A 71631-nucleotide genomic window follows, 5' to 3' on the forward strand; every position below is an offset into this window, starting at 1 on the left:
AAAGAAATCAGAGCTGAAAGCAGCCAGGACTCTTGGTGTGACTGTAGCTGTGTTTCTCATTTGTTATTGTCCACCTTATTTGTTGTGTCTCTCTGGCTTTGAAATTCTGATTGGTTCTTCAAACATATTCATAATTTTTCTACTTTTTTCAAACTCCTGTCTAAACCCTTTGATTTATGCATTTTTCTACCCCTGGTTTAGAAAATCTGTTAAACTCATTGTTACACTTAAGATACTGCAGCCTCAGTCCTGTCAGGCCAATGTACTGTAGAGACTAATTGTGTGGTGGCTGAAACGAGACACACGACCATTTCTGTAAAGGGACAAATAGTATATCATAATAATGCAACAATCAAAATAAAACAGCTGCTGAGTTTTGGAAATGAAGTTGACTGAACCAGTTATTCTCCTCTTTTAATGCTGAGCACATATACTGTATGTAGTGTTTGTCCACTGACTGTAAGTTTTCAAAGTGTCTCCCAGTCAAACACCTGTGGTGTGTATGGTTCGGCCATTGATGCTTTTTGAACGTGCACAGTTTAAACAGATATTCTTCTAGTCGTCTCTGTTGGGATGTGAACACCATAATGAAAGGAAACTCTGCCTTTATTGTATTTATTCAAATTACTTTTATAATATTTCAGTGTTATTAAAGTCTAGTCTAGTCAGATTTCATTCTAAATTCTACTGTAATATTTCTCTGATATTCTTTTGTTTAGCTTTTATTGGCGGGGGAAATGATGAGAATACAAAAATATTAAAATCAGAATCAGAACACTGTTTATTGCCAGGAACAGCCAACAACACTTAACAGTATGAGGAATTAGTCTTAGTGTCAGGTGCAAATACATCTATAATATAAAGTTAAAAACCAAAGGTGTGGCACACAACAGATATCAAGTATGCACACATGTGCTGTGAGGTCCTGGTCTTAATGGACTGGAGCCTCTTCCCAGAGGGAAGGGAAATGAAAAGGGTCGGGTGCAATCCTGGCTGCCCTTTTTCGGGTCCTGGAGACGTACAAGCCCCTGGAGTGATGAGAGGCTGCAGCCAATCACCTTCTCAGCAGAGTGGATAATGCCGTCAGCCATAATTGTCATGGCCAGGGACAAGGCCATCTTCATCTGGAGGATGACGTGAAGGGATATTGTTTACAGCGTTTTGTAGGCAAACTACAGGGGATCGAGAAGGGAGTTTGTAATGTCCTTGAGGTGGGACAAGATGAGCCACTCAAAAGACTTCATGACCACAGCAGTTAGGGCCTGGGTCTGTAATCATTAAGCCCCATGATCCTGTCATTTTTAGTGGCTGGTACGATGGCCGAGGTCTTAAAGCAGGCTGGTACATATTTAGGTCCCCAGTGAGGTGACACCAGAGACAACTGATTGGCACAGTGCTTCAGGGTGACGGGGGAGACAGAGTTCCAGGGGTTCAGCCGTTTAAACCGCTCTATTCACATCTCACAGAACACTGTAAAATCTATCATCCGAAAATGGAAAGAGTGCGGCAAACCTGCCAAGACTTGGCCGCCCATGGTAACTCTGGAGGAGCTGCAGAGATCCACAGCTCAGGTGGGAGAATCTGTCCACAGGACAACTATTAGTCATTCACTCCACAAATCTGGCCTTTATGGAAGAGTGGTAAGAAGAAAGGCATTGCTGAAAGAAAGTCATGAGAAGACACAGCAAACATGTGGAAGAAGATGATCTGGTCAGATGAGACTAAAATTGAACTTTTTGGCCTAAATGCAAAACCCTACATTTGGCAGAAACTTAACACTGCACATAACCCTGAACACACCATCCAAACCGTGAAACATGGTGGTGGCAGCATCATGTTGTGGGGATGCTTTTCTTGAGCACAGACAGAGAAGCTGGTCAGAGTTGATGGGAAGATGGATGGAGCCAAATCCAGAGCAATGATAGAAAAAAAACATTAGTCTGCAAAAGACTTGAGACTGGGGAGGAGGTTCACCTTCCAGCAGGACAACGACCCTAAACATACAGCCAGAGCTACAATGGAATGGCTTAGATCAAAGCATATTCATGTGTTAAAATGGTCCAGTCAAAGTCCAGACCTGAATCCCGCCAAAAATTGCTGTTTACAGATGCTGTCCATCCAATCTGACTGAGCTTGAGCTATTTTGCAGAAGAAGAATGGGTACAAGTTTCATTCTCTAGGTGTGAAAAGCTGGTAGAAACATAACTCAAAAGACTTGCAAGGAATTGCTGTAATTGCAGCAAAACAGGGTTCTACAAAGCATTGACTCAGGGGGGCTGAATACAAATGCACAAATTAAAATCCCAATAAAACTCATTTGCATTTGTGGTTCTAACGTGACAAAATGAGGAAATTTACGATATGAAAACACAAAACAGTCAGGATCCATCTTTCCTTCATAGAACACCACCATTAAACATACATATGGTGATGGATTAGGGGTGAATGGAAAATGTCTGTCCCTCAGTGTTAACAATGATGCTTATTGACCATAATTGACCATCATGTGGCTATGACTCTGTGTTGTTGTACCAAAATCACTCAAAAGAGGGTTCAGACCTGTGCAGAGCTGAAAGCAGCCAGGGAACTTGCTATGATTATACCTGTGTCTCTCGTGTTAAAATAAATGCTGCTATGCTGAAGTTCTGTTTGCTAATTTAAACATTTACGCAGTAAGGTTGACTTTACAGAAGTATTTGAAAAGGTTTGTCTGTCATACTGTATTGACCAATAAAGCAATTGACCCAAACCGATGAAGCATAATATTAGGTTTTGGCCACCTGATGGATTTTAAATGGGGTGGGCAGTTGGCTCAGTTGTGAGAGAGAGTATTGATTTTGTGGGTCTTTTCACACAACTTAAAAAAATAGCAAAAGTTGAATATTACCAGTGTTATCCTTTAAAATGTCACGGATCCAACAAGTAACAAATGTTCATGTTCATGTTCTTGCTAAACAGCAAACTTGTGCCTCCAGGTAAAGGAGTTTGCTGTAGCTCAACTTGTCACAGTTGAAAACTTGTAAGTCTGATCTTCCTAATTGTGCTGTTTATTTAGAGCACAGGTGCACAGGGACTTCATAGCTCATTTGTGCCTGTCTACTGTGCATATGTGTTAGTTTGACTTTGGAAGATTTTTGTTTTATCGGTACATTATTGCCTAATCTTACCAGCGTGTTGGAGCAATAAACACTTCTGCAAAACACACATGCACACACACACCTTCTGGCCACTCCTCAGGCTTGCATCAAACTTGCCTCCGTGTCACCTGATGACGTCTTGGGCTCCAAGGATTCACTGCAATTAGAGGTGTTAAAACAACAAGCGCAGCATGATGCAGCCTCTTCACATGAACACATGATGCAATCTTTGCAAAGAGACGCACAGTTCACCAAAGTGCTGTTTCAGAGTTGAAGTCACTTCTACTTCCTGTTAACTGCATTCATCATTATACAGCCACACAATGGATTTAAGATTAAATGGCATTTCGCCTTCCGTCATCAACTAAGTTTTCATTGTAAAACATGTGATTCCCAGTCCCAGCACCTAACTTTGAATAGGTTTCAACACCTTCATAAAGAGGTTATCATCTTTGACATTAGGATTTATGAAGCACCTTCTTCCGATCTGTTGAGGTTAAACGGATAATAAAGTTCCGAAATTTCAGTCATTTTTCTTTTTTGTCGGCCTTTATGTGTAGGTTTATATTCGGGCAACTAATAAGCTACACGTGCAGCACTGGTGTAAAGATATGTTTACACGGTGTCTTATGGACACGGTCACTACTTACAATTAACTCTCCGGCTGGAAAGTAGATGGGATTTCAATGCGACACACATCCTTGTACCAATGCTAAAAGTTAAACTTGGAATAAATTTGACTGCTAGAAGAATCCCAGATAGCTTCTTACTTTAACTACAACAGGGAAACAGCAAGGTAGAAACCACAACCCAAACCAGTTCAGCATCCTGAATTAGCTTTTTTTTAAATTGGCTTTTGTACTGCATCAAAGGATTGAGGATTTTAGGGAGATGGAACAAAAGGGGAGTAAAGAAGCTGTGTGAGAGACTTACCTTAACTTGTAGAAAGGTAAGTAAGGCAAGACCAGGAAGCCATCAGCTCCTTTCCAACCAAGCAGGGTAGAAAAGAATTGTTCAGCCAGATCATTGTAGGAATCAGGACACTTCCAGCTCAAGGTTTGTCCAAGTAATTCGGCTGGTTCATAAACAAGGGTCACTCTTTAACCTTATGGTTTTCTAAACTTTCTTTTTTCTTAAGGATTAAGGCTTTTTTTCAAATCATGTCCTCTTTCAGTCACTCGCACTCCTCATTTGTGCTGCTGAACGTAATGGTGTCCCCTCCCCTTGCTAACAGAGGTGCCTTGCCTTCACATTCTTTACTGTCAAGACTCACTGTGATTACTGCTTCTCCTCAGTGTCCACGTGGTAAATAGTTGTTGGATTCTGTAAATATCATTGGAATTCTAACAATTTGTCCTTTGGCCCTACAACTATGAAACCCACCTCCTCCCATTTTCTAGTTCTAAAGCTGGCTGCTGGGTTGGGGTAAACCCACTAAAAACTTCACCCACGCTGATGCAGAATGAACATGTACTGAAGTATATTTTATACCAACTGCGCTGGGACAAAAACAGATACAACCCTCTGCAACTCTTTCTTCAGGCTCTGACGGGCTCATCATAAGTAAAATAAAGAAATCAGAATCCGCTTTATTGTCAGCTGTAACGAGTGATGTCAGGAGGAAAGAAACTGGTGGCTTTGGCAGAAAGAGCTCCGTACGCTGTGACAGAGGGGAGAAGCTGGAAGGGGTTGTGTCCAGGGTGAGAGGGGTCAGTGGCAATTTTCTTTACCCTGTTCCGAGCTCTCAATGTGTCAAATCCTGGACAGTAGTCAGGGGAACACCAGTGATTCTTTCTGCCTGCTGCCGCCTGTTCATGTCGTGTTTGGTGGATGCTTCAAGCCAAACTGTGAGCACAGGACAGTCTTAATGACAGCAGTATAGGACTGAATCAGCTTCTTCTGTTACAGGTTGAACTTCCTCAGCTGTTGTAGGAAGTACATCCTATACTGAGCCTTTCTGAGGATAGAATCAGTTTGGTTCTTCCACTTCAAGTCTTGGGAGAAACTGGACCCCAATAATTTGAAGGATTTCACAGTTCACACAGGCCTGCAGGATATAATGAAAGGAGGCTGTGTGAAATCCAGTGTTTTCTCCATATTCTTGCGGCTGACTGCACCACAGCACCAGCGAACTTCCCCACCTGCATCTCTTCCATGATGCAGTTGCGGATCCATAGAAAGCTGCTGCTCCCCCTAACGAAGATTTCGAAATAAATTTCTGGATGTATGAAGATTTTGGTGAAAGATTATGTGGAGTTTATGGTCTGATATTAGGAAGGTCATCTTTGGAATATGTTTTTTGGGTCTGAGTTGCCGCCTTCTTTTCTGTCATGAGCTGGCCCTGCGTTCCACCTCCTGTTTTAGACTTTTATTTTGTACCCTTTTTCCCTACTTCCTGTTCCCAATTCACTCCTGCAGCTTTGCCACTCATCATCATCATCTGATTGTTTTCACCTGTTCCTTGGTTCATTTATACCCTGCTCTCCCCACAGTCGCCTGCCAGATTCTCGTTGTTTCTCCTTGTGCTTCTGCCCATTTCCTGTTGGCCCCAAGTACTTAAAGTCCTTAAAGTACTTTTGCTCCCTGTAGCCTCACTGTTCCACCTGGGTCCCTCTCATTCACACACATATATTCTGTCTTATTGCGGAAAAGCTTCATTCCTCTGTTTTCCAGAGCAGACCTCCACCTCTCTAGATTTTCCTCCACCTGCTCCCTGCTCTCACTAAAAATCACAATGTCATATGCAAACATCATAGTCCATGGAGATTCCTGTCTAACCTCATCTGTCAGTCTGTCCATCACCCGAGCAAACAAGAAGGGGCTCAGAGCTGATCATTGATGCAGACCCACCTCCACCTTGAACTCCTCTGTCACACCTACAGCACCTCACCACGGTCTTACAGCTCTCATACATGTCCTGCACCACTCTAACATACTTCTCTGCCGCTCCAGACGTCCTCATACAATACTACAGCTCCTCTCTCTGCACCCTGTCATACGCTTTCTCTAAATCTACGAATACACAATGCAACTCCCTATGACCCTCTCTGTACTTCTCCATCAGCATCCTAGAAGCAAATACTGCATCTGTTGGACTCTTTCTAGGCATGAAACCATATTGCTGCTCACAAAAGTTTCCACTACTCTTTCCCACAACTTCATTGTTTGGTTTATCAGCTTTATTCCTCTGTAGTTCGCACAGCTCTGTTCATCTCCCTTGTTCTTAAAAATTGGTACCAGTACACTTCTCCTCCAGTCCTCAGCATCCTCTCACTCTCCAAGATCTTGGTAAAAAAACTATTCAGAAACTCTACTGCCACCTCTCCTAGACACTTCCATACCTCCACAGGTTTGTCATCAGGACCAACTGCCTTTCCACTCTTCATCCTCTTCAATGTCCTCCTCACTTCACTCTTACTAATCTTTGCTACTTCCTGCTCCACACCAGTCACCTCTTCTTCTCTTTGTTCCCTTTCATTTTCCTCATTCATCAACTCTTCAAAGTTCTCCTTCCATCTTCCCATCACACTCCTGGCACCTGTCAATAGAGTTCCATCCTTATCTTTAATCAGCCTAACCTGCTGCACATCCTCCCATCTCTGTCTCTCTGCTTCACCAACCTGTACAAATCTATCTCTCCAACCTAACAAACAAGTAACAAATAACTTCTAGTAAACTACTGTATCCTCATTCTGTTTAATATTGTAAGAATTGTTCGAAAGAACTGTGAATCCCACTGTCAGACATGTTGAATTTTACTCATTGTAATGTGAAGGCCATATGGGGTGGGGGGGTGGGGGGGGGGGTGACAGGAAAGATTATTAAGCTGTTTGACAACGAACTTTGTTTAGAAACCTGTAAGTGTTCAGCAGTTTCTCCTCTGTGCTCCATGTGGATGGAGACCCCAGAGGAAGCTGAACTCTGCTTCCCACAACTCCTCAACGCCTCTTGCAAGAAGCACATGCGTCCTCACTCAAAAGCAATGTTCTTTTACATTGTGCTTTCCTCTGTATCTGTGCTCACTGTGGCTCTCAACATGCTGGTCATCACCTCTATTTCCCACTTCAGGCACAGATAAATGTCTTAGTGATAATAATAGTTTGTTGTAGTGTGGTATGTTATTTGCTCACCACTGGTTTTGTAAGTCAACTATTTTTAATAGTAAGGATGTTGGTGTTGGTGCTTATAGTCTTCACATTGATGATTTTTCTATCCCTCCAGGCAGCTCCACTCTCCCACTAACCTTCTCCTCCTCTCTCTGGCTGTCTCAGACTTCCTTGTGGGCCTGTTTGTGATGCCGTTTCAGATCCTCTTAACAGAACCCTGCTGGTTCCTGGGTGACCTGCTGTGTGCGTGGTTTTATTTTGTACCTTTCGTCACTGTCTCTGCCTCAGTAGGACACATGGTGCTGATATCAGTTGACCGTTATGTTGCTATCTGTGACCCTCTGCATTATTCCACCAAAATCACTCAAAGGAGAGCTGAAGTCTGTGTTCTGCTGTGTTGGATTTCTTGTGTTTTTTATAGTTTTCTGATTTTATATGATAACCTGATACAACCAGGCAGCTATAACTCCTGCTATGGAGAATGCGTGATTATTATAATTGGAGCTGTCGACCTTGTGATAAACTTTATTATTCCCATTTCTGCCATCATCATTCTGTATGTGAGAGTGTTTGTGGTGGCTGTGTCTCAGGCTCGTGCCATGCGCTCCCACATTACAGCTGTCAAACTGCAGAGATCAGTGACTGTAACTGTGAAGAAATCAGAGCTGAAAGCAGCCAGGACTCTTGGAGTTGTTGTTGCTGTGTTTCTCATGTGTTACTGTCCATGTTACTGTGTGTCTCTTTCTGGCTACGACATCACAATCGATTCTTCAGCCAGTTTTTTTATGATCTTTCTTTTATTACTGAACTCCTGTCTAAACCCCGTGATCTATGCCCTTTTTTACCCGTGGTTTAGAGATTGTGTTAAACTCATTGTTACACTTCAGATACTTCAGCCTAACTCCTGTGAGGCCAAAATACTGTAGAGAGAAACTGTGGAGTGACTGAAAAGAAACAAGTTACTAGTTTTTGTGAAGAAGCAAATATGTCTATGTGCTGTTCATGAGTCACAGTAAGTGAAACATAGTCTGAAATCTTTTATATATATGTTTTTAGGCATATATGTAGTAATACATCAGTAATGATGGTTGTAGCTTTAATTATCACATGAGGTATTTCAAGGACCTGCATTACTCCAGTTATACTATGTGATATTTGCCTTAGTGTCTCTGTTTTAACCGAGAGGCTTTTTTTATGCTCACAGTATAATATGTGATTTTTTTCATGTCTGTCATATGCGTCTTAATAAAAGTTCATATGATCATAAAAACACAATTATAATATCTAAGTAATAGATCATTTCTCGTAACAGTATGTATGTAGCAGTTTGAGTTAATCAAATCAATCAAAATAGTATTTGTACTGTACCTTAAGTACAGATTAATGCATTTATAAGGGCTTTACAGACGACTGAAAGTTAAAGAAAGCTGTGAAAACACAAAATTTGATAATAATGTCCCTAAAACCAGAATATAGAAGTTGACAGAAAGCTATAAGACTATGAGAGTGAGACTAATGCACAAAAATAAAATAATTAATACACATAAGAGCTAAAACCAATGAATAAAATATGAAAAAAAACACAAAAGGAGAATAAAAGAAAATAGTAGATAAAATAATTAAAATGTAAAAGGTAGGTTTTAACTTTACTTTTAAAAACATCAAGCCTTTCTGTTGTGCTGAGAGCCGCAGGCAGACTGTTCCAGTGTCCCATAAATACTAAAAACCAGAAGATCTGAGAGCACTGACTAGTTCAAACCCTGGACGCATGTCAGACAGGAAGACTGGTGCAACACCGTAAGGTGCTTTAAAATGTGTGAAAGAATTTTACAATCAGTATGAAAACTGACAGAAAACCAGTGCACGGACTTAAAATAGGTGCAAAACGTTCTTATTTTGATTCTTGTCAGAACTCGGGCAGCTGAGTTCTCAATCAATTGTAACTGGTCTATGAGGTATTTGCGCCGACCAGAGAGGAGGACATTACCATAGTCCAGTCTGCTGGACATAAAAACCTGCATTAGTCTCTGAGAGAGAGAATTAGCCATAACTTAGCAATGTTTTTGAGGTGTCAATGATAGTTAAGACCCAAAATTGGGGCGGAGACAGAGCTGATGCTTTGGTGGGTATTTCTTCCAAAAGTTCAAAGGCATGAGCGGAAAAACAACTCAGGATGGGACTCGATAGCAGTTCTCTGTCAGAAATGATGTTAATGGGAAGTTCACTGATGTGGAAGAACTGCTGTCACAAGCTCTGCATGTTCTTTAAATAAGGCGAGCTTGGACAGGGGAAACACATTTCAGAAAAATCTGTCTATAATGCTTAAAATGGCCGCGTTAACTTCCAAGGGTCATAAGCCAGTATTGAAATCCAGCCACAGTTTATGAATGTTTGTGATTCCTGTCATACAGGTAGGAGGTGTAGGCCTGACCTAATACCCCAGGCTGCACTGAGGGCTACTTGTGTTGCCTGTCTGTTTGCCACATGCTCAGTAAAAATAAATTCTTCGCATTTTGTTTAAACTCCTTTCCTGCAACCTGCACTTGAGTTAAGCTAAAAACCTTAAATGTGACATCCTCGTTTATAAAACACCTGTCAGTGTAGTATCACATGATGTTAGTGGCAAATTAATATTTCATTGACTGTCGTCCTCTGGACTATTAAAAATCTTTATTATTAAATCCCTTGGACATGTAATTCTTCAGCTCTACAGGTATTAAGGGAGTTAGCTGAATCTGACATGTAGCACTCTTTTGATTAGGAAACATAAGAATATGAAGCCTTTGTTGCACAAGGCCCATTGACTTTTTTTCCTTAAGGTCATGAGTGACGCTGCTGTTTGTTTAGCAGCCAAAGCAAAACAAACTCAACCTGTTACACCAGGGATTCAATAGTTTCAGAGAGTGACAGAGAGCATCATGCTCTCTTTACACATGAGGGATGGCTAAGAGAAAGGAAGGAGGAGGGGGCTGGAGGGGGCTTGTATAACACATAGGTTTGCTCAGAAAGCTGCAAATGTTCAGCAGCTTCATCTTCCTCTTTCTCTCTGATGATGGAGACACTGCATGAAGCTGAACTCTGCTTTCCACAAATCAACACTTCCTGCAAGAAACACACTCGTCCTCACTCTGAATCAATGCTCATTTACATTCTGCTGTCCTTCATCTCTCTGCTCACTGTGGTTCTTAACCTGCTGGTCATCATCTCCATCTCACATTTCAGGCACAGATACATGTCTTAGCTTTGATGTTACTGTATGTTGATGTAGTAAAATTAATAGTAATAAGTGACTTCTAAACATCACATCCTGGTGGTTTGGTAAGATGGTTACTTGTAAACAGTCTTTAAAAACACTGTCATTTCTAATGTCATTGCTGTTCAGAAAACAATTTCTTATGTTAAAGATATTACTGACTGTAATATCACAGGAATAAATTTCTGTCCCTCCAGGCAGCTCCACACTCCCACCAACCTCCTCCTCCTCTCTCTGGCTGTCTCAGACTTCCTTGTGGGCCTCTTCGTGATGCCGTTTCAAATTCTCCTAATGGAACCCTGCTGGTTCCTGGGTGACCTGGTTTGTGTTCTGTTTTATTTTTTACCTTTTATCACTGTCTCTGCCTCAGTAGTAAACATGGTGCTGATATCAGTCGACCGTTATGTTGCTATCTGTTACCCTCTGCATTATTCCACCAGAATCACTCAGAAGAGAGTTCAGATCTGTGTTCTGCTGTGTTGGACTTATTCTATTTTCTACAGCTTTATGTTATTTGACAACCTTAAACCACCAGGCAGGTATAACTCCTGCTATGGAGAATGTGTGATTAATGTCATAGTAGCTCTTGACCTTGCATTAGGTTTTATTATCCCTGTTTCCACCCTCATCATTCTGTATGTGAGAGTGTTTGTGGTGGCTGTGTCTCAGGCTCGTGCCATGCGCTCCCACATTACAGCTGTCAAACTGCAGAGATCAGTGACTGTAACTGTGAAGAAATCAGAGCTGAAAGCAGCCAGGACTCTTGGAGTTGTTGTTGCTGTGTTTCTCACGTGTTACTGTCCATATTATAGTGTGTGTGTCTCTGGCTATGACATCATTTGGGGTTCCTCAAATAACCTCTTTATTGTTTTTCTTGTATTTTTTAACTCCAGTTTAAACCCTGTGATCTATGGTCTTTTCTACCCCTGGTTCAGAAAATCAGTGAAAGTCATTGTTACACTTGAGATACTGCGTCCCAGCTCCTATCAGGCCAACATACTTTAATGAAATTTCCAGGAGTGACTGATATGAGACATAAACTTAATTCGTTTTTGTTTGTTTTAGAATCTGTTTTTTAAAGTGTGCTGATCAATAAAAAAAATGTTATTATAGTTCCATATTTTAATATTATTTGTAGTGATGCCATTAAGTATTTTATCATTATAAACCAATCAGGCATAACACTATGACCACCTTTGCAAATTAATGCATCCAACACAGCAGCTCTGCCTCGAATTCTACTTTTACACTGGTATAATTTCTCAGTTTTTATGTTGAAACTGTCAGAAAGGTGATAATTCTGCTATGTGTTTATTATTGAGGTCAAAGTGGGAAGTGAGGTCGCACTGGAGATTATTGTAAGTAGAGATGGTTCTAATGTTTTATCCACCTCGTACATTTTAAATATGGCATTTTCAGCTCAGTGACCATTGAGTTACCAAACTCTAAATACTTAGCAGCCTCACTTCCAATATAATAAAAAACCGTGCTGAAAAAAGAACTCTTCTGAAGCTTTGTACTAAAATCTAAAAACCCAAAATCCTCTCTGTTCTTTCCTGCACTTCTTCTCATAGCACTTTGCTTTAATGATTTTTTTTTGTTCGCCTTTTACTTCACTTATAAGGTGGATGAACGCATCGCCCGAATGATTAAATTTAAATGTAAGTAGAGGTGCACTTTTTTTTTTCAGACACTGCAGAGAATGGGCACAGTATTTACAACAGTGTTGGTTTTTGAACAAACACTTTACCCACTGGAGCTGTGTGTCTGGCAACAATGGAGGCGTACGACTCCAACAAATAAATGAATCCAGGCTGCAGGCTGACAACTGACCAATTGTAAATACAGAAGATTCCAAACTCATCAGCCACTTGGGTTTCAGAGAGACTTTACGCCATAGCTCCAAGAATCCACATAGGGCTCAGTGACCTCAACCTTTTAGAAAAGTGAGCTCTCTCAAAAACACTTCGAAGCAAATATCTCTCCACTCTGCTGAAATGTTTAGTGAATCTGGGTTACAGGAGTCTTACCAGGCGTACACACATACAGCTACAATATATTTGGCTTCAGCTGGTCTGCGGTGATGATGTCATAGTAGAAAGAGTTCTTGTGGTATGTTGTGCTATCTGAACCAACAGTGGTGCTGAATGGTTTTTAAAAGTTATTCTTGTTTTTGTCTTTCCTGCAAACCAGCCTTTTCTCTTTTTACTTTATAAATACCCCCCTATATAATAAACTGCCTCTGTGTCAATGTCTGCTGGAGTCAAAATGCTACTGTTTGACTCTAGTTGAGCTGCATCACAGAATATTTGCATAAAGTTCTGCTTTCATCAACTTCCACAACTGAGATGCTGTTGTATCCGAAGCACAGGTACAGATACTTACAGTGCATCCTGAAAGTATTCCCAGCACTTAACTTTTAAGACTTAAGACTTCTATAGTTACCCTAACCCTTATACAAGTATGTATAGGCAACCCTTAATCCTCCCTTGAGCAAGCCCTAGGCAACAGTGGAGAGAAAAAACTTCCTTAATTGCAAGAAACCTCCAGCAGAACCAGGCTCAGGGTGGACGACCATCTGCCTTGATCAGTTGGGGTGAGTGGAAAGTGAAGAGAGAAAAGAAAAAGAGCAACAAAAGCAACAACAAAACATCGGGCAGCTTGGTAGAACCAGTAGCTACACAGTGGAAAACACACAGCTTCAAAGTCAGGGACACCTGGAAAGAAAAGGACAGGTAGAAGGAGACAGAAAAGGTGAAAGACAACTACGGGACACAACTACGCAAGAAAACACGGAGTTAATATTATATAGTGGTGACAAATAAATGTGGGGTGAGAGCAGAGAGGGACAAGAGGACAAAAGGGGCTGAGTGCATTGGGGGGGGGTCCCCTAGCAGTCTAAGCCTATAGCAGCATAACTATAACTTACTATAAGCTTTATCAAAGAAGGAAGGTTTTGAGCCTAGACTTAAAAGTAGAGAGGGTGTCTTCTTCCTGAATCTGAACTGGAAGCTGGTTCCACAAGAGAGGAGCTTGATAGCTAAAGGCTCTGCCTCCCATTCTACCTTTAAAAATTCTGGAAACCACAAGTAGGCCTACCTCCGCTCATATGTCAGCCAATGTTCCTGCCTCTTCTGGAAGAAGTTGCCTTATAAACATGAAACATACAAAAAAAGACAAAGTTCTTGAGAACATTGGACCAAGGTGATCGATCATGGCGTCATGTTCTTTTCCAGAGAGTAGCTCCTGTCGTCTTGTGCCACTTGCAGGTACAGTCATATGGTGTCTGTTACATGAACTCTCAGGTAGGATCTTTCGATTGTTGTATTCAAAATAAAAAATGATAATTTTTCTGACTTATTTTCCTGTCCTACAGAAATTACATTTCTGTAGGACATATAGGAAACATAAACACCTATATTAATCAACAAGTTATGCACATCTTAAAACGTGTTAGCACATGACTGAAAACAAGCAAAATAATACAGCATAACATGGTTTTAACATCCAGTTACACACGACTCAGTAGTTAGACACGGTTTTTCTAAACCTTTTGGTAATTTTCTTTACATGATCCCAACCATGAATAATCCAAAGTTTTTATGTATTTTTAAATTTTAACAAACACTTGACTTCTATTTCTTTACATACATCATATGTGTCAAACATAACTTCTAGTAGACTACTGTACCCTCATTCTGTTTAATATTGAAACAATTGTTCTAAAGAACTGTGAATCCCACTGTCAGACATTGAATTTTACTGTTTGTAATGTGAAGGCCATATGGGGTGGGGGGTGGAGGGGGTGGGTTGGTGGTGACAGGAGAGATTATTAAGCTGTTTGACAAAGAACTTTGTTTAGAAACCTGTAAGTGTTCAGCAGTTTCTCCTCTGTGCTCCATGTGGATGGAGACCCCAGAGGAAGCTGAACTCTGCTTCCCACAACTCCTCAACGCCTCTTGCAAGAAGCACATGCGTCCTCACTCAAAAGCAATGTTCTTTTACATTGTGCTTTCCTCTGTATCTGTGCTCACTGTGGCTCTCAACATGCTGGTCATCACCTCAATTTCCCACTTCAGGCACAGATAAATGTCTTAGTGATAATAATAGTTCGTTGTAGTGTGGTATGTTATTTGCTCATCACTGGTTTTGTTAGTCAACTATTACTAGGATTTTCTCTCCCTCCAGGCAGCTCCACACTCCCACCAACCTCCTCCTCCTCTCTCTGGCTGTCTCAGACTTCCTTGTGGGCCTGTTTGTGATGCCGTTTCAGATCCTCTTAACAGAACCCTGCTGGTTCCTGGGTGACCTGCTGTGTGCTTGGTTTTATTTTGTACCTTTCGTCACTGTCTCTGCCTCAGTAGTAAACATGGTGCTGATATCAGTCGACCGTTATGCTGCTATCTGTGACCCTCTGCATTATTCCACCAAAATCACTCAAAGGAGAGCTGAAGTCTGTGTTCTGCTGTGTTGGATTTCTTGTGTTTTTTATAGTTTTCTGATTTTATATGATAACCTGATACAACCAGGCAGGTATAACACCTGCTATGGAGAATGTGTGAATAAAATATTTGGAGTCGCTGACCTTACCTTGGGTTTTATTATCCCCATTTCCACCATCATCATTCTGTATGTGAGAGTGTTTGTGGTGGCTGTGTCTCAGGCTCGTGCCATGCGCTCCCACATTACAGCTGTCAAACTGCAGAGATCAGTGACTGTAACTGTGAAGAAATCAGAGCTGAAAGCAGCCAGGACTCTTGGAGTTGTTGTTGCTGTGTTTCTCATGTGTTATTGTCCACCTTACTGTGTGTCTCTTTCTGGCTACGACATCACAATCGATTCTTCAGCCAATTTGTTTATGATCTTTCTGATATTGCTGAACTCCTGTCTAAACCCTGTGATCTATGCCCTTTTTTACCCGTGGTTTAGAGATTGTGTTAAACTCATTGTTACACTTCAGATACTTCAGCCTAACTCCTGCGAGGCCAAAATACTGTAGAGAGAAACTGTGGAGTGACTGAAAACAGACAAACAGAATGTTGAGTATATGCTGTTGATGAGTCACAGAAGTGAAAGATAGTCTGAAATCTATTATATATCTATGTTTTTATGCATATATGTAGTAATACATCAGTAATGGTCACATGTGGTATTTTAAGGACCTGCATTACTCCAGTTATACAATGTAGTATTTGCTTCACTGTCTCTATTTTAACCGAACAGCTGTTTTTATGCTCACAGTATAATATGTGATTTCACATCTGTCAATAAAATAATAAAAGTTCATATAATCACAAAAACTCAATTGTAATATCTAAGTAATAGATCTTTTCTTGTTACAGTATGTATGTAGCAGTTGATTTGATCAATCAAATCGATCAAAATGGTATTTTTATTGTACCTTAAGTACAGATTAATGCATTTATAAGGGCTTTACAGACGACTGAAAGTTAAAGAAAGCTGTAAAAAGACAATAAAAGATAAAAAAAATTTTATAATAATGTCTCTAAAACCATAATATAGAAGTTGACAGAAAGCTATAAGACTATGAGAGTGAGACTAATGCACACAAATAAAATAATAAATACACATAAGAGCTAAAGCCAATGAATAAAATATGAAAAAAAAACACAAAAGGAGAATAAAAGAAAGTAGTAGATAAAATAATTAAAATGTAATGTACGTTTTGTATAAGGACAGACCCAAGTGAAGAGACGGCGAGAGGGAGTTAACTGATAAACAGGTTTATTAAGGGCAAACCTCTCAGGATTCAAGGAGGACATGGAAAAAAGCACGACAGGTAGTAAAACATTAAACACGAAGATATGAGGCTGAGATAACAAAAACAGAACAAAACCAAACCTTGGACACAGAACAATTCAAAAACGAGAATCAGGAATCCAAAAACACATGTCAGGTAAATCAGGGAGCAAGGTGCACTGTCCGGGAGTTAGACAGAGGATCTGGCAGGGGACTGTGGGGAGAGCTGGGTATAAATGAACCGGGGAACAGGTGAAAACAATCAGTGATGAACTAACACGAGGCAGGTAGCAGGTAAAGGGGGCTACAAAATAAAAGTCCTGGGCAGGAAGTGGAGCTGGCGGGCCGTTACAACTTCCTTGTATTTCGGCTGGTGAACTGCACTTGCTTGACATCTAAGGTCGAATTACAGACACTGCGAAGAATGGGCACATTATTAACAACAGTGTTGGTTTTTGAACAAACACTTTACCCACTGGAGCTGTGTGTCTGGCAACAATGGAGGCGTACGACTCCAACAAATAAATGAATCCAGGCTGCAGGCTGACAACTGACCAATTGTAAATACAGAAGATTCCAAACTCATCAGCCACTTGGGTTTCAGAAAGACTTTACGCCATAGCTCCAAGAATCCACATAGGGCTCAGTGACCTCAACCTTTTAGAAAAGTGAGCTCTCTCAAAAACACTTCGAAGCAAATATCTCTCCACTCTGCTGAAATGTTTAGTGAATCTGGGTTACAGGAGTCTTACCAGGCGTACACACATACAGCTACAATATATTTGGCTTCAGCTGGTCTGCGGTGATGATGTCATAGTAGAAAGAGTTCTTGTGGTATGTTGTGCTATCTGAACCAACAGTGGTGCTGAATGGTTTTTAAAAGTTATTCTTGTTTTTGTCTTTCCTGCAAACCAGCTTTTTCTCTTTTTACTTTAGAAACACCCCACTATATAAGAAACTCCCTCTTTGTAAATGTCTGCTGGAGTCAAAATGCTACTGTTTGACTCTAGTTGAGCTGCATCACAGAATTCTGCTTTCATCAACTTCCACAACTGAGATCCTGTTGTATCCGAAGCACAGATACAGATACTTACAGTGCATCCTGAAAGTATTCCCAGCACTTAACTTTTAAGACTTAAGACTTCTATAGTTACCCTAACCCTTATACAAGTATGTATAGGCAACCCTTAATCCTCCCTTGAGCAAGCCCTAGGCAACAGTGGAGAGAAAAAACTTCCTTAATTGCAAGAAACCTCCAGCAGAACCAGGCTCAGGTTGGACGACCATCTGCCTTGACCAGTTGGGGTGAGTGGAAAGTGAAGAGAGAAAAGAAAAAGAGCAACAAAAGCAACAACAAAACATCGGGCAGCTTGGTAGAACCAGTAGCTGCACAGTGGAAAACACACAGCTTCAAAGCCAGAAACACCTGGAAAGAAAAGGACAGAGAGAGGGAGACAGAAAAGGAGAAAGACAACTACGGGAGACAACTACGCATGAAAACACGGAGTTAATGTTATATAGTGGTGACAAATAAATGTGGGGGGAGAGCAGAGAGGGACAAGAGGACAAAAGGGGCTGCTTGCATTGGGGGGGGTCCCACCTTATAGCAGCATAACTATAACAGACTATAAAGAGGAAGGTTTTAAGCCTAGACTCAAAAGTAGAGAGGGTGTCTGCTTCCTGAATCTGAACTGGTAGCTGGTTCCACAGGAGAGGAGCTTGATAGCTAAAGGCTCTACCTCCATTCTACCTTTGGAAATTCTGGAAACCACAAGTAGGCCTGCATTCTGGGATTGAAGTGGTCTAATCGGGTGATACAGTACTATGAGATCTTCTATATATTATGGAGCCTGATCATTCAAAGTTTTATATGTAAAAAGCAGGGTTTTAAATTCTATTCTAGATTTAATGGGAAGCCAATGGAGAGAAGCTAGTGAAGATGAAATATGATCTCTCTTGCTAATTCCAGTCAGCACTATTGCTGCAGCATTTTGGATTAATTGCAGGCTCTTTAGGGAGTTACTGGGGCATCCTGAAAGTAGGGAATTACAGTAGTCCAACCTAGAAGTAACAAATGCAACCAGTTTTTCCATTGTATCAACACTAGAAAGGCAGCACGTTTCCCACATGCTACATCATAAAGAGGAATGACAGAGAGAGAGAGAGACAGAAGATGAGGGGTGCATTTATTTACCTCGACAGAACAACTATGAATTTAAATACACTGAACAAAATGTAGATAAATGTAGAGAAAAGCATATGACAATTTAAATGTGAATCCCTTCTGACAAACTGATGGCACATCCAGTGATCACTTAAATCACAAGTACAAGCACAACACCAACCTGGGAACAGGTGAAAGTAAAGATACTTTGTGCCATATGCTGCCAGTATTTACTGATACTTTAATGCAGATGAATGTGTTTATTATGTGACATCATTTCCTTGTTTTCATTGGCAAAAGATAAAAGTGCTGTACTGTGAAATGTGCACAGCAAAATGATGGCAACATGCAACACAACTTTACTGTGAACTGCAGAAGGGAAGAATGTCTAGATTGAAGAAAAAAGTTGGTTTACTTACTGATAAAAGACAGTTAATTGGAAAAAAGCCCAGGGACGACCAAGAGCCCACGTACACAGCTTAGCATAAGTGAAGATTCCTTTTCTCTAAACAGTTAGAGCCCAACTATATTGTAACATCCCAAAAAGCAGTGCTGCTTGTTACGTAAAATTTCCTAAATTGACCAGAAACTATGTCCACCAAGCACAGACAGTAGTTCTATCCATTTGTGTTGTGCCTGGCGGGTTTTTGGCCTCTACCTTCACCTTACGCTGTATCTCCCTGTAGTCCTGTCTACTCTCTTCAGTCCTCTCAGTGTCCCACTTCTTCTTACCTAACTTCTTTCTCTGTATACAATCCTGAACTTCCTCATTCAGCCACCAATTCTCCTTGTCCACTTTCCACTTTCCAGATCACACACCGAGTCACGTTAGCTGTAGGGGTCCATTCATCTGGAAGCACCTTCTGACCTCCCAGAGTCTGTCTCAACTCAACATTCTTCCCACTTTCCACTTCGTCCTCTGCTCTGCTTTAGTCCTCTTCATCTTCCTCACCACCAGAGTCATTTTACACACCACCATCCTGTGTTGTCTGGCTACAATCTCCCCTACCAATACTTTGAAGTCACTTCTCTCTTTTAGATTACAACATCTACACCAGATGTAGTCCACCCGAGTGCTTCTACCTCCGCTCATATGTCAGCCAATGTTCCTGCCTCTTCTGGAAGAAGTTGCCTTATAAACATGAAACATACAAAAAAAGACAAAGTTCTTGAGAACATTGGACCAAGGTGATCGATCATGGCGTCATGTTCTTTTCCAGAGAGTAGCTCCTGTCGTCTTGTGCCACTTGCAGGTACAGTCATATGGTGTCTGTTACATGAACTCTCAGGTAGGATCTTTCGATTGTTGTATTCAAAATAAAAAATGATAATTTTTCTGACTTATTTTCCTGTCCTACAGAAATTACATTTCTGTAGGACATATAGGAAACATAAACACCTATATTAATCAACAAGTTATGCACATCTTAAAACGTGTTAGCACATGACTGAAAACAAGCAAAATAATACAGCATAACATGGTTTTAACATCCAGTTACACACGACTCAGTAGTTAGACACGGTTTTTCTAAACCTTTTGGTAATTTTCTTTACATGATCCCAACCATGAATAATCCAAAGTTTTTATGTATTTTTAAATTTTAACAAACACTTGACTTCTATTTCTTTACATACATCATATGTGTCAAACATAACTTCTAGTAGACTACTGTACCCTCATTCTGTTTAATATTGAAACAATTGTTCTAAAGAACTGTGAATCCCACTGTCAGACATTGAATTTTACTGTTTGTAATGTGAAGGCCATATGGGGTGGGGGGTGGAGGGGGTGGGTTGGTGGTGACAGGAGAGATTATTAAGCTGTTTGACAAAGAACTTTGTTTAGAAACCTGTAAGTGTTCAGCAGTTTCTCCTCTGTGCTCCATGTGGATGGAGACCCCAGAGGAAGCTGAACTCTGCTTCCCACAACTCCTCAACGCCTCTTGCAAGAAGCACATGCGTCCTCACTCAAAAGCAATGTTCTTTTACATTGTGCTTTCCTCTGTATCTGTGCTCACTGTGGCTCTCAACATGCTGGTCATCACCTCAATTTCCCACTTCAGGCACAGATAAATGTCTTAGTGATAATAATAGTTCGTTGTAGTGTGGTATGTTATTTGCTCATCACTGGTTTTGTTAGTCAACTATTACTAGGATTTTCTCTCCCTCCAGGCAGCTCCACACTCCCACCAACCTCCTCCTCCTCTCTCTGGCTGTCTCAGACTTCCTTGTGGGCCTGTTTGTGATGCCGTTTCAGATCCTCTTAACAGAACCCTGCTGGTTCCTGGGTGACCTGCTGTGTGCTTGGTTTTATTTTGTACCTTTCGTCACTATCTCTTCCTCAGTAGTAAACATGGTGCTGATATCAGTCGACCGTTATGTTGCTATCTGTGACCCTCTGCATTATTCCACCAAAATCACTCAAAGGAGAGCTGAAGTCTGTGTTCTGCTGTGTTGGATTTCTTGTGTTTTTTATAGTTTTCTGATTTTATATGATAACCTGATACAACCAGGCAGGTATAACACCTGCTATGGAGAATGTGTGAACAAAATATTATTCTTATTGTTTTTTGCTGACCTTATCTTGGGTTTTATCATCCCCATTACAGCAATCATCATTCTGTATGTGAGAGTGTTTGTGGTGGCTGTGTCTCAGGCTCGTGCCATGCGCTCCCACATTACAGCTGTCAAACTGCAGAGATCAGTGACTGTAACTGTGAATAAATCAGAGCTGAAAGCAGCCAGGACTCTTGGAGTTGTTGTTGCTGTGTTTCTCATGTGTTATTGTCCACCTTACTGTGTGTCTCTTTCTGGGTACGACATCACAATCGATTCTTCAGCCAATTTGTTTATGATCTTTCTGATATTACTGAACTCCTGTCTAAACCCTGTGATCTATGCCCTTTTTTACCCGTGGTTTAGAGATTGTGTTAAACTCATTGTTACACTTCAGATACTTCAGCCTAACTCCTGCGAGGCCAAAATACTGTAGAGAGAAACTGTGGAGTGACTGAAAACAGACAAACAGAATGTTGAGTATATGCTGTTGATGAGTCACAGAAGTGAAAGATAGTCTGAAATCTATTATATATCTATGTTTTTATGCATATATGTAGTAATACATCAGTAATGATCACATGTGGTATTTTAAGGACCTGCATTACTCCAGTTATACAATGTAGTATTTGCTTCACTGTCTCTTTTTTAACCGAACAGCTGTTTTTATGCTCACAGTATAATATGTGATTTCACATCTGTCAATAAAATAATAAAAGTTCATATAATCATAAAAACTCAATTGTAATATCTAAGTAATAGATCTTTTCTTGTTACAGTATGTATGTAGCAGTTTGATTTGATCAATCAAATCGATCAAAATGGTATTTTTATTGTACCTTAAGTACAGATTAATGCATTTATAAGGGCTTTACAGACGACTGAGAGTTAAAGAAAGCTATAAAAAGACAATAAAAGATAAAAACTAAATTTTGATAATAATGTCCCTAAAATCAGAATATAGAAGTTGACAGAAAGCTATAAGACTATGAGAGTGAGACTAATGCACACAAATAAAATAATAAATACACATAAGAGCTAAAGCCAATGAATAAAATATGAAAAAAAAACACAAAGGGAGAATATAAGAAAGTAGTAGATAAAATAATTAAAATGTAAAAGGTAGGTTTTAACTTTACTTTTAAAAACATCAAGCCTTTCTGTTGTGCTGAGAGCCTCAGGCAGACTGTTCCAGTGTCCCATAAATACTAAAAACCAGAAGATCTGAGAGCACTGACTGGTTCAAACCCTGGACGCATGTCACACAGGCAGACTGGTGCAACACTGTAACGTGCTTTGAAAATGTGTCAAAGAATTTTACAATGAGTACAAAAACTGACAGAAAACCAGTGCACGGACTTAAAATAGGTGTAAAATGTTCTTATTCTGGTTCTTGTCAGAACTCGGGCACAGAGTTCTCAATCAATTGGACAAGCACATAGCTAGGACAGGAGATATACTCAACTAGTAAGTACTGTTTGAAAATTGTTTGTTGGTTTCAGAGGTAGCTGAGTTTCTGTCATTTTTCTTGAGTCTGCTGATTTAGTCTGGTTGTTTGTAATAGTTAAGAACTGTAGGTAGAAAGTTTTGCTCTTCTGGTGAAGTGGATATTTGGTCTGTTGTTGGTGGTAGTTTCAGCTTAGTAATCACCAAGCGTTCACACCTTTGACCTAACAAAGGCACAAGAGGTAGGTTGGTTTCAACGAGGGGGCGGTATTTTAAGTGGAGTGACCATTTAAAAACTTAGGTTTTTACTGGGTAAGCTAGGACAAGCACCAAGCCAGGACAGGAGATATACTCAACTAGTAAGTACTGTTTGAAATTTGTTTGTTGGTTTCAGAGGTAGCTGAGTTTATGTCATTTTTCTTGATTCTGCTGATTTAGTCTGGTTGTTTGTAATAGTTAAGAACTGTAGGTAGAAAGTTTTGCTCTTCTGGTGAAGTGGATATTTGGTCTGTTGTTGGTGGTAGTTTCAGCCTAGTAATCACCAAGCGTTCACACCTTTGACCTAACAAAGGCACAAGAGGTAGGTTGGTTTCAACGAGGGGGCGGTTTCGGCTGTAGCCAATTAAGACCATATTTAAGGCACCTGTTGGGCTGCCCTTGTTCAGCCCTCCTTGTGTGAAGACCGACGGTGTAAAGACAAGCGAGTCTACCTGCGCGAGTCCACCGAACGAGGACACTAGGTAGTTTATTTCAAACTTCTACTTCTATTTCTCTACTTTGCTCTACATTAACCCTTTCTACTCCGAAAAGCCTTTTCTTTGTTTTACTATGTGTTTTCAGCAGATCCCTGTTCTCCTTCGCAGACGTAGGACATGGCGCCCTACTAGGGGACGACATGTTTCTCACCGGCGCACTCTCACCTAGACCACTCTGCCACCAGCCTCTTTTTCTCTTGCCCTGTGGAACTGCCAGTCTGCAGTGAACAAGGCCGACTTCATTCCAGCTTTTGCTACACACTCAGCTGTTCACCTGCTTGCACTTACAGAAACCTGGATCATGCCACAGAACACAGCCACCCCAGCTGCACTCTCCACCAATTTTTCATTCTCTCACACTCCTCGCTCATCAGGCCGGGGGGGTGGGACTGGACTCCTCATCAATGACACCTGGAAGTTTTCCTCAACAGCACCACTCAGCAATCTGTCTTCTCTGGAATATCATGCCGTTAGGATTACAGCACCGATTGCAGTCATGGTGATTGTGATATATCGACCACCGGGCCAGCTGGGGAACTTCTGCGATGACATGGACATGTTGCTGTCCCACTTCCCAGAAGATGGCACTCCTCTCATCGTCATGGGAGACCTGAACATTCACCCAGAGAAACCACAGGCGGCTGATGTGTTTGCTCTTGTAAACACATTTGACCTGAATCTGGTCTCCACTCCTCCGACCCACAAAGCTGGCAACAACCTCGACCTCATCCTCACCCGGAACTGCACCACAGACAACATCTTGGTCACTCCTCTGCATGTATCGGATCATTTCTTCATTCAACTCACAGTCCTTATCCCGAGACCTTCGCAATCTCCTCCCACACTTGTAACATTCCGGCGCAACCTCAGGTCTCTCAACCCGGATCGATTCTCCTCGCTGGTCTCCGCAACTCTGCCCCCAACACAGGACCTCTCCATCTGCGATGCAGATGCAGCCACAGACAGTCTTTGCAATACACTTTCATCATGTCTGGATTGTCTCTGTCCTATGTCTTCGAGACCCGCCCGTCTCTCACCTTCTAATCCGTGGCTCACTGATGGGATCCGTGAACAACGCACCACGCTCAGGAGTGCTGAGAGGAAGTGGCGCAAATCCAAGACTCCATCTGCCCTTCCTGAGTATCAGAATCTCCTTGGACCTTTTTCTCACAGTGTCACCAGGGCAAAGATCAACTACTACCAGGAGAAGCTCAGCAACACCACGGACACCAGAAAGCTGTTCTCCACTTTTAAATCACTCATCTACTCACCTTCACCACCGCCATCTACCTCTCTCACTGCTGACAACTTTGCCAACTTTTTTACCAACAAGGTGGCAGCTATCAGCTCACAGTTCTCTCCTCCAGATGATGACATCCATCTAACCTCTTCCAACACTGCAATGCTCTCATCATTTGCAATTCTGACTGAGGATGACGTATCCACCCTCCTCCTCTCTAATCATCCGACCACCTGCACTCTGGATCCAATCCCTTCCGCTCTTCTTCAAGCAGTTGCACCTGCACTCATGCCAGCTATTACACAAGTCATCAACACATCTCTCAAAACAGGGACTTTTCCAACCTCTTTCAAGCAGGCCTTGATTACCCCACTGCTCAAGAAGCCTTCTCTTGATCCCTCTGTAGTGGAGAACTACAGACCTGTCTCCCTCCTTCCTTTTCTGGCCAAGACAATGGAACGAGCAGTCTTCAACCAACTCTCAGACTTCCTTTCCAAGAATAACCTCCTCGATGTCAACCAGTCTGGCTTCAAGAGGGGTCATTCCACGGAAACGGCACTCCTGACTGTTGTGGAATATCTTCGAGCTGCAAAAGCCACAGGTCAATCATCTGTCTTAATTCTTCTTGATCTATCATCAGCCTTTGACACTGTGAACCATCAGATACTCTTGTCCACACTCTCTGACTTGGGCATCTCTGGATCAGCTCTAGACTGGCTTTGTTCTTACCTATCAGGACGAAGCTTCAAGGTATCCTGGAGGGGGCATCTTTCTAACTCTCATAGCCTCTCTACCGGTGTGCCGCAGGGCTCAGTTCTTGGTCCTCTCCTCTTTTCTATCTATACTTCATCCCTAGGTGCCATCATTCACTCACATGGTCTTTCCTATCACTGCTACGCTGATGACACACAGCTCTTCCTGTCCTTTCCACCGGACGACTCCACTGTCTCATCGCGTATTTCTGCCTGTCTCTCAGACATCTCAGCCTGGATGAGTGAGAGACACCTTCAACTCAACCTCTCTAAGACCGAAGTCCTTGTCTTCCCAGCCAGACCTTTGATGCAACACAACATCAGCATCAACATTGGATCTACAGTGATTGTCCCCACTAACTTGGCCAAAAATCTGGGGGTCATCATCGACGACCAACTGAGCTTTAAGGACCACATCTCCTCAGTCTCTAGGGCTCGCAGATTTGCTCTTTACAACATCAGGAAGATCAGACCCTACATCACGGAATATACAACCCAACTCATTGTACAGGCGCTGGTCACATCTCGTCTTGATTACTGCAACGCTTTGTTGATGGGGTTACCAATATCCACAATCAAACCCTTGCAGATGATCCAAAATGCGGCAGCTCGCCTAATTTTTAATCAGCCAAAAAAGACCCATGTCACACCACTTTTCAGATCTCTACACTGGCTTCCTGTTGCTGCTCGCATCAGGTTCAAAGGTCTGTCTCTTGCTTACAGGGTTGTTAACTCGACAGCTCCCGCTTACCTCAACTCACTCATTCAAGTCTACAATCCTTCTCGCCCGCTGCGGTCTGCCAACGAACGACGTCTGGTGGTCTCAGCACCGCATAGAAGACACCAAGCAAAACTGTTCAGCGCAATGATCCCACGATGGTGGAACGAGCTACCAAACGCGGCACGCTCAACTGATTCTCTCCCAATATTCAAAAAACTACTGAAAACTGAACTCTTCCGAATCTTCCTATGCACTTAAATCTTTAATATATATATATAAAAAAAAAACGCTTTCTGCTCTCTTGCACTTGTATCTCGTGAACTGTGAACACTTTTCTGATAGGACTTTGCTTTGATGTTTTCTCCTTGACTTAGATTTTTGCTTGCCTTGTACCTCACTTGTAAGTCGCTTTGGATATAAGCGTCTGCTAAATGACTAAATGTAAATGGAACTGTTCTATGAGGTATTTGGGCGACCAGAGAGGAGGACATTACCATAGTCCAGTCTGCTGGAGTCTGTCAGAGAGAGAGAATTAAACAACTTAGCAATTTTTTTGAGGTGATGAGAAGCAGATTTGACAGACACAGTGTGACAATGAGAGTTAAGACCCAAAATTGAGGCGGAGACAGATTTGACGCTTCGGTCGCTATTTATTCCAAAAGTTCAAAGGCATGAGCGGAAAAACAACTCAGGATGGGACTCGATAGCAGTTCTCTGTCAGAAATGATGTTAATGGGAAGTTCACTGATGTGGAAGAACTGCTGTCACAAGCTCTGCATGTTCTTTAAATAAGGCGAGCTTGGACAGGGGAAACACATTTCAGAAAAATCTGTCTATAATGCTTAAAATGGCCGCGTTAACTTCCAAGGGTCATAAGCCAGTATTGAAATCCAGCCACAGTTTATGAATGTTTGTGATTCCTGTCATACAGGTAGGAGGTGTAGGCCTGACCTAATACCCCAGGCTGCACTGAGGGCTACTTGTGTTGCCTGTCTGTTTGCCACATGCTCAGTAAAAATTCTGCCCATTTTGTTTAAACTCCTTTCCTGCAACCTGCACTTGATTTAAGCTAAAAACCTTGAATGTGACATCCTTGTTTAAAAAAGACCTGTCAGTGTAGTATCACCTGCTGTAAGCAGAAAATTAATATCTCATTGACCGTCGTCCTCTGGACCACATTGAAATTCTTCTTTTTACTCTTAAATGATCATTTTGTGAATGGAACTTGATATCAATCAAAGCAGAATAGGCAGCCTCAGGTGTCAATAGTAGGACTATTGAAAATTTTAATTATTAAATCCCTTGGACATGTAATTCTTCAGCTCTACAGGTATTAAGGGAGTTAGCTGAATCTGACATGTAGCACTCTTTTGATTAGGAAACATAAGAATATGAAGCCTTTGTAGCACTAGGCCCATTGACTTTTTTTCCAAAGACCAGGGATTCAAGGGTCTCAGATAGTCACAGAGTGCATTATGCACTCTTTACACATGAGGGATGGCTAAGAGAAAGGAAGGAGGAGGGGGCTGAAGAAAAAGAGAGAGAGAAAATACTTGGTTGTATGATACATAACTTTGCTCAGAAAGCTGCAAGTGTTCAGCAGCTTCATCTTCCTCTTTCTCTCTGATGATGGAGACACTGCATGAAGCTGAACTCTGCTTTCCACAAATCAACACTTCCTGCAAGAAACACACTCGTCCTCACTCTGAATCAATGCTCATTTACATTCTGCTGTCCTTCATCTCTCTGCTCACTGTGGTTCTTAACCTGCTGGTCATCATCTCCATCTCACATTTCAGGCACAGATACATGTCTTATCTTGGATGTTACTGTATGTTGATGTAGTAAATTTAATAGTAATAAGTGACTTCTGAGCATCACATCCTAGTGGTTTGGTAAGATGGTTACTTGTAAACAGTCTTTATAAACACTGTCATTTCTAATGTCATGGCTGTTCATAAAACAATTTCTTATGTTAAAGATATTACTGACTGTAATATCACAGCAATGACTCTCTCTCCCTTCAGGCAGCTCCACACTCCCACCAACCTCCTCCTCCTATCTCTGGCTGTCTCAGACTTCCTTGTGGGACTCTTTGTGATGCCGTTTCAAATTCTCCTAATGGAACCCTGCTGGTTCCTGGGTGACCTGGTTTGTGTTCTGTTTTATTTTTTACCTTTTATCACTGTCTCTGCCTCAGTAGTAAACATGGTGCTGATATCAGTCGACCGTTATGTTGCTATCTGTTACCCTCTGCATTATTCCACCAGAATCACTCAGAAGAGAGTTCAGATCTGTGTTCTGCTGTGTTGGACTTATTCTATTTTCTACAGCTTTATGTTATTTGACAACCTTAAACCACCAGGCAGGTATAACTCCTGCTATGGAGAATGTGTGATTAATGTCATAGTAGCTCTTGACCTTGCATTAGGTTTTATTATCCCTGTTTCCACCATCATCATTCTGTATGTGAGAGTGTTTGTGGTGGCTGTGTCTCAGGCTCGTGCCATGCGCTCCCACATTACAGCTGTCAAACTGCAGAGATCAGTGACTGTAACTGTGAAGAAATCAGAGCTGAAAGCAGCCAGGACTCTTGGAGTTGTTGTTGCTGTGTATATTATGTGTTACTGTCCATATTATTGTGTGTGTGTCTCTGGCTATGACATCATTTTGGGTTCCTCAAATAACCTCTTTATTGTTTTTCTTGTATTTTTTAACTCCAGTTTAAACCCTGTGATCTATGGTCTTTTCTACCCCTGGTTCAGAAAATCAGTAAAACTCATTGTTACACTTGAGATACTGCGTCCCAGCTCCTATCAGGCCAACATACTTTAATGAAATTACCAGAAATGACTGAAATGAGACATAAACTTAAATAGTTTTTGGTTAGCTTTTTAGGTGTTGTTTTTGAAGTGTGATGATCAATATTTTTCTTTTATTATAGTTCCATATTTTAATGTTATTTGTAACTATGTCATTCAGTATTTTATCATTACAAACCAATCAGGCATAACATTATGACCACCTTTGCAAATTAATGCATCCAACACAGCAGCTCTGCTATGAATTCTACTTTTACAACGTTATAATTTCTCAGTTTTTTGGTTGAAACAGTCAGAAAGGTGATAATTCTGCTATGTGTTTATTATTGAGGTCAAAGTGGGAAGTGAGGTCGCACTGGAGATTATTGTAAGTAGAGATGGTTCTAATGTTTTCATTTTAAATATGGCATTTTCAGCTCAGTGACCACTGAGTTACCAAACTCTAAATACTTAGCAGCCTCACTTCCAATACAATGAAAGAAAACTGCTGAAAACAGAACTCTTCTGAAGCTTTGTACTAAAATCTTAAAGCCCAAAATCCTCTCTGTTCTTTCCTGCACTTGATTCTCATAAAATGAAAACACTTCTTCTCGTAGCACTTTGCTTTAATGATTTTTTTTTTGCTTGCCTTTTACTTCACTTATAAGGTGGATGAACGCATCGCCCGAATGATTAAATATAAATGTAAGTAGAGGTGCACTTTTTAATGAATTCCCACCTCAGGCACCAATCACACTTCAAGTGAGAACATCTGTACTATATCCAGCCCTGCACACCTCTACCATAGACTGTCTATGGCTTATCTATGCAAATTAGAAATACAACAGCATCAACAGATTTATTAATTCCAAAACTGCTGACATTTATATTTTTGAACAAACATCAACGTCCAATTTGGCACTTCTGTCACGTTTTGCATAAGGACAGACCCAAGTGAAGAGACGGCGAGAGGGAGTTAACTGATAAACAGGTTTATTAAGGGCAAACATCTCAGGAGTCAAGGAGGACATGAAAAAAAGCACGACAGGTAGCAAAACATTAAACACGAGGATATGAGGCTGAGATAAGAAAAACAGAACAAAGGGAAACACATTTCAGAAAAATCTGTCTACAATGGTTAAAATGGCCCCGTTAACTTCCAAGGGTGATAAGTTAGTAATGAAGTCCAGGCACAGGTGCAACCAGGGAGGGAGCAGAGTAGGCCAATAGGAGCTTGGAGGGAGTCCTTGTTTAGCGTGTAGACATGGCAGTTTTAAAAACTGTAATATTAAACCTGTATATCAGCAGCAAATACATTAGATTACAATCTACATTCAGAAACTGCAGGTCCATTTTCTCATGGATCTGTTTTTATATGAATGTTTGTGATGCCTGTCATACAGGTACGAAGTGTAGGCCTGACCTAATACCCCAGGCTGCACTGAGGGCTACTTGTGTTGCCTGTCTGTTTGCCACATGCTGAGTAAAAATAAATTCTTCCCATTTTGTTTAAACTCCCTTCCTGCAACCTGCTATTGAGTTAAGCTAAAAACCTTAAATGTGACATCCTCGTTTATAAAACACCTGTCAGTGTAGTATCACATGATGTTAGTGGCAAATTAATATTTCATTGACTGTCGTCCTCTGGACTATTAAAAATCTTTATTATTAAATCCCTTGGACATGTAGTTCTTCAGCTCTACAGGTATTAAGGGAGTTAGCTGAATCTGACATGTAGCACTCTTTTGATTAGGAAACATAAGAATATGAAGCCTCTGTTGCACAAGGCCCATTGAGTTTTCCCTAAAGGTAATGAGTGAGGCTGCTGTTTGTGTAGCAGCCAAAGCTGAACAAACTCAACCTGTTACACCAGGGATTCAATAGTTTCAGAGAGTGACAGAGAGCATCATGCTCTCTTTACACATGAGGGATGGCTAAGAGAAAGGAAGGAGGACGGGGCTGGAGGGGGCTTGTATAACACATAGGTTTGCTCAGAAAGCTGCAAGTGTTCAGCAGCTTCATCTTTGTGTTTCTCTGATGATGGAGACACTGGATGAAGCTAAACTCTGTTTTCCACAGCTCCTCAACACTTCCTGCAAGAAACACACACGTCCTCAATCTGAGTCGATGCTCATTTACATTCTGCTGTCCTTCATCTCTGTGCTCACTGTGGTTCTTAACCTGCTGGTCATCATCTCCATCTCCCACTTCAGGCACAGATACATGTCTTAGCTGTGATGATATGTTGTTGTAGTAAAATTAATAGTAATAAGTGACTTCTGAGCATCACATCCTAATGGTTTGGTAAGATGGTTACTTGTAAACAGTCTTTATAAACACTGTCATTTCTAATGTCATTGCTGTTCATAAAACAATTTCTTATGTTAAAGATATTACTGACTGTAATATCACAGCAATAACTTTCTGTCCCTCCAGGCAGCTCCTCACTCCCACCAACCTCCTCCTCCTCTCTCTGGCTATCTCAGACTTCCTTGTAGGACTCTTTGTGATGCCGTATCAAATTCTCTTAACAGAACCCTGCTGGTTCCTGGGTGACCTGATATGTGTTCTGTACTATTTATTAATGTTTATCACTGTCTATGCCTCAGTAGCAAACATGATGCTGATATCAGTCGACCGTTATGTTGCTATCTGTGACCCTCTGCATTATTCCACCAAAGTCACTCTAAAGAGAGTTAAAATCTGTGTTCTGCTGTGTCGGATTTACTCCTTTTCCTACAGTTTTCTGTTTTTAAATCATAATTTGAGACAACCTGGCAGGTATAACTCCTGCTATGGAGAATGTGTGATTAATATCTCTGGAGTTGTTCACCTGGTTTTTGCCTTTATCCTTCCCATTTCCACCATCATCATTCTGTATGTGAGAGTGTTTGTGGTGGCTGTGTCTCAGGCTCGTGCCATGCGCTCCCACATTACAGCTGTCAAACTGCAGAGATCAGTGACTGTAACTGTGAAGAAATCAGAGCTGAAAGCAGCCAGGACTCTTGGAGTTGTTGTTGCTGTGTTTCTCATGTGTTACTGTCCATGTTGTTGTGTCTCAGTCTCTGGCTATGACATCATTTTGGGTTCCTCAAATAACCTCTTTATTGTTTTTCTTGTATTTTTTAACTCCAGTTTAAACCCTGTGATCTATGGTCTTTTCTACCCCTGGTTTAGAAAATCAGTAAAACTCATTGTTACACTTGAGATACTGCGTCCCAGCTCCTATCAGGCCAACATGCTTTAATGAAATTACCAGAATTGACTGAAATGAGACATAAACGCAATGTTATAACTTCTCAGTTTTTAGTTTGAAACTGTCAGAAAGGTGATAGTACTACCATGTGTTTATTATTGAGGTCAAAGTGGGAAGTGGGGTCGTACTGGAGAGTACTGTAAGTGGAGGTGGTTCTAATGTTTTGGCCACCACATTCATTTTAATTATGGCATTTTCAGCTCTGTAACCATCAAGTTACCCAACTTAGCAGCCTCATGTCCAATATATAAAAAAAAAAAAACAGAACTCTTCCGAAGCTTTGTACTGAAATCTTAAAACTAAAACTTTCTATCTGTTCTTTTTTTTGCGCTTGAATCTCATAAAATGGAATTGTTTTTAAAAGTTATTCTTGTTTTTGTCTTTCTTGCTAATCAGCTTTTTCTCTTTTACAATATAAATACTCCACTTATATAGTAAACTGCCTTTTTGTCAATGTCTAATGAAACAAGGAAAACCAGCTGATGAAAATGAAGAGGAGATATGATTACGGGAGAGAAAAAAGCATGAAAGTGGTAAGTGGAGCAGATAACAAATTTAAATATAATGCTAGATAGTAATAACTATATGCTGCTAGTGTGGACTTAATTGTGGTGAAAAGACGGTTGGGTACCATTACTTTGATATTTGAAGTTTTGTTTACTTTGATATTTAACATGAGCTAACTTAGCGAACTACGTTAGCAGAGCAGCCTGATGTGTCCAGCTTTGCTGGAGTCAGAGTCAGGACACCAGAAGGCAACTTGTTAGCTTAGCTACTAGGCTGCAAATAATCAGCCAATTAGGACAATACTTTAGTAAACTGAAACAAAGCTGTGTACTACTAAGCTAACTGTCAAGCTAAGAATGCTAAATTATGAAATTTAGATGCAAAGAAATTTGGAAAGGCGTGCTATAAATCAATCATAAAGTTATTGTGTGGTGTGTATTTTATTTTCAATATCTTAAGCAGAGCATTTTTATGACGCATACATTTTTACCTAGAGCCCCAACAAACTGTTCAGGTCCCTAAATTGTCCTTTTGAAAACTGTTGTTCCTTGTCTGAGGAAAAACAAGTTCCCCTAAACCAGTCATTCAGATTCTGAATATCATTGTAGCCCAGTGATAAATTTAAATATTTTAAATATTTTATTAACTGATTTAAATAAATAAACAAGGTTTGTTAGATAAATAAATATGTTAAAATGCACAGATAAATAGGTAAAACTGGGTCAAATTATATATATATATATTTTTGTTGTAAAATGTTTCTGATTTAAAATGTTGAATTCATGGGTTAAAATGTTTCAAATGTTTTGTATGTGGTATCTTTTTGAGGCGATAACGTGGGATTTTATTTTGTTAACGGAAGTGGATGCTGAACTTGCACTGAGAGTGTTGATCGGGAGAGAGCGAGAGGACGTTAACGAGCTAACGAGTTAAGTGTGAAGGAAAAAGTTAGAAGCTGTGTACTAGTAACCTGTAGTCACAGAGTTAGATTGTCAGCTCGATAATCTGTAAGTGTACAGTTTTTTCTGATGGACTTAAGTATTTCAGCTAGAAATACGAAGCGTTTATCAGGAGAGGACCTGCTCGTCAATCCGATGAGGAGTAGTAACAGCGTCAACCGAGGGAGGCAGCTAGCTAACCAAGCTAACCAAGCTAACCCAGCTACACGCGCCGTGTTGAACTGTTGCTGATCTGGAGATCATAGAAACCTTTGGACAGGCTCTACAGACGTCTAACTCGGAAACGGAGACGGAGACAGAGGGAGTAGCAGGATTGGTTGGGCATATTGCTGACACCTGTCAGAAAAGGTCAGAAAAGGTATCACATTTTATTTATTTTATTTTGTTTGTTGCTCTTGTTGGAGTGAAAACGGCCACTGAGTTTTTGGTCACAACGTCCCCGAGCATCGAATCAGGTCTGCAACTATTTTTTTGGTTGATAAAAGGACAGTTAAAGCATTTGTGACTCAGGTTAAACAGTCCTGAAGGGTAAATGTATCTTTTGTTCTGATACTCTGCCATGTATTTGAGAATATATTTTATTTGGGAATAAGGAATGTAAACATTTTAAGACTTTTCAATTAAATAGGGATTTAAGTTTAAACTATAACTGTTTTGTGATGTTATTGTTTTAATAATTTCAGATAAATATCCCAGTTCTAAAAAGAAGTGTTAAAGGGTGGGTAAACTAATTATTAGTAATAATCTGCTTTTACAGGTGTAATAAAATACCCAGCGAAACCCATATAAAAACAAAAATATTCAAGTAATTAAAAATGTGTTTAGAGCTAAGTAAAAGAACTCAGGGCCCCTCATACACCTAAAGGAGAGTAGACGGGCTGCATAAATGGAGGCACCGCTGGGATTAGTCTTGGGTATTCAGTAAGAATAAATACATATTTGAATAATATTCCAAAACCATGACAGATACCCCTGACTTAGTTTTTGAGCTGAAAAGATGGTGCAGAAGTGACGGTTTGGATAAGGCTCATGGACTATTAGTAATTGTCCCAAAAGAGGTGGAAATAGCATGTATTGAAGAGACTCTTGAGACCATCAAGTGCCTCAGTAGAGTGAGTGTAAGGGGAAGAATCTTTAATGAAGAACTTAACAGCCTTATGGTTCTGTGTGAATGTAAAGAAGCCCTAACTGTAGCAAGTGTTCCACCTGATGTGCACCTTCCTGAAGGTGGAGAAGCATGGACATTAGTAACTATAGATAACGCCCCAGCTGTGGAAGAGAACTTTCATAGCAACTTAAAATTGCTGTTGCAGGCTGAAGAGAAAACAATGGAGGACATTATAGCTCTACTCCCAGGTGGACAGATGTCAACAAGTACAGCTGATTTAGTGCTACAGGCTTTTGGTGATATTTTGGTAAAAACTAATAAACCTCTGTCTGAAGGTGGATATCGCAGACTGCGCATCTTCTCAGGAACACATCCTGTTACAGCAGGTGAAGAGCAGCTTGATCATTGACTGGAGCAAGCATGGCTCATGGTAGAGGAGAGTGAATGTACAGACAGAGAGAAAAAACGCAGGTGATGGAAAGTTTAAAGGGTCCAGCACTATAAATAGCTAAAGCCATACGAGTCAGTAATCCTGATGCTAGCCCTGCAAAGTACTTACAGGCAATCGAAAGTGCCTTTAGGACAGCAGAATCAGTTGATGATCTGTACTTTGCTTTTCAGCTGATGCAGCAACAGCCTAAAGAGAAACTGTCAGATTTTCTCCGACGGTTGGAGCTCTTTCTCTAAGGTTGTTAAGAGAGAAGGTCTTCCTCACAGTAACGTGAATAGAGCTCAATTACAACAACTTCTAAGAGGAGCAGTTGCTGCTAACTTAATGTTGATCCAGCTGCATTTAAGGGAAAGAAAGACTGATCCACCCACCTTCTTACAACTCTTGAGTGAAATACATGCTGAAGAGGAATATGAGGCTTCACGAAGGAAAATCAGCACTTCTGCACACCATATAAATACAAGACAGACCAGACCGCTGATGTAAGACAAACAGAGATCCAAAGCCTTAAAGCTGAAATTAAAGAGCTCAAGTCTATTGCTGCATCGGTTGTTGTTTCACCGGCAGAAACCCAAAACGACAGTGATAGTAGACTTTCAGTCTCATCCCCAGCAGGTGAAAAAGATCAAGACAGTGAGCTCAGAGCTTTACAAAAAGATTACAACTTAAGCTCAGTAAGAATGTCACAACAGCAGATAGTCCACTCAGCCCAGCTATTGCTTCAACAGTAGAAGTTGCCCCCGAAGTAGCCAATCTCTCCACCCAAACCTCAAGACCATCTGAGGAGCAGTTTTACTACCGGTGTGGAGAAAATGAACATTTTGCAGCAAGGTGCCACTATCAAGAGAATTAAAGCAAAGTTATTAAAAGACTGATTCAGGCCCTTAAAGTGTCTAAAGGAAGTCAGCCATCTACAAACCTGCCAGGGGGTGATAGGAACTGCAGTGTCAAGAAAGGCCTGGTGATAACACCAGAACATGCAAGCCTACCTGAAGGATTGATTGGCCCACCCAGCATAGTCCAGTTAATGGGCATCTCTATGATGGTCTGTTTGACGGTGGCTCTCAGGTTACTGTTATCTTTAAGTCATGGTATCAAAAGCACCTGTGCGATGTTCCAGTACATCCTGTGGCTGGATTGGCTCTCTGGGGTTTGAGTGAATCTGAAGACAGCTACCCTTACCGTGGTTGACCTTGAGTAATCAGCCAAAGTCACTGGCAGCTGTAAAACTGTAACTGTTCTGGCACTTATCTGCCCCAGTCCACGGACTACAGAACAAACCCCTGTTACTGTTGGAACAAATACCAGTCATGTCAGAAGTTTAGTGAAACAATGCAGAGGCAATGGCTTGGACATCACACAGACACTAGGAATACAAGCAGACAGTGTTGGGGAAATTGCTGATACTGATGCAGATGACAGCTGTTCCCCTTGACATGACACCACCAGTAGGTTTTGATGTCGGCATGATTAATTTTGGAGACTCAACAGTTTCAGAGGATTGGAAGGAGAGGCTGAAGCAGAAGCTGTCCCAAAGAACAAATGTATTTTCTCTGACTGAATGAGATGTAGGATTAGCTAAAGGGGTGGAACACACCATTCCACTGTCTGACCCCAGACCCTTCCGACAGCGTTCTCGCCGCTGGACTGCTGCAGACATCGATGATGTGAGAAAGCACCCCCAAAAGCTCCTATGTGCTGGTAATTTTGAAGAGTCTCGCAGCCCCTATGCTTCACCCATAGTTATCGTCAGAAAGAAAAATGGGACCACAAGGATGTGTATTGATTACCGACTACTGAACAGCCGTAAAGTGCCAGATCAGTACACTACACCTTGCATTGATGATGTACTGGACTCTTTGTCTGGAAGCAAGTGGTTCTCTGTTCTTGACTTGAGAAGTGGCTATTAATAAATAACCATGGCTGAGGAAGACAAGGAGAAGATGACATTCATCTGCCCCCTGGGGTTCTTTCAGTTTGAACGAATGCCACAGGGCATTACTGGAGCCCCTGCTACTTTCCAATGATTAATGGAAAAAACGGTTGGTGACATGAACCTGCTTCAAGTTCTTGCTTACCTTGATTACCTGATTGTCTTTGAAAAGACTTTAGAGGAACATGAGGAGAGACTTCTCAAAGTTCTTGACCGACTTGCGGAGGCTGGACTGAAAATATCTCTTGATAAATGTCAGTTTTGTCAGTCAAAGGTGAAATATCTTGGACAGTTGTGTCTGCAGATAGTGTCTCACCCGATCCAGCGAAGATTGAGGCTGTTACTAACTGGCCACAACCTATTGACCTGAGAACCCTAAAATCATTTTTGGGATTCTGTGGGTATTATCGGAGGTTTATAGCGAACTATGCCTCCATTGTCAAGCCACTGAACGAGCTAACCAAAGGTTATGCCCCAACCCAAAAGAGCAGGAAGCACAACAATGACCCTACTAAGAGCTATCTGAGAGAGTCAGAGCCATTTGGTGACAGATGGGACCAGTCTTGTACTGATGCATTTCATCAGATCATCTACTGTCTGACCCATGCACCTGTAGTAGCGTTTGTTGATCCTCATCGACCCTACATCCCCCATGCGGATGCTAGCTTAAAGGGGATTGGAGCTGTTCTCTACCAAGAGTATCCTGAGGAAGTAAGACCGGTTGCATTTGCTAGCAGTAAGCTGAGGCAGTCTGAAAAGCGCTATCCAGTACATCAGCTTGAATTCCTGTATTCTTAAGTGGGCCGTTGTGGACAAGTTCCATGATTACCTGTATGGGGCTCAGTTCACAGTATGTTCTGACAACAACTCTTAATGTGGTAGGACACAGATGGCTCGCCGCCTTATCAACCTATGATTTTTATTTACGATAATGACCAGGTAAGCACAACATAGATGCTGACCTCCTCTCCAGAAACTTTCCTGATGAAGATGACTGCTTGGAATGGGAGACCATCCCACAGGATGGGGTAAAGACTATCTGTCAAAGAGTCTGCACCCCTAGAGCTATAGACGGTCCAACCAGATATGTGGATCAGTTGGGAGAATCCCCCGATTGTGTTCCTGACATCTACACTTTCCTAATGCACGTGAACTTAAGGTCATTAGAGCACCTGTCAAAGCCAGAACTCCTACATGCACAGAAAGCTGACTCAGTTATTGGGCCCTCTATTCAAGCAGTTGAGCAACAGAAATGGCCTGAGAATACCCTAAACGATCCAGAACTTTCACAGTTGAAACGAGAAGCGGACAAATTGATCCAGAAAGAAGGGATACTTTATCGGATGGGTAAACGGCCATCAGGTGAAGAGTTCACTCAGCTTGTCTTACCAAAAGAATTTCATGGGACTGTGTTGAAGTCCTTGCATGATGATTTAGGACACCTTCCCAAGGAATGAGCAATGTGTTAATTGTCACAGACCATTTTACATGTTATGCCCAAGCTTTCCCCACCAAAAATAAGAAGGCTCAGACTGTGGCAAAGATCTTAGTGGACAGGTATTTTGTCACCATGGTCTGCCTGCAAGGATTCATTCAGACCAGGGTAGAGACTTTGAGAGTCACCTGATCAGAGATCTTTAGAAGGTGATGGGAGTGCGAAAGTCACGGACTACTCCACATCACCCACAAGGGGATCCTCAGCCGGAGAGATTCAACAGAACTTTACTCTCTATGCTGGGAACTTTGACCCAAGAAGAGTAATGTCATTGGGGCCAGCATGTGGCTTATTTGGTCCATGCATACAACAGTACTAAGTGTGATGCTACAGGGTTTTCACCCTATTTCTTGATGTTTGGCCAAGAAGCTAGACTTCCTGTAGATGTGTGTTTTGGAACGTCTTCAGACGGGAAGGGAGATGGTCATTCAAGATATGTAGCAAGGTTGCAGGGGGACTTGCAGAGAGCGTACCAATTAGCCTCTTAAGCAGCAGACAAGACTCACCAAAGAAATAAAAGATCATGTGACAAAAGAGTTAGTTTTCAGTCCCTGGAAGTCGGTGATAGAGTCCTGTTCAAAAACTTGGTGCTGAAAGGCAAACACAAGCTGCAGAGTTGATAGAATTCTATTCCTTACATTGTAGAGGGAAAGATGCCCAACCTTCCTGTTTATTAGGTCAAGCTTGAGAATGGAAGAGGAGATATCAAAACAATCCACAGAGACCACATCCTACCAACAGGGTAACATGTGGTTTCCTGAGACCAAGAAGGATGATGATTCACCTGTCAGGCCAAAGACCAGAGCAGAAACTCACGGGAAATGAAAGCAAACCTCACCAGACGTACAGACAATTTTGCAAGATGTTCTAGATTCAGACTCGTCCACTCTGAGTACTGCAGACCTCTCAGACACTTCTGTACATACTCAGGAAACGGAGCAAAATACTAGGAGCCCTGTTTATCCCTCAGCTTGTCTAGAAGAAGAGGTAATTGCTCAGGCACAATCAGATGAAAGTCACAAGGAGACTGGTTCTGAGGTGGAATCTCTTGATGAAGAAGAGCATGAGCCTGGCCAAGATTCTTCAGAAAGTGAAAGTGATCCCGACCAAGGAAATTGTGAGAAAGATGAAGACCCTATTTGTAATTAATTAAATTAATTGCCCTATTTGAGGGCTGGACTCACGATCCAAGAGAGCAGTGAAACCGGTTGTTAGGTTGACATATGATGAGCCAGGAAACGGCCGAGATCAGCCAATTACCATTATACATAGAGGTGTTTGTAATTAAGATTGGAAAGGGTTAGAAAAATGTGGAAGGACACTCTGTACTGTCTGTTGTTGTTCTAAAAAGAAGTGTTAAAGGGTGAGTAAACTAGTGTATTTGAAGTTGGTAATAATCTGCTTTTACAGGTGTAATAAAATACCCAGCGAAACGCAAGAGTATAAAAAAAAAAAAAAAAATTCAAGTAATCACAAATGTGTTTAGAGCTAAGTAAAAGAACTCAGGGCCCCTCATACACCTAAAGGAGGGTAGACGGGCTACATTTTCTATCATGTTCATTTGCAAATATAATTTTCTTGTGTCTTTGAAGATGTCTCATTTGAAGCCTTGACATGTATGGAGACACTGTGGTGTGGTTCAGTAGTTGACACTTCGATGGTGTCCTGGTGGTTGGTTGTCCGCTCAGTTCTGATGTGTTTTGATGGAGTCACCGGAGTGTGAAAGAAGCTCATTGTAAGTGCTTAATAAGAGTTGTTGTAGGCCACCTCCTCTGTTGAGAGGGTCATTCAAGTCTGACATAAGTCAATTCCTTGGCACCTCATTCGAAATAATGGCCGTCCCTCTCCGGAATGTGGACATGGGCTTTCAGATGCAGATAAGTCTTGTCCTGTGGAGCTGGCTTTTCTGTGTTGTGCCTTGTCTTTGTGAAGTGGTTGATTAGCTTCTCCAATGTTCAGATCTGTAAATTACTTAGTACATTGGACATAGACTGCATTGCTCTGCTTATTTCTGGGTGTTTTGTCCTTGAGGTGGACCAGCTTCTGGCTCAGCATGTTACTGGGTTTGAAACGTGCAGGGATGTGGTGTTTATTGAAGATTCACCTGATTTTTCAGATACTGCAGCAACTTATGGAATAATGATGTCGTTCTGTTTGTTGTCCTTGTTTTTCCTGTCTGTTGTGAGCTTGCTGCTACTGGATCTTTTTGTGGACGCGACAAAGGCCCAGTTTGAGTAGCTGGAGGTTTTCTGTGTAAGTTAATATTCAAAGAGGCCAGGCAATTCCCTGTTAGCTTAATGTTTTTCTCCATTGTATTAATGTGTTTTGTGACAGTTTCTACTTCTGTGTTTTCATTTTGACTCTGGAGTCGTTCACATGCCTGAATCAGTAGCTTGGTGTTCCTCAGTGACATTATAGTGCTGTATTTATTCACATTGCAAACACCCACAAAAACAAAACCAAACAAAAAACTATCTTAGGTCCCCAAAGTAGATAGGGCCAGCGGCCTCAGGAAGATCTGAGAGGACATGGGTTACTAAGAAGTGTAATGCACCACATCGGTGCACATTGATCTATGTATGTGAGACTGGAACTGATAACAAAGAACTATAAGTACATGTAAACTGGCCGTGATAGAGGCTTTAGTCAGTAAAGTACTTGCATCAGCCAAAAGAGAATAAAAACAACCTGTTACTCCAGGGTAAAATAGGGGAGGGAGGTGGGGGGAAAGAAGAGAGAAAAATCTGTGGGATAATAAAGAACTTTGCTCAGAAAGCTGCAAGTGTTCAGGAGCTTCAGCTCCTCGTCTTTCTCTCTGATAATGGAGACATTGGATGAAGCTGAACTCTGTTTCCCACAGCTCCTCAACACTTCCTGCAAGAAATGCACTCGTTCTCACTCTGAGTCGATGCTCATTTACATTCTGCTGTCCTTCATCTCTCTGCTCACTGTGGTTCTTAACCTGCTGGTCATCATTTCCATCTCCCACTTCAGGCACAGATACATGTTTTAGCTGTGATATAATGTTGTTGTAGTAGAAGTAATAGTAAGTGAATTCTGAGCATCACATCCTAGTGGTTTGGTAAGATGGTTACTTGTAAACAGTCTTTATAAACACTGTAATTTCTAATGTCATTGCTGTTCATAAAACAATTTATGTTAAAGATATTACTGACTGTAATATCACAGTAATAACATTCTCTCCCTCCAGGCAGCTCCACTCTCCCACTAACCTCCTCCTGCTCTCTCTGGCTGTCTCAGACTTCCTTGTGGGCTGCTTTGTGATGCCGTGTCAAATTCTCCTAGCAGAACCCTGCTGGTTCCTAGGTGACCTGGTTTGTGTTCTGTTTTATTAATTACTTGCTATCACTGTCTGTGCCTCAGTAGTAAACATGGTGCTGATATCAGTCGACCGTTATGTTGCTATCTGTGACCCTCTGCATTACTCCACTAAAGTCACTCTGAAGAGAGTTCAGATGTGTGTTCTGCTGTGTTGGATTTACTGTTTCCTTCAGCTTTCTGCTGTTATCTGATAACCTAAAACAACCAGGCAGGTATAACTCCTGCTATGGAGAATGTGTGATTAAGATAATGGGAGATGTAGACCTTGTGCTAGCCTTCGTCTTTCCCGTTTCCACCATCATCATTCTGTATGTGAGAGTGTTTGTGGTGGCTGTGTCTCAGGCTCGTGCCATGCGCTCCCACATTACAGCTGTCAAACTGCAGAGATCAGTGACTGTAACTGTGAAGAAATCAGAGCTGAAAGCAGCCAGGACTCTTGGAGTTGTTGTTGCTGTGTTTCTCATGTGTTACTGTCCTTATTATTGTGTGTGTCTCTCTGGCTATGGCATCATTTTGGGTTCCTCAAATAACCTCTTTATTGTTTTTCTTGTATTGTTTAACTCCAGTTTAAACCCTGTGATCTATGGTCTTTTCTACCCCTGGTTTAGAAAATCTGTAAAACTCATTGTTACGCTTGAGATACTGCGTCCCAGCTCCTATCAGGCCAACATACTTTAATGAAAATACCAGGATTGACTAAAATGAGACAGTAAGTGCTGACCAATAAAAAAAAAAAAATGCTATTATTTAACATGTTATTTGTAGTGATGTGGACTAATGGACCAAATCTGTTTTCTTTTTAACATCATTTTTATTGTAAGAATTTAAAATGTGGCAAAGGATCCACTGACCAGTCAGTTGGGCTGCATTCAGACAATTCTTTTTTAAACTATTCAATTAAAATATTTCTTCCACTTCCTGAAAAAAGAAACAGAAACATCAGTAAGTTCTCTTCATGTTACACTGTATATTATCTCTTATGATATGAAACAATAAAATACATAAACATATATATTAATTTATTATAGAGCATTAACGTAAGACTTAAGATTTAAATGTTAAAAGATTCATATAAATTAAATTGAAATGCCAAATGGCTTTACATCAAAACACTTATTAGAACCTTCTCATTTGTGAAGATCTCGTTATTTTATGGATTTAATTTATAAAATCCACAGCAGTCATCGTCAGATGTCCTTTAGAGAAGTTACCTTTGTTTGACATATTTATCTGAACATAGAGAGAATGATTCAACGTGTCTTTCTTTTTTTTCTTTTTTTTTTTTAAATTCTGGATTACTGTAGACTTGTAATTAAAAAAATGACATTATGACATAGAAAGAAGGGCGAAATAGCTTTATGAATTTCAGTCAAACTTTAGAAAAAGTGCATTTTGAAATGTAAATACAGTGCAGATCTACTGTCATCATAATATGCAAGATTGGATTTCAGCTGGTGACCTTTGTTCAATGTTGTCACCTCCTCTCTCTGCTTACTACATGCAGTGTTTACCTTCTAATAAAGCCTGATCATTCAAAGTTTTATATGTAAAAAGCAGGGTTTTAAATTCTATTCTAGATTTAATGGGAAGCCAATGGAGAGAAGCTAGTGAAGATGAAATATGATCTCTCTTGCTAATTCCAGTCAGCACTATTGCTGCAGCATTTTGGATTAATTGCAGGCTCTTTAGGGAGTTACTGGGGCATCCTGAAAGTAGGGAATTACAGTAGTCCAACCTAGAAGTAACAAATGCAACCAGTTTTTCCATTGTATCAACACTAGAAAGGCAGCACGTTTCCCACATGCTACATCATAAAGAGGAATGACAGAGAGAGAGAGAGACAGAAGATGAGGGGTGCATTTATTTACCTCGACAGAACAACTATGAATTTAAATACACTGAACAAAATGTAGATAAATGTAGAGAAAAGCATATGACAATTTAAATGTGAATCCCTTCTGACAAACTGATGGCACATCCAGTGATCACTTAAATCACAAGTACAAGCACAACACCAACCTGGGAACAGGTGAAAGTAAAGATACTTTGTGCCATATGCTGCCAGTATTTACTGATACTTTAATGCAGATTAATGTGTTTAATATGTGACGTAATTTCCTTGTTTTCATTAGCAAAAGAAAAAAGTGCTGCACTGTGAAATGTGCACAGCAACATGATGGCAACATGCAACACAACTTTACCTTGAACTGCAGAAGAGAAGAATGTCTAGATTGAAGAAAAAAAGTTGGTTTACTTACTGATAAAAGACAGTTAATTGGAACAAAGCCCAGGGACGACCAAGAGCCCACGTACACAGCTTAGCATAAGTGAAGATTCCTTTTCTCTAAACAGTTAGAGCCCAACTATATTGTAACATCCCAAAAAGCAGTGCTGCTTGTTACGTAGAATTTCCTAAATTGACCAGAAACTATGTCCACCAAGCACAGACAGTAGTTCTATCAATTTGTGTTGTGCCTGGCGGGTTTTGGCGTTTGCCACCTCTACCCCCCAAAACTTTTCCAATTATCTATGTTGCCCACATCATTTGCTGGACACCACCTAGACAGCCAGCGGTTGAATGACAACATGCGGGTGTACATGTCTGTCAAAAATGAACTAAACGAGGACTAAACCAAGATCCTGAAAAATAACACTGGAAAAACTAAACATTCATGAAATTCTCAACTAAACCTGACCACACTAGAAAACCAGTCATACCCTCACCTGACAGAACATACACACAGGGAATGACTGACAAAAGGTGAAAAAACCAAGTCAAACCTTGAACCAAAAACAGGTAACGGAGTCAACAAGAAACGGGGTGAAGAGTCCAACACTGTTTTGGCAAAGTTACACACCCATTCAACGTTCACTTCAGTGACTGTAATCAGTAGTGAGTTGCGTAATCACTCTTCATTAACTCCCGTGTCAATAATAATCTCACTGTATTTACGTTTATCTTTAGTCAGGAGTTTCAAATATGATTAACCGTCGCCCGCTCTGGCCCCAGGAAGACACTTGACTATGGCCGCTGGAGTCTCTAACTTCACGTTTCTCACTATAGAGCTGCCAATTACCAGAGTTGGTTTCTCAGTGGGTTTGTCGATTTGAAACGTGAACCGACTCGTGATGAACCTTGAACTTCTGTTTAGCATTAGATTTCTTATGAACCGTCACCCCTACTATACTAAACTATACTATACTATACTATACTATACTATACTATGCTATATTTTAAATTTATAAATTTAATTTAAAAATAAAGTTTTCCTTTGAACCATCAAGATTTCTACCTTGTTTTTTTCATTAACTCAATCAAACTGAGCAATAACTTTTAATGTTTTCATTTTCTAAGAATCTCACACTCCCAAAAGAAACCAAAAGTGAACTGTTGCATCATAAAAAAAGGGGGTTTCAGGGTGACAAAGTTGCAGGTGATGAGTATGATGCATAGCCTGAGGGAGGAGGAAGATCGGTGCAAGAGAGAGAATTAAAGACGAGAGAAAAGAGGCAGTGGGATAACAGGAGAGGTAACTCTCTCTTCTATGTGTTTGACACATACCTCACAAAGCAGCTGCTCACCTCCTCCTCTCTCCATAATGATAAGATCTTTGGATGAAGCTGAACTCTGTTTCCCACAGCTCCTCAACAAGTCTTGCAAAAAACGCATGCATCCTCAGTCTGGGTCAATGTTCATTTACATTCTGCTGTTGTTCGTCTCTCTGCTCACTGTGGTTCTTAACCTGCTGGTCATCATCTCCATCTCCCACTTCAGGCACAGATACATGTTTTGGGATTAATGTGTGGTTGTACTTAAATCCATTTGAATAACTGACCGTATATATATTACCTAACACTGTTATGGTTGCTATGAATAAGAAACTGTTGGTGATAATGTTGTTGGTGTTTGTAATATTCACAGTGATGATATTGTGTCATTGCAGGCAGCTCCACACTCCCACCAACCTCATCATCCTCTCTCTGGCTGTCTCAGACTTCCTTGTGGGCCTCTTTGTGATGCCGTTTCAGATCCTATTAACAGAGCCCTGCTGGTTCCTGGGTGAACTGGTTTGTGTTTTGTATTTTCTGTTACCCTTTATCACTGTCTCTGCCTCAGAGGTAAACATGGTGCTGATATCAGTCGACCGTTATGTTGCTATCTGTGACCCTCTGCATTATTCCAGCAGAATCACTCAGAGGAGGGTTCAGATCTGTGTTCTGCTGTGTTGGAATTACTCTGTTTTCTACAGCTTGATTTTTTTATATGACAATCTGAAACAACCAGGCAGGTATAACTCCTGCTATGGACAGTGTGTGATTAATATAAACACATCAGTTGACCTTGTATTTGACTTCATCATCCCCATTTCCACCATCATCATTCTGTATGTGAGAGTGTTTGTGGTGGCTGTGTCTCAGGCTCGTGCCATGCGCTCCCACATTACAGCTGTCAAACTGCAGAGATCAGTGACTGTAACTGTGAAGAAATCAGAGCTGAAAGCAGCCAGGACTCTTGGTGGTGTTGTTGCTGTGTTTATTATGTGCTATTGTCCACCATATTGTGTGTCTCTTTCTGGCTATGACATCATGATGAATTATTCAACCTACAGGTTCATTTTATTTCTGGTATTTTTTAACTCCTGTCTAAACCCTGTGATCTACGCCTTATTCTACCCCTGGTTTAGAAAATCTGTTAAACTTATTGTTACACTTAAAATACTGCATCCCAATTCTTGTGAGGCCATCCTATTGTAGAGAGCAACCATGTGCACATTAAGAAGAAACATAACCTTTTCTCTGAAGTGTCAGATTGCCAATAAGGAAATGTTATTGTTTAATTCTGTCAGTTTTGACTTTGTTCATGTAGTAATTAGGTGCAGGCTGTACACCGATTTGAGTTTGTAATTGGTGCAGAAGAGACTCACTCTTTCTGCAGTGAACATGTTGTTTTCATAAAGAGGTGTTCATCACATATATAATGAGCACTTGATATTCAGTTATTGCATATATTTTAATGCATTTTTTTTAGAATTTCAGTGGCAATGAAGTCAATAACAGTTGTTTTGCATCAGCGGGGTATAATCATTCACCTAGGCTAAATAATGACATGATCTATTTATTATGATGTATATACAGTGCATGCAGAAAATGAGACTTGCTGTAGTAACGCAGAGTAATATTCAGTAATGGAGTAATAAGTGAAAAGGACATACAGAAAAACTAGCATATTGCACCACATACACACCAGTTCATTCATTTCAATACACTAAGAATAATGGTAATATTTACATGGCACATTTCACGAAAACCATCACAACTGGCTGTACAACAGTCAGGAGTAAGAATACAAGAATAAGTAGATAATTGTTAAATAATATACTATAAAATAGAAGAACAAGCAAAAGGATAAGACCTAATGGAGGATGCTGTGTAAATATGTGCTACATATTGAGGATGTGCTACCCATTATTTATAGTGATTTGGTGGTTAGGGGTAGGGGCTTTGCACTGCAGTAGGAAATTCTGAAAGGGTAGGACCGATCATTATAAAACCAGCACATTGGAGTGCTGCTGAAGATCTGTGTGCCGCCACCAGAAAGGAGTTTGATAATAACACTGAAACAAAAAAACAATCAGTTAATTTAGATCAATATCCATGTTGAGATCAAAGCGGTCTAGGGGGGCTGAAGTCTATCCCAGCTGTCATAGGGCGAGCAGCAGGGTCCACTCTGGACAGGTCTCCTGTCTGTTTCAGGGCCAACATTCACATTCACACCTGTGGTTAAATTAGAGTCACTAGTTAACCTAACATGCATATCTCTGGGCTGTGGGAGGAAACCCATGCAAGCAAGGGGACAACATGTCACACTTCCTGAGTCTATAGTTATTAAGTGGACCCAGAGTAAGAGACGGGACCAAGCAATAGATGTGGTGAAAGGCAGTTTATTGAAAGCACAAATTGTGGACACCTGTCTGACATGATGTCACAGGGGTTGCCATGAAGGTAGAATACATGCTGGACAAGTAGATGAGTGGTTTCTGTGGTTGTGGGCAGTTTTGGTAGGGTGCTGAAGTGGGCTGCTTTGGAGAAATGGTCTACACTTACAATGGTCAACACTTCTTGTCACTGGAGGAGGTCTATGGAGCGGTCTGCCCGGGGTGACAGGGGAGTTTTGAGCAGTGGGCCCACTGGAGAACTTGGGATCAGACCAGAGATGGAATGAACAGGAGGCCAGGGGGTCAGGTACCGGGGTCTGGCTCCCGCTGCTGGGCTGTTCGCTGGATCGCCTACAAAAGGGGAGAGAACGGGCTCAGGGTCATGGGAAGAGCTTTCCAGGGTGTGGATGCAGGACAAAGCATCAGGATTGATGTTTCTTGACTTGGCTCAGTAGGTGAGGGAAAAATTGAAGCGATCGAAGAAGAGTGACCATCAGGCTTGGCGTGAGTTGAGGCGCTTAGCATTTCTTATGTGAGCGAGGTTCTTGTGATCAGTCCAGATGATAAATGGTTGTGGCGCCCCCTCCAACAAATGGCGCCACTCTTCTAGTGCCAGTTTCACAGCCAGAATCTCGCGATCACCCACTGGGTAGTTCCTCTCTGCAGATGAAGGCACAGGGCCACAGCGTCCGGTTGCGCCCATGCCAACCTCTGAGCCGTTTACCATTTGTCAGGCCGAAAGGCATAACCAGGTATTCGAACTGGCCGAGAGGGGTGGTTGAAGGCGGTCTTCCACTAATCTCCTTTTTGGATCCAAACCAGGTGGTAAGCATTTCTGAGATCTGATTTAGTAAAGATGGATTAAACTTGTAGACATTTAAACACCTAATTCAACAGAGGGAGAGTTTTTGTTTTTGATTGTGATATTATTTAGTACTCGATAATCATTGCGTGGGCGGAGGGTTTTGTCCTACTTGACAAAGAACCCAGCAGCGACTGGGCTAAAGGATGGAAGGATAAGGCCAGCCTGCATGGACTCCCGTATGGCTTCTTTCTCAGGGCCAGAGAGGTTGCTAAGCGGCTTGTGGGTAATGATGCTCCAGGCTGAAGATTTATGGCGCATTCATAGGGATGGTGGGGAGGGAGTGAACGTGCTCCCGATTTATTGAAGGCTGGTGCGAGGTTGTGAGAGGCTGGGGGAATGAGAGACAAATCAGGTGTGGGCGGATTGTTGGTGGTGGTGGGTGATGACCAGGAAACGGGACTGAGAGTAGACAGCAATAATAACACGACATTCCACAGCCAATGATTTTGAAGGATCAGTTTATGTGAGGATTATGTTTCTTTAACCAGGAATAACCAAGGACTATGGAGTTTTGGGGAGAGGACATTATGAAAAAGGATACATTTTCTTGATGATTAGTAGACACTAACAGGAGCAGAGGGGCTGTCTTGTTGGTGATCTCAGTGACCAATAATCCACCTTATGTTCTGTCTCTTGATGTCCAGCCTAGAGGAATAAAAGGGAAGGAGAACTGTTTAGCTAGAGAGGTGTCAAGTAAACTATGCTCTGCACCAGAATCAATTAGGGCCTGCAGGGGAAGAGAAACTGATGGATTTAAAGGAGTGGTGGAGACTAGCAGTCGGGTCTGGGGATTGGTGGGGAGTGTTGCTCCGCTCATCAGTACCTCCAAGCCTACTGACGAGCTCCCCTTTTGCTGCTATGGGCAATGAGCAATGAAGTGTCCGACCAAGCCACAGTAAAAGCATTTATCGCTCAGTGGGGGACAGGCGTGTGTGGGCCAACTCCATTGGCTCCGCTGGTGGTTTAGGAGGCAGCAGAGAACTAGATCCAGGCAAGGAAAGGGGCAATGGGCTGAGGGGAATCTCGCAGGTCTTGGAAGGCGGGTGCTGGTCTCAGGCCCTTTCTCTCTCCGCCTCTCGCGGTTGTGGATGTCTAGTTTAATGAACTCGTCCAGGGAATTGGGTGGATCCCTGCATGCAAGCTTGTCCCTCACATGATGATTCAGACCTTGACAAAAAAGTTTGCAGGGCAGCGTTGTCTCTGTGGGCCTGGTCCCAAGCGAGCACTTGAAATTCCACTGAGAAGTTCAAAACCTCAGGTCATCAGCATGTGTCAGCCTCCTACGTCCAGTAACCTTAACTCTCCTGTTAATCACCTCCCCCTGACCCCTCTTCTTCTCTCTCTCCTGGTTCAAAAGATTCTCTATCAGCTTCTGCGACCTGTCCCTTATTAAATAGCCTGTTAGCCCGTTTCAGACTCTGATCCTGTTCCTTTCACTGGGCCGGCCGACGCCTGTCCTGGTCCTGACCGTGCTCCGGCACCTGCCTCTGGGTTGGTCGACGCCCCGCCTGTCCCCGACTCTGATCCTACTTCGGTTTCTGCTCCCGAAAGCGTCAACGCCACCTCTGGTTCTGACTGATCCTTTTTCCGGGCCTGCTGACGCTTCGCCGGGTCCTGTGCCTGCCCCTGCCTTCGGGTCGGCCACCATCTATTCTGCTTTAATGTATCATGATTATGTCATACACTTATAAGCATCAAAGTGAGCCTTCCTGTTTTTGTATACAGAATGGGTCAATGACCAAGTCAAATGTTTACTCTTGAAGAGGGCACTCAGTGTGACAAATCCACATAGAATTATTATGCAACTTTGCAGTTTCTCTTGACCATTTTAGGTTTTTTCAACTCATTGCTTCATCCATTTATCCATTATCTGTAACCATTTATCCTGTTCAGAGTCACAGGGGGCTGGAGTCTAACCCAGCTCATAGGGCGAGAGGTGGGGTCCACCTTGGACAAGTCTTCAGTCTATCTCATCTTAGCTGTGAGGGCACACAATGGTGTTATCTGATGGGCTTTGTTAGATACAAATCTTCCTTACTGTAATTGTATAACTGAACGTAAAACGTAACAAATACAAACTGGATTAAATAATAATCTTGGATATGCTGTTTTGTTTTTTGTTTTTTACTTTTTACATTATCTTTGAAACAAGGCCATGACTAATGATGCAATAACAGGAGTCCTTGTATCAGCCAAAGCAAATCAAGAGCAACCTGTTACTCCAGAGAGAAGTGGTGGTGGTGATGATGATGATGAAGAGGCCTACAGCATGTGGGAGAAAGAAGATCAGTGTCCAAGGGAGAAACTGAAACACGGGAAGGGATGTAGGAGAGAACATGTGGAGAGATATATATATATATCAGCTGTATGAAACAGAGCTTTGCTCACAAAGCTGCGAGTGAGCAGCTTCTTCTCTTCTCTCCCTGATGATGGAGACACTGGATGAAGCTGAACTCTGTTTCCCACAGCTCCTCAACACTTCCTGCAAGAAACACACTCGTCCTCACTCTGAGTCGATGCTCATTTACATTGTGCTGTTCTTTATCTCTCTGCTCACTGTGGTTCTTAACCTGCTGGTCATCATCTCCATCTCCCACTTCAGGCACAGATACATTTGATTTGATTTGAAGTTTTGTTTGTAAGCATTGCATACAACCACCACATTTTCTGTGTATGATGTTCAGATTCTACTGTGAGACACTGTAGAACAAACTGTCTTTACAAAATATTTTCTCGTGGTAAAAATGAGGCAAATGTAGTTGGTTAGATTTAGCTGTTATTACTGCTCTAAAACAACAATAGCTTCTTCTGGTGATAATGTTGTTGCTGTTTTTAATCTTCACAGTGATCATATTGTCTCATTGCAGGCAGCTCCACTCTCCCACCAACGTCATCATCCTCTCTCTGGCTGTCTCAGACTTCCTTGTGGGCCTCATTGTGATGCCGTTTCAAATCCTCTTAACAGAACCCTGCTGGCTGGTTGGTGACCTGGTTTGTGTCCTTCAGTATTTTATAGCCTTTATTATTGTCTATGCCTCAGTAGTAAACATGGTGCTGATATCAGTCGACCGTTATGTTGCTATCTGTGACCCTCTGCATTATTCCACCAGAATCACTCATAAGAGAGTTCAGATCTGTGTTCTGCTGTGTTGGAATTATGCTGTTTTCTACAGTTTTCTTGCCTTATTTAATAACCTGATAGAACCAGGCAGGTATAACTCCTGCTATGGAGAATGTGTGATTAACATACTGGGAGATGTTGACATTGTGTTATGCTTTATATTTCCCATTTCCACCATCATCATTCTGTATGTGAGAGTGTTTGTGGTGGCTGTGTCTCAGGCTCGTGCCATGCGCTCCCACATTACAGCTGTCAAACTGCAGAGATCAGTGACTGTAACTGTGAAGAAATCAGAGCTAAAAGCAGCCAGGACTCTTGGAGTTGTTGTTGCTGTGTTTCTCATATGTATCTGTCCATATTATTGCGTCTCACTCTCTGGCAATAGCATCATGATGGGTTCTTCAATAAATGCTGTCATTGTTTTTCTGGTATATATTAACTCCTGTCTAAACCCTGTTATCTATGCATTTTTTTATCCCTGGTTTAGAAAATCTGTCAAAGTCATTGTTACACTTGAAATACTTCAGCCTTGCTCCAATGAGAGAAATGTACTGTAGAGAGAAACTGTTGAGTAACTAAAAAAAGAAACTTTCAAATATGTTAAAATTTATTATTACACTCTTTTGCTGCGTTAGTGACTGAGGAGGATTCTACATCTGTAAACGTGTTTATAAAGAAAAGTTCATCTTATCTACAGTTTATTAATGTTGTGCATATTCACTGGTATTTTACAAACAGCTTTTCAGTTTCTGTCTGCCACAGATAATTTATGACTGTACGATGATCAATATATGGTTTTCTCTTCATCAGCCGTTAAAGGCAGTACAGTGAAAGACAACTTGATAAATCAACATACCGATTATAAAATGTCCTGTGTCCTAAAAATTCTGTTCCTATGCAACTTAACTACAAACTACAGAGACGAAGTCATGAACAAGACCTTAGTGTATCGAGACCGAGACAATCTCTAGAGAAAGACCCCGAGACCAGAGCAATCAAATCAATTTATTTTATACACCGATCAGGCATAACATTATGACCACCCGGACAATTTCATGCCATGATTTCTTCTTTTTATAATTATGTAGGTTATAATTTCTCTGTTTTTAAGTTGAAAAGATTAATTTAGTATAACCTACTTATTTAGTCGTCTCTGTTTGGTTAATAAATGCATCACTGCAAAACTACACAGCCTGCTAATTCTAACCTTCCGATTGACTGTGATGGATATTTATTGTACATAGAATTTGAATACGCAGTTTAATTTACTGTAGTTTAAATACTATAAAAGCTAAAACTGTGTTATGTAACCAGTGGTACATTTGTGCTGGACAAAATACTAGAAAAAAAACAATCTGCACTGCAGTTCAACAGCAGCACAAAAAACTGAATCAACTGAATCAACTCCTCTGAGTCTGAACAAAAACTGAGCATTATCAACTTCATGAAGGAAGATTTACTGCAGAACTGTGGGGTTAGATGGAGTTTGAGTCAAATAAACTCACAACTAAGTGAGAATTTCTTCATACATATCTACAACAGCAAAGTCCACAGATGGACTCAATGTCTCCTTAATCAAATGGAAACTAGGTGAATTTAAGAAGAATGAGCGTGAAATCAGCCTCTATCCCTGATCTCTGTTCTCCTGTTTGCTGCTGATGGGGACTCACAGCTCATAGCTGGTTTGGGACCGTGGCTGTCTCAGTGTCCACCAGAACCTGTGACACATTTGGTTGTACACTTTTGGATCGTTTAGCGAGTGTTTTCATCGTTTCCTCTTATAGGTCGTTAATTTGCAGAGCATTTTTATGCCGGTACCCGAGTTTTTTTATTGTGTCAGATCTCAAATCTTTGTGTTCCAGGTGCAAATTGTGCTGAAATGTTCATTTCAAGCCGTGGCCACTTGGCCTAGTTTCTGACTGCTTCCTTTCCAAGTATCCCTGTGACGCAGACCTCTTTACCGAGCAGTAAGAGTGAAGGGGTGTAGAGGTGACGGGCAATTATTTCCACTCTGAAATAAGTGAAGGAGGCTAGTTGACTTTTTACATCAAATCACAATAAATACTGAGGCAGTTCATAATGTTATGCCTGATTGGTGTATATCAACACTAGAAAGGCAGCACGTTTCCCACATGCTAGATCCTAAAGAGGAATGACGGAGAGAGAGAGAGACAGAAGATGAGGGGTGCATTTATTTACCCCAACAGAACAACTATGAATTTAAATACACTGAACAAAATGCAGATAAATGTAGAGAAAAGCATCTGACAATTTAAATGTGAATCCCTTCTGACAAACTGATGCCATATCCAGTGATCACTTAAATCACAAGTACAAGCACAACACCAACCTGGGAACAGGTGAAAGTAAAGATACTTTGTGCCATATGCTGCCAGTATTTACTGATACTTTAATGCAGATGAATGTGTTTATTATGTGACATCATTTCCTTGTTTTCATTGGCAAAAGATAAAAGTTCTGTACTGTGAAATGTGCACAGCAAAATGATGGCAACATGCAACACAACTTTACCGTGAACTGCAGAAGGGAAGAATGTCTAGATTGAAGAAAAAAGTTGGTTTACTTACTGATAAAAGACAGTTAATTGGAAAAAAGCCCAGGGACGACCAAGAGCCCACGTACAAAGCTTAGCATAAGTGAAGATTCCTTTTCTCTAAACAGTTAGAGCCCAACTATATTGTAACATCCCAAAAAGCAGTGCTGCTTGTTACGTAGAATTTCCTAAATTGACCAGAAACTATGTCCACCAAGCACAGACAGTAGTTCTATCAATTTGTGTTGTGCCTGGCGGGTTTTGGCGTTTGCCACCTCTACCCCCCAAAACTTTTCCAATTATCTATGTTGCCCACATCATTTGCTGGACACCACCTAGACAGCCAGCGGTTGAATGACAACATGCGGGTGTACATGTCTGTCAAAAATGAACTAAACGAGGACTAAACCAAGATCCTGAAAAATAACACTGGAAAAACTAAACATTCATGAAATTCTCAACTAAACCTGACCACACTAGAAAACCAGTCATACCCTCACCTGACAGAACATACACACAGGGAATGACTGACAAAAGGTGAAAAAACCAAGTCAAACCTTGAACCAAAAACAGGTAACGGAGTCAACAAGAAACGGGGTGAAGAGTCCAACACTGTTTTGGCAAAGTTACACACCCATTCAACGTTCACTTCAGTGACTGTAATCAGTAGTGAGTTGCGTAATCACTCTTCATTAACTCCCGTGTCAATAATAATCTCACTGTATTTACGTTTATCTTTAGTCAGGAGTTTCAAATATGATTAACCGTCGCCCGCTCTGGCCCCAGGAAGACACTTGACTATGGCCGCTGGAGTCTCTAACTTCACGTTTCTCACTATAGAGCTGCCAATTACCAGAGTTGGTTTCTCAGTGGGTTTGTCGATTTGAAACGTGAACCGACTCGTGATGAACCTTGAACTTCTGTTTAGCATTAGATTTCTTATGAACCGTCACCCCTACTATACTAAACTATACTATACTATACTATACTATATTTTAAATTTATAAATTTAATTTAAAAATAAAGTTTTCCTTTGAACCATCAAGATTTCTACCTTGTTTTTTTCATTAACTCAATCAAACTGAGCAATAACTTTTAATGTTTTCATTTTCTAAGAATCTCACACTCCCAAAAGAAACCAAAAGTGAACTGTTGCATCATAAAAAAAGGGGGTTTCAGGGTGACAAAGTTGCAGGTGATGAGTATGATGCATAGCCTGAGGGAGGAGGAAGATCGGTGCAAGAGAGAGAATTAAAGACGAGAGAAAAGAGGCAGTGGGATAACAGGAGAGGTAACTCTCTCTTCTATGTGTTTGACACATACCTCACAAAGCAGCTGCTCACCTCCTCCTCTCTCCATAATGATAAGATCTTTGGATGAAGCTGAACTCTGTTTCCCACAGCTCCTCAACAAGTCTTGCAAAAAACGCATGCATCCTCAGTCTGGGTCAATGTTCATTTACATTCTGCTGTTGTTCGTCTCTCTGCTCACTGTGGTTCTTAACCTGCTGGTCATCATCTCCATCTCCCACTTCAGGCACAGATACATGTTTTGGGATTAATGTGTGGTTGTACTTAAATCCATTTGAATAACTGACCGTATATATATTACCTAACACTGTTATGGTTGCTATGAATAAGAAACTGTTGGTGATAATGTTGTTGGTGTTTGTAATATTCACAGTGATGATATTGTGTCATTGCAGGCAGCTCCACACTCCCACCAACCTCATCATCCTCTCTCTGGCTGTCTCAGACTTCCTTGTGGGCCTCTTTGTGATGCCGTTTCAGATCCTATTAACAGAGCCCTGCTGGTTCCTGGGTGAACTGGTTTGTGTTTTGTATTTTCTGTTACCCTTTATCACTGTCTCTGCCTCAGAGGTAAACATGGTGCTGATATCAGTCGACCGTTATGTTGCTATCTGTGACCCTCTGCATTATTCCAGCAGAATCACTCAGAGGAGGGTTCAGATCTGTGTTCTGCTGTGTTGGAATTACTCTGTTTTCTACAGCTTGATTTTTTTATATGACAATCTGAAACAACCAGGCAGGTATAACTCCTGCTATGGACAGTGTGTGATTAATATAAACACATCAGTTGACCTTGTATTTGCCTTCATCCTCCCCATTTCCACCATCATCATTCTGTATGTGAGAGTGTTTGTGGTGGCTGTGTCTCAGGCTCGTGCCATGCGCTCCCACATTACAGCTGTCAAACTGCAGAGATCAGTGACTGTAACTGTGAAGAAATCAGAGCTGAAAGCAGCCAGGACTCTTGGTGGTGTTGTTGCTGTGTTTATTATGTGCTATTGTCCACCATATTGTGTGTCTCTTTCTGGCTACGACATCATGATGAATTATTCAACCTACAGGTTCATTTTATTTCTGGTATTTTTTAACTCCTGTCTAAACCCTGTGATCTACGCCTTATTCTACCCCTGGTTTAGAAAATCTGTTAAACTTATTGTTACACTTAAAATTCTGCATCCCAATTCTTGTGAGGCCATCCTATTGTAGAGGGCAACCATGTGCACATTAAGAAGAAACATAACCTTTTCTCTGAAGTGTCAGATTGCCAATAAGGAAATGTTATTGTTTAATTCTGTCAGTTTTAACTTTGTTCATGTAGTAATTAGGTGCAGGCTGTACACCGATTCGAGTTTGTAATTGGTGCAGAAGAGACTCACTCTTTCTGCAGTAAACATGTTGTTTTCATAAAGAGGAGACCTGATGTTCAGTTATTGCACATATTTTAATGCATTTTTTAGAATTTCAGTGGCAATAAAGTCAATAACAGTTGTTTTGCATCAGCGGGGTATAATCATTTACCTAGGCTAAATATTCACATGATCTATTTATTATGATGTATATACAGTGCCTGCAGAAAATGAGACTTTTCAGTAATGGAGTAATAAGTGAAAATGACATACAGAAAAACTAGTATATTGCACCACATACACACCAGTTTATTTGATTCAATACACTAAGAATAATGTTATTATTTACATGGCACTTTTCACGGAAACCATCACAACTGGCTGTACAACAGTCAGGAGTAAGAATACAAGAATAAGTACATAATTGTTAAATAATATACTATAAAATAGAAGAACAAGCAAAAAGATAAGACCTAATGGAGGATGCTGTGTAAATATGTGCTACATATTGAGGATGTGCTACCCATTATTTATAGTGATTTGGTGGTTAGGGGTAGGGGTTTGCACTGCAGTTGGAAATTCTGAAAGAGTAGGACCGATCATTATAAAACCAGCACATTGGAGTGCGGCTGAAGATCTGTGTGCCGCCACCAGAAAGGAGTTTGATAACACTGAAACAAAAAAACAATCAGTTAATTTAGATCAATATCCATGTTGATATCAAAGCGGTCTAGGGGGGTTGAAGTCTATCCCAGCTGTCATAGGGCGAGCGGCAGGGTCCACTCTGGACAGGTCTCCTGTCTGTTTATGGGGCAACATTCACATTCACACCTGCGGTTAAATTAGAGTCACTAGTTAACCTAACATGCATTTCTCTGGGCTGTGGGAGGAAACCCATGCAAGCAAGGGGACAACATGTCACACTTCCTGAGTTATTAAGTGGACCCAGAGTAAGAGACGGGACCAAGCAATAGATGTGGTGAAGGGCAGTTTTGGTAGGGTGCTGAAGTGGGCTGCTTTGGAGAAATGGTCTACACTTACAATGGTCAACACTTCTTGTCACTGGAGGAGGTCTATGGAGCGGTCTGCCCCGGGGTGACAGGGGAGTTTAGAGGAGTGGGCCCACTGGAGAACTTGGGATCAGACCAGAGATGGAATGAACAGGAGGCCAGGGGGTCAGGTACCGGGGTCTGGCTCCCGCTGCTGGCCTGTTCGCTCGATCTCCTACAAAAGGGGAGAGAACGGGCTCAGGGTCATGGGAAGAGCTTTCCAAGGTGTGGATGCAGGACAAAGCATCAGGATTGATGTTTCTTGACTCGGCTCAGTAGGTGAGGGAAAAATTGAAGCGGTCAAAGAAGAGTGACCATCAGGCTTGGCGTGAGTTGAGGCGCTTAGCATTTCTTATGTGAGCGAGGTTCTTGTGATCAGTCCAGATTATAAATGGTTGTGGCGCCCCCTCTAACAAATGGCGCCACTCTTCTAGTGCCAGTTTCACAGCCAGAATCTCGCGATCACCCACTGGGTAGTTTCTCCCTGCAGAAGGCACAGGGCCACAGCGTCCGGTTGCGCCCATGCCAACCTCTGAGGCGTTCACAATTTGTCAGGCCGAAAGGCATAACCAGGTATTCGAACTGGCCGAGAGGGGTGGTTGAAGGCGGTCTTCCACTAATCTCCCTCGTGGATCCAAACCAGGTGGTAAGCATTTCTGAGATCTGATTTAGTGAAGATGGATTAAACTTGTACACATTTAAACACTCCTCGGTAATCAATGCGTGGGCGGAGGGTTTTGTCCTACTTGACAAAGAACCCAGCAGCGACTGGGGAAAAGGATGGAAGGATAAGGCCAGCCTGCATGGACTCCCGTATGGCTTCTTTCTCAGGGCCAGAGAGGTTGCTAAGCGGCTTGTGGGTAATGATGCTCCAGGCTGAAGATTTATGGCGCATTCATAGGGATGGTGGGGAGGAAGTGAACGTGCTCACGATTTATTGAAGGCTGGTGCGAGGTTGTGAGAGGCTGGGGGAACGAGCGATAAATCGGGTGTGGGCGGATTGTTGGTGGTGTTGGGTGATGACCAGGAAACGGGACTGAGAGTAGACAGCAATGATAACACGAATTTCCACAGCCAGTTATTTTGAAGTACCAGTTTATGTGAGGATTATGTTTCTTTAACCAGGAATAACCAAGGACTATGGAGTTTTGGGGAGAGGACATTATGAAAAAGGATACATTTTCTTGATGGTTAGTAGACACTAACAGGAACAGAGGGGCTGTCTTGTTGGTGATCTCAGTGACCAATAATCCATCTAATGTTCTGTCTCTTAATGTCCAGCCTAGAGGAATAAAAGGGAAAGAGAACTGTTTAGCTAGAGAGGTGTCAAGTAAACTGTGCTCTCCACAAGAATCAATTAGGGCCTGCAGGGGAAGAGAAACTGATGAATTTAAAGGAGTGGTGGAAACTAGCAGTCGGGTCTGGGGGTTGGTGGAGAGTGTTGCTCCGCTCATCAGTACCTCCAAGCCTACTGACGAGCTCCCCCTTTTGCCGCCATGGGCAATGAGCAATGAAGTGTCCGACCAAGCCACAGTAAAAGCATTTATCGCTCAGTGGGGGACAGGTGTGTGTGGGCCAACTCCATTGGCTCCGCTGGTGGTTTAGGAGGCAGCAGAGAACTGGATCCAGGCAAGAAAGGGGCAATGGGCTGAGGGGAATCTCGCAGGTCTTGGAAGGCGGGTGCTGTTATCAGGCCTATCTCTGTCCGCCACTCGCAGATGTGGATGTCTAGATTAATGAACTCGTCCAGGGAATTAGGTGGATCCCTGCATGCAAGCTTGTCCCTCACATGATGATTCAGACCGTGACAAAAAAAGCTTGCAGGGCAGCGTTGTCTCTGTGGGTCTGGAACCGCTGTCAAAAGCAGCATGGCACTAGCTCCCCTGGACTTCAATCCTGCAAGAATCCTAACAACCTTCCCAGTGTCACTGCAGGAACTCATTACTATTCACCATCACCAACTGAATCTGCTTTGGATCAAACATAACAACAATAATGGTCAGTAATCAATCAGTTATTGCTAAGTGTCCTCAACAACGTGGAGACCTCCAAGGACCCTAATGCTCGTTGAGCCATGGCCCTCTAGATGGAAGGAATCATCACCTCCAAACCCTGGTTTTTAAATCTGCCTGGGGTGGCCAAGGAGCTGAGGGATTTGAACACCTTTAGGAAGGTGCTTGAACAGGCTCAACCCATTCCTGTCCAGGACTCCTCACCTGCGGGCTACAAAGCTGTTTGCGAGATGGGCAACAGTTCGCCCGTTTCAGGCTCTGATCCTGTTCCTGTCTCCGGGCCGGCCGACGCCTGTCCTGACCCTGCTCCAGCACCTGCCTCTGGGTTGGTCGACGCCCCGCCTGGCCCTGACTCCGATCCTACTCCGGATCCTGCTCCCGGAAGCGTCAACGCCACCTCTGGTTCTGACTCTGATCCTTTTTCCAGGCTTTTTCCTTGTGCCTGCCCCTGCCTTCGGGTCGGCCACCGTCTATTCTGCTTTAATGTATCATGATTATTTCATACACTTATAAGCATCAAAGTGAACCTTCCTGTTTTTGTATACAGAATGGGTCAATGACCAAGTCAAATGTTTACTCTTGAAGAGGGCACTCAGTGTGACAAATCCACATAGAATTATTATGCAACTCTGCAGTTTCTCTTGACCATTTTAGCTTTTTTTAGCTCATTGCTTCATCCATTTATCCATTATCTGTAACCATTTATCCTGTTCAGAGTCACGGGGCTGGAGTCTAACCCAGCTTATAGGGTGAGAGGTGGGGTCCACCTTGGACAAGTCTTCAGTCTTTTTACATTATCTTTGAAACAAGGCCATGACTAATGATGCAATAACAGGAGTCCTTGTATCAGCCAAAGCAAATCAAGAGCAACCTGTTACTCCAGAGAGAATTTCAGAGTGGTGGTGTGATGATGATGATGAAGAAAACTACAGCATGTGGGAGAAAGAAGGTCAGTGTCCAAGGGAAACACTGAAACACGGGAAGGGATGTAGGAGAGAACATGTGGGGAGATATATATATCAGCTGTATGAAACAGAGCTTTGCTCACAAAGCTGCGAGTGAGCAGCTTCTTCTCTTCTCTCCCTGATGATGGAGACACTGGATGAAGCTGAACTCTGTTTCCCACAGCTCCTCAACACTTCCTGCAAGAAACACACTCGTCCTCACTCTGAGTCGATGCTCATTTACATTGTGCTGTTCTTTATCTCTCTGCTCACTGTGGTTCTTAACCTGCTGGTCATCATCTCCATCTCCCACTTCAGGCACAGATACATTTGATTTGATTTGAAGTTTTGTTTGTAAGCATTGCATACAACCACCACATTTTCTGTGTATGATGTTCAGATTCTACTGTGAGACACTGTAGATCAAACTGTCTTTACAAAATATTTTCTCGTGGTAAAAATGAGGCAAATGTAGTTGGTTAGATTTAGCTGTTATTACTGCTCTAAAACAACAATAGCTTCTTCTGGTGATAATGTTGTTGCTGTTTTTAATCTTCACAGTGATCATATTGTCTCATTGCAGGCAGCTCCACTCTCCCACCAACGTCATCATCCTCTCTCTGGCTGTCTCAGACTTCCTTGTGGGCCTCATTGTGATGCCGTTTCAAATCCTCTTAACAGAACCCTGCTGGCTGGTTGGTGACCTGGTTTGTGTCCTTCAGTATTTTATAGCCTTTATCATTGTCTGTGCATCAGAAGTAAACATGGTGCTGATATCAGTCGACCGTTATGTTGCTATCTGTGACCCTCTGCATTATTCCACCGGAATCACTTAGAGGAGAGTTCAGATCTGTGTTCTGCTGTGTTGGATTTACTCTGTTTTCTACAGTTTCTCACTTTATTTAATAACCTGATAGAACCAGGCAGGTATAACTCCTGCTATGGAGAATGTGTGATTAACATACTGGGAGATGTTGACATTGTGATAAGTTTTATTATCCCCATTTCCACCATCATCATTCTGTATGTGAGAGTGTTTGTGGTGGCTGTGTCTCAGGCTCGTGCCATGCGCTCCCACATTACAGCTGTCAAACTGCAGAGATCAGTGACTGTAACTGTGAAGAAATCAGAGCTAAAAGCAGCCAGGACTCTTGGAGTTGTTGTTGCTGTGTTTCTTATGTGTTACTGTCCTTATTATTGCGTCTCACTCTCTGGCAATAGCATCATGATGGGTTCTTCAATAAATGCTGTCATTGTTTTTCTGGTATATATTAACTCCTGTCTAAACCCTGTTATCTATGCATTTTTTTATCCTTGGTTTAGAAAATCTGTCAAAGTCATTGTTACACTTGAGATACTTCAGCCTTGCTCCAATGAGAGAAATGTACTGTAGAGAGAAACTGTTGAGTAACTAAAAAAAGAAACTTTCAAATATGTTAAAATGCATTATTACACTCTTTTGCTGCGTTAGTGACTGAGGAGGATTCTACATCTCTAAACATGTTTATAAAGAAACGTAAATCTTATCTACAGTTTATTAATGTTGTGCATATTCACTGGTATTTTACAAACAGCTTTTCAGTTTCTGTCTGCCACAGATAATTTATGACTGTACGATGATCAATATATGGTTTTCTCTTCATCAGCCGTTAAAGGCAGTACAGTGAAAGACAACTTGATAAATCAACATACCGATTATAAAATGTCCTGTGTCCTAAAAATTCTGTTCCTATGCAACTTAACTACAAACTACAGAGACGAAGTCATGAACAAGACCTTAGTGTATCGAGACCGAGACAATCTCTAGAGAAAGACCCCGAGACCAGAGCAATCAAATCAATTTATTTTATACACCGATCAGGCATAACATTATGACCACCCGGGCAATTTCATGCCATGATTTCTTCTTTTTATAATTATGTAGGTTATAATTTCTCTGTTTTTAAGTTGAGAAGATTAATTTAGTATAACCTACTTATTTAGTCGTCTCTGTTTGGTTAATAAATGCATCACTGCAAAACTACACAGCCTGCTAATTCTAACCTTCCGATTGACTGCGATGGATATTTATTGTACATAGAATTTGAATACGCAGTTTAATTTACTGTAGTTTAAATACTATAAAAGCTAAAACTGTGTTATGTAACCAGTGGTACATTTGTGCTGGACAAAATACTAGAAAAAAAAAAACAATCTCCTGTCTGCACTGCAGTTCAACAGCAGCACAAAAAACTGAATCAACTGAATCAACTCCTCTGAGTCTGAACAAAAACTGAGCATTATCAACTTCATGAAGGAAGATTTACTGCAGAACTGTGGGGTTAGATGGAGTTTGAGTCAAATAAACTCGCAACTAAGTGAGAATTTTTCTTGATACATATCTACAACAGCAAAGTCCACAGATGGACTCAATGTCTCCTTAATCAAGTGGAAACTAGGTGAATTTAAGAAGAATGAGCGTGAAATCAGCCTCTATCCCTGATCTCTGTTCTCCTGCTTGCTGCTGATGGGGACTCACAGCTCATAGCTGGTTTGGGACCGTGGCTGTCTCAGTGTCCACCAGAACCTGTGACACATTTGGTTGAACACTTTTTGATCGTTTAGCGAGTGTTTTCATTGTTTCCTCTTATAGGTCGTTAATTTGCAGAGCATTTTTTACATCGGTACCCGAGTTTTTTTATTGTGTCAGATCTCGAATCTTTGTGTTCCAGGTGCAAATTGGGCTGAACTGTTCATTTCAAGCCGTGGCCACTTGGCCTAGTTTCTGTCTGCTTCCTTTCCAAGTATCCCTGTGACGCAGACCTTTTTACCGAGCAGTAAGAGTGAAGGGGGGTTTAGAGGTGACGGCCAATAATTTCCACTCTGAAATAAGTGAAGTAGGCTAATTGACTTTTTACATCAAATCAAAGTAAATACTGAGGCAATTTAGGGATTTTGCCACAGTTGTGGTCTTGAAAAAAATCTGTCTGAGACCAAGTGAAAATGCGGCCCAGACCTTAAAAAAGTTTTTTTGAGACCAAGACCAATCTCAATATCCCAATCGCAATACGTTTGTTATGTAGAGCTCTAAGGAGGTGGTTTGAGAGAGTAGGGGTTGTACCAAGTGCTGGACTGTCATCCTGGAGACTGCGGTTTTCATCCAAATTGCTTTAAACCCTTCCCCTTTATTAGATCACTTCTTTATTCACTTCACTCTCTTTAGACTTTCCAATACTCCCATACTACTTCTTACTTTCAGCTGCAAACTCCAGTTTCTCAGTGTTGGGCAGTTTTCTTCTATTGTGTCTCCAGCCTAACCGTGACCACATGTCTTCTCCTCCACAGACAACCATTGACACCTTCTGCACTACACATCCAAACCTGTCTGGGTAGTCTCTGCTGCCTCTTTTCCAAGGCCTACCTGCCCTTTATCTCCTAATCCCTGCCTCACTTATCTGATTTGTGAACAAAACACAAGGTCATAGCTGCTGAGAGAAAGTCCCACAAGTCCAAGTCTCCATTTTCTTATGGATGAATATATATTTTTCTCAAGCTATATAGCAATATGAAGCGTTCACACAGTGAACCCCCAGATCCTGCTGTCTGCACTCTCTGACTTGGACTTGGGCATCTGTGGTAGAGCTCTGGCCTGGCTCAGGTATTCTAACTCTCACTGCATCTCCACCAGTGTGCCGCATGGCTTAGTTCTTGGCTTCTCTTATTTTCTTTATCTATACCATATCCATTAATTCTATAATCTGCTTACAAACCTTTTCCTATCACTGCAGTGCTGATGATAAACAGTTCTTCTTGTCATTTTCAACAGATGACTCCTTGGTCATTGTGCATTTCTGCCTGCTTGTCTTACATCACTGCTTGGATGAGAGAGACATCCTCAACTCAATCTGTCCAAGACAGAGGTCACTCTCCCAAGCAGGGCTTTCAATACACTGCATTAGGATCAACTTAGGTTCTTCATTGATTGTCCCCACAAAGTCTGCCAGAAAACTGGTTGTCATTGTTGCCGCCCATGGAGCTTTTCTCATCACATCTGTCAGGGATGTAAATTTGCGACGCACGTAAGAAGACGGCAATAGGAGTTTCAAAGTAAAAGGGCATTTATTATAAGGAATTGGGGGAATGAACACAACTAAAAATCAGTCCACAAGGATGACAAGCTCCTTACAGACAAGATAAATGAATGATAAAGTAACTAGACAAAATAAATCCAAAAAGAAACTTAAATACACGAAAGGGGAGAACAAATTAGATGGTGACTGTGCCAGGGGAGCAGGGAAATAGACTATATACTTAAATTATCATATTTACCAAAATTAGCAACTAAACGGAGTGCACACATTTAACAGACTGGATACAGAGAACTAAACGTAGTACATCCAGGGACCTAACAGAACCGTAACTAACATTAACACACAGGTAAAACAGGTAAATTAATGAACAGAACTCTAAACAGAAACTGACAGACAGGGTTAAATAATAAAAGCTGAGGGAAAAATAAAGCAAACAACATAACAAAAGAGTAACTAAACCACTGACCAAAACCCGACAGAGTCTAAAAACGGGCATCAGGCAGGGCAAAGAGACAAGAGACCAAAGAGCGGAGATCTAGGAGCCTGCAGCACAACAAGGCATGTGGCAAAGCGACAGGCAGTAACGAACAAAGAACACAGGACAAACTGGCAAAGGACTGAGGGTTAAGGCGGGTTTAAAAGGACAGGAGCAGGTGAAACTAATCAGGACAAATGAGGAAGGTAAAGAAACCAAACGTACTATTAACAGGAAGTAGCACTGGAGGAGCAACAAAATAAAAGCCCAGGGCAGGAAATAAAGCTGGGAAAAATGGGGACAACTAAACAGGAACAGGGTTGTGACACACAGGCAGGCTAAGAAAATGCAATATGCAGTAGTTTGCAGACCGGATGCTGATCATCTATGTTTACTTTAATGGGAAAACATTGAGAGGATAACATTGCAAAAATGCTACACAATGAGCTGCACCAATAATGGAATCTATAATAACGTCAAATCAATAACTTGAAAACAATGTCTTGGAATCTCTTTTGATACATTTTGGTATCAGATGCAAATTGCCAACCAAATCAAAGGAAGAAGTGGAAGAATTATTGAGTGCCATGAGGCAGCAACTTGTACAGGAAACATGTAGATTAATTCCATCTCTCTCAGGTTGCTTTGCTATAGTATCATTGCAAAGTATTTAGTAGCTTGCCAAGCTACACTTTCAAAGTAACTTTCCAAACACACTTTTTGCCAACAATTTACTCAAGTTTTGATATTGTGATAAGTTCCAAGGTCGCATTAGTGTCAGATGAGGACATCTCAGCACTAAAATCAGACATGCAAAAAAAACTTCATGCAGCCTCTTCATATTAACGTGATGCAATTATTGCAATAAGACACACTCCCCTGACAGTGAAATTACGCCAGTGCACAGTATCTTACACTGAGAGTTTACAATTTGAATATTGTGTAGTCACCGGAGTCTATGAAGCCATCAAAGAGCAGAGGCACCAGAAGAGGACGAATAAGAGGAGAGAGAAATCAGCTGCATGACAGAGATTTGATCAGAAAGCTGTGAGTGTTCAGCACATTTTCCTCTCCTCATCTTTTTGATCTAATGATGGAGACATTGAACGAAGCTGAACTCTGTTTCCCACAGCTCCTCAACACTTCCTGCCAGAAACACACTCGTCCTCACTCTGAGTCGATGCTCATTTACATTCTGCTGTCCTTCATCTCTCTGCTCACTGTGGTTCTTAACCTGCTGGTCATCGTTTCCATCTCCCACTTCCGGCACAGATACATGTTTTAGCTTTGATGATATGGTGTTATAGTGATTAATTGAAATAAGTGATCTCTGAGCTCTATATGCTGGTGCAATGTCATTGAAATGAGTGTTTTTAGTTTATGCACAGGGTTTACAGCATCACAGAGATAAAGTGTAGTTTCACTTGTTATTACTGCTTTCAAAAAACAACGGTTTCTAATGATTATATTCACAGTGATGATGTTCTCTCACTCCAGGCAGCTCCACTCTCCCACCAACCTCCTCCTCCTCTCTCTGGCTGTCTCAGACTTCCTTGTGGGCCTCTTTGTGATGCCTTTTCAGATCCAATTTTTAGAACCCTGCTGGTTCCTGGGTGACCTGTTTTGTGTTCTGTATTATTTTATTCCCTTCATCACAGTTTATGCCTCAGTAGTAAACATGGTGCTGATATCAGTCGACCGTTATGTTGCTATCTGTGACCCTCTGCATTATTCCACCAGAATCACTCATAAGAGAGTTCAGATCTGTGTTCTGCTGTGTTGGATTTACTCTGTTTTCTGTAGCGTTGTGTTTTTACATGATAACCTGAAACAACCAGGCAGGTATAACTCCTGCTATGGAGAATGTGTGGTGAATATAATAGGAGCTCTTGACATTGTAATCAGTTTTATTATCCCCATTTCCACCATCATCATTCTGTATGTGAGAGTGTTTGTGGTGGCTGTGTCTCAGGCTCGTGCCATGCGCTCCCACATTACAGCTGTCAAACTGCAGAGATCAGTGACTGTAACTGTGAAGAAATCAGAGCTGAAAGCAGCCAGGACTCTTGGAGTTGTTGTTGCTGTGTTTCTCATCTGTTACTGTCCTTCGTATTGTGTCTCTCTCTCAGGTTCTGATCTTATAATGGGTTCTTCCAATAACCTCTTTATTATTTTCATGATATATTTTAACTCCTGTCTAAACCCTGTGATCTACGGACTTTTCTACCCCTGGTTTAGAAAATCAGTTAAACTCATTGTTTCACTGCAGATCCTGCAGCCTCACTCTTGTGAGGTCAACATACTATAAAGAGAAAACCTGCCTGGACTGAAAAGAGACACCTGACCATCTTTGTGAAATTACAAATATGTTGTGCTGTTGTTCAGTAACTAAATTAAAAAGCGTTGCATTTATAAACATTTATATTAATTTGTGCAGTGATTTTACACTATCTCCTTCAATGTTTATAGCAATTTAAGGACTGAGTGCTACTCAGTTCAATATGAAATTTTCTTAACATAATTTTAAATAATATCACAATGACCCTGCCTGCTTCTAGTTAAAATGTTATTCTTCTGAACATAGTATCACATAATTTCAAGAGTCACCAGTTACAAAGACCTTAAATTCACACAGCTGTGTATGTTTTATTGTAAGCATGGTGCATCTTCATTTTATTTCCTATGTAATGACAGGGTTTATTTAGGCAGCAACACTACAATTAGGAAACAATTGAAAAGCACTGACAAGAGGAATGAGACAGGGTTAAAGATTCCCAAAAATATTTTGTCTGGGAGAAGTGAAATGGTTACATGTATTACTTCTTTTGAAGGTGTAAAAAAAAAAAAAAGTGTGTGGCATTTCACTGAAATTTAGAGCCCCACCGAATGATTTCCAGATGTCTCTCAGAGGGGTTCCTGAAATATCTGTTGTTGGAAATATCTGTCTGTGCCAAAATAAATACAAAAATTTAATTTATTTCTTTTTCGTGATTAACAAAGACTTGGTGATTAAAAGTGGACTTTTAAATTGCATCAGACTAAACAGTTGAGAGAATACAGGAACATTTCTGGTTTGATTTCCTTGTCTCTCCACTCTTTTACAGCAATCAGCCATTACATTATGACCACTGACTAGTAATGGGATTAAAGAAGTTCATTGCAATGGCACTTTTAAGTGGGTGGGTTTTAAATCGTCTGAACATTTGAACGCATGTACACTGCGAGACCAGGACAGGAGTCGGATCCATGGAGGCCCAATCGCACAAGTCAGAGACAGGGCCTCCATGGACCCCACAAGACCTTCAGAGGTCTATTTGGGTCTATTCTCTGATATGTCAGAAATGCTTTTTTGTGGTAAAGGGGAACTCACTCAATGTCAGCCCGGTGGTGAAAATGTTATTGCTGATCCTTGTATATTTTTACATTATACATATATATTGCGATTGGTAAATTTAATGCTAATTTTAATTTTGATGCCAGCAACATGTTTAAAAAGTTTGGCACAGGGACAAGCATTACAGCACTTTACATGTATATCTGTCCTGGTATATGTAGTAAAGACTTTGAGAAATTTTAATGAAATTTATTTTTTAATGGAAATTGTTGTTATATTGACATGTAACATTGTACTACATTTTCTTCACTCAGAGTATGAGAGGACTATTGGATAAGTTGGGTTACTGGGACTTTTTTTCATAAATGTACACATATATTAGGTTCTTCCCAAGCCAACGGCTGCTGTAGTCAGAGAAGTCATTGCATCAGCCAAAAAATAAATAAACCAACCTGTCACTCCAGAGTAAAAAGTGTTTCTTTGAAGAAAAAGTTTCACACAAGGCGAACAGGGGAGGGAGGTGGAGGAAAGGAACGAAGAGATAAATCTGTATGACAGAGAATTTTGCTCACAAAGCTGTGAGTGTTCAGCAGTTTCTCCTCCTCTCTGATGACGGAGACACAAAACTGGAGGTAGGAGGGAACATGTGGAGAGACATAAATCAGCTGTATGAAACAGAGCTTTGCTCACAAAGCTGCAAGTGAGCAGCTTCTTCTCTTCTCTCCCTGATGATGACACTGGAGGAAGCTGAACTCTGTTTTCCACAGCTCCTCAACACTTCCTGCAAGAAACACACTCGTCCTCAATCTGAGTCGATGCTCATTTACATTCTGCTGTCCTTCATCTCTCTGCTCACTGTGGTTCTTAACCTGCTGGTCATCATCTCCATTTCCCACTTCAGGCACAGATTAATGTCTTAGCTGTGATCATTTGCTGTATTGCTGTAGTGAGATTAATTGAAATACCTCAATCTGTGAGCAAGACATCCTGGTGTTTTTAGGAGATTTTAAACAATGATCACAACAACCGCATTTATTACCTATTTACACTGTAGTTTCATTCATATTTTTCCATTATTTCTTACATAAAGCAGCTTTATCTATGTAACAATGCTGTAATATTTACTGTGACAATATTGTGTCCCTCCAGGCAGCTCCACACTCCCACCAACCTCCTCCTCCTCTCTCTGGCTGTCTCAGACTTCCTTGTGGGCCTCTTTGTGATTCCCTCTCATATCCTTCTAACAGAACCCTGCTGGTTCCTGGGTGACCTGGTTTGTGTTCTGTTTTGTTTTTCACCCTTTATCACCGTCCCTGCCTCAGTAGTAAACATGGTGCTGATATCAGTCGACCGTTATGTTGCTATCTGTCACCCTCTGCATTATTCCACCAGAATCACTCAGAAGAGAGTTCAGATCTGTGTTCTGCTGTGTTGGATTTACTCTGTTTGTTACAGTTTTATGTTTTTATCTGACAACCTGAAAGAACCAGGCAGGTATAACTCCTGCTATGGAGAATGTGTGATTAACATAATTGGAGCTCTTGACATTGTGTTAGGTTTCATCCTTCCCATTTCCACCATCATCATTCTGTATGTGAGAGTGTTTGTGGTGGCTGTGTCTCAGGCTCGTGCCATGCGCTCCCACATTACAGCTGTCAAACTGCAGAGATCAGTGACTGTAACTGTGAAGAAATCAGAGCTGAAAGCAGCCAGGACTCTTGGAGTTGTTGTTGCTGTGTATATTATGTGTTACTGTCCATCTTATTGTGTCTCTCTTTCTGGATATGACCTTATAATGAGTTCTTCAACTAACCTCACTATAGTTTTTCTTGTATTTTTTAACTCCTGTCTTAACCCTGTGATCTACGCCCTTTTCTACCCCTGGTTTAGAAAATCTGTTAAACTCATTGTTACACGCAAGATACTGCAGCCTCACTTCTGCAAGGGCAATGAACAGTGAAAGTACCTGCAGTGACTTAAACGAAACATTTTCTGTAAAGTTAAATGTTTTTTGATAGATAAACCTTATAATCACAAAAGGGACTTCTGGTGTTAAAGTAGCCATTAGAAAATACACAGAAAATTTGAGACAATTAAGTCAATAGGGAACAATGCACTTAACCTAAGTGTAATAATAATGTATGTAATGTCTAATAATGTAAAGCAAAGAATGATACACTGCATTGGTTCAAGTCAGGTGGACACTTTGGGAGTAAGGTGTATCATATGAATGAAGGATGTCATATGTAAATAAGTAATAAACATTCAGGTGAGCAGACTGTCCTGTTAGAAGATGACTAACTCTGTCCTTTCACAGGTTAGAGCCATCATACAGCGTGATGGATATTGGGAGGAATGACCTCCTGTATCATTGCTTGTCACTGCCGAGCTGAAGAAGCCTCTTATTACAGGGGCTTCACTGTTAGACAGGAGGTCATAGCGAGGACACTTCCCTGTTTATGTAAAATGAATATATTATATGAAGTATATATACATCATATATGTGAAATATTTGGTACGTGATAGCTGCACAGACAGATACTGGGCTCATGAATTTTACATCATCCACTGTAGCAATAGTTCAACAACACACACTGATCAAAAGATGATCATGAGATGAAAGTCCAGAGTTTCAGCTTTTCATTTTTTAGTATTTATATTTAGGTGTCATGACTTAAAGACTCAAACACTGTCTCAGTGTACAATCATTATTAGGCAAACAAACAGGAAGGGACATGCAAGGCACATACTGTAAGTCAAAAAAGTATGGCGCTGGTCGTACGATCTAACCAAAATGGACATGGTCGAGCTGCCGGGAGCAGACAGGGTCTGGTACTAGCGTTAGTAGAGACAAAACATTATATGAATCTTAA

At 41.3% G+C, this 71631-nt stretch overlaps 5 protein-coding genes across 6 annotated transcripts; all 5 read left to right on the forward strand.

Annotated features, from left to right (window-relative positions):
- The first annotated feature begins 7032 nt into the window (after positions 1 to 7032).
- LOC137140237 (trace amine-associated receptor 4-like) lies at positions 7033 to 8169 on the forward strand. Its single transcript, XM_067528467.1, has 2 exons — positions 7033 to 7205; positions 7359 to 8169. Exons 1-2 carry the CDS (start codon positions 7033 to 7035, stop codon positions 8167 to 8169), a joined length of 984 nt encoding a protein of 327 aa, XP_067384568.1.
- A 2210-nt stretch (positions 8170 to 10379) lies between these two features.
- Positions 10380 to 11501, forward strand: LOC137139305 (trace amine-associated receptor 13c-like). Its single transcript, XM_067526356.1, has 3 exons — positions 10380 to 10465; positions 10694 to 10817; positions 11232 to 11501. The coding sequence occupies exons 1-3, from the start codon at positions 10380 to 10382 to the stop codon at positions 11499 to 11501; spliced, it is 480 nt and encodes a 159-aa protein (XP_067382457.1).
- A 2901-nt stretch (positions 11502 to 14402) lies between these two features.
- Positions 14403 to 15495, forward strand: LOC137140212 (trace amine-associated receptor 13c-like). The gene is made up of 2 exons (XM_067528411.1): positions 14403 to 14575; positions 14685 to 15495. The coding sequence occupies exons 1-2, from the start codon at positions 14403 to 14405 to the stop codon at positions 15493 to 15495; spliced, it is 984 nt and encodes a 327-aa protein (XP_067384512.1).
- Positions 15496 to 20310: 4815 nt separating this feature from the next.
- On the forward strand, positions 20311 to 21412 carry LOC137140299 (trace amine-associated receptor 13c-like). Its single transcript, XM_067528578.1, has 2 exons — positions 20311 to 20483; positions 20593 to 21412. Exons 1-2 carry the CDS (start codon positions 20311 to 20313, stop codon positions 21410 to 21412), a joined length of 993 nt encoding a protein of 330 aa, XP_067384679.1.
- Positions 21413 to 33351: 11939 nt separating this feature from the next.
- On the forward strand, positions 33352 to 55165 carry LOC137140266 (trace amine-associated receptor 13c-like). 2 transcript variants are annotated; one of them, XR_010916436.1, is made up of 3 exons: positions 33352 to 33761; positions 45687 to 45810; positions 51411 to 51535. XR_010916436.1 is itself a non-coding variant. In XM_067528508.1 (3 exons), exons 2-3 carry the CDS (start codon positions 50970 to 50972, stop codon positions 52219 to 52221), a joined length of 987 nt encoding a protein of 328 aa, XP_067384609.1. In that variant the 5' UTR covers positions 33352 to 33761; positions 45687 to 50969; the 3' UTR covers positions 52222 to 55165. The 2 variants fall into 2 exon arrangements, 1 of the variants encoding a protein (XP_067384609.1); XM_067528508.1 differs by having other exon boundaries at positions 45687 to 51145; positions 51411 to 55165.
- Positions 55166 to 71631: the final 16466 nt, after the last annotated feature.

Source organism: Channa argus, chromosome 13 (assembly GCF_033026475.1).
Source record: "Channa argus isolate prfri chromosome 13, Channa argus male v1.0, whole genome shotgun sequence".
Classification (NCBI taxonomy): domain Eukaryota; kingdom Metazoa; phylum Chordata; class Actinopteri; order Anabantiformes; family Channidae; genus Channa; species Channa argus.

Excerpts from the sequence above, each read along its gene's own strand:
- LOC137140212 (XM_067528411.1), top strand. The coding sequence starts at position 14,403 with ATGGAGACCCCAGAGGAAGCTGAACTCTGCTTCCCACAACTCCTCAAC. Across the intron at positions 14,576-14,684 it reads ACCTCAATTTCCCACTTCAG|GCAGCTCCACACTCCCACCA; the intron begins GCACAGATAAAT and ends CTCTCCCTCCAG.
- LOC137140299 (XM_067528578.1), top strand. The coding sequence starts at position 20,311 with ATGGAGACCCCAGAGGAAGCTGAACTCTGCTTCCCACAACTCCTCAAC. Across the intron at positions 20,484-20,592 it reads ACCTCAATTTCCCACTTCAG|GCAGCTCCACACTCCCACCA; the intron begins GCACAGATAAAT and ends CTCTCCCTCCAG.
- LOC137139305 (XM_067526356.1), top strand. The coding sequence starts at position 10,380 with ATGCTCATTTACATTCTGCTGTCCTTCATCTCTCTGCTCACTGTGGTT. Across the intron at positions 10,466-10,693 it reads ATCTCCATCTCACATTTCAG|GCAGCTCCACACTCCCACCA; the intron begins GCACAGATACAT and ends CTGTCCCTCCAG. Across the intron at positions 10,818-11,231 it reads GCTGGTTCCTGGGTGACCTG|AAATCAGAGCTGAAAGCAGC; the intron begins GTTTGTGTTCTG and ends GTAACTGTGAAG.
- LOC137140266 (XM_067528508.1), top strand. The coding sequence starts at position 50,970 with ATGATGGAGACACTGGATGAAGCTGAACTCTGTTTCCCACAGCTCCTC. Across the intron at positions 51,146-51,410 it reads ATCTCCATCTCCCACTTCAG|GCAGCTCCACTCTCCCACCA; the intron begins GCACAGATACAT and ends GTCTCATTGCAG.
- LOC137140237 (XM_067528467.1), top strand. The coding sequence starts at position 7,033 with ATGGAGACCCCAGAGGAAGCTGAACTCTGCTTCCCACAACTCCTCAAC. Across the intron at positions 7,206-7,358 it reads ACCTCTATTTCCCACTTCAG|GCAGCTCCACTCTCCCACTA; the intron begins GCACAGATAAAT and ends CTATCCCTCCAG.